General features: G+C 41.7%; 1 protein-coding gene across 5 annotated transcripts; it reads right to left on the bottom strand.

Moving 5' to 3' along the window:
* Window positions 1-10,962: 10,962 nt before the first annotated feature.
* Window positions 10,963-32,698, bottom strand: LOC103345343 (zinc finger protein 39). 5 transcript variants are annotated; one of them, XR_007915483.2, is made up of 4 exons: window positions 32,526-32,698; window positions 25,625-25,864; window positions 25,280-25,372; window positions 10,963-13,538 (listed from the first exon to the last, which is right to left on the bottom strand). XR_007915483.2 is itself a non-coding variant. In XM_070048552.1 (4 exons), the coding sequence occupies exons 2-4, from the start codon at window positions 25,722-25,724 to the stop codon at window positions 21,475-21,477; spliced, it is 252 nt and encodes an 83-aa protein (XP_069904653.1). In that variant the 5' UTR covers window positions 25,725-25,864; window positions 32,526-32,698; the 3' UTR covers window positions 19,955-21,474. The 5 variants fall into 5 exon arrangements, 1 of the variants encoding a protein (XP_069904653.1); XR_011378695.1 differs by lacking the exon at window positions 10,963-13,538 and adding an exon at window positions 17,932-19,944 and having other exon boundaries at window positions 25,280-25,451; XR_007915481.2 differs by lacking the exon at window positions 10,963-13,538 and adding an exon at window positions 17,937-19,944.
* Window positions 32,699-53,081: the final 20,383 nt, after the last annotated feature.

Here is a 53,081-nt window from a genome sequence, read left to right as displayed (position 1 = left end):
TAAACCCTGCCTAGGCTTCCTATCCGAGTCATGGCACCATTATGTCACTCCCCATCTTCGTGGAGGAATGACACAGGACCCTGTGCTGTTCTTTTGTCTTCTTGGCCCTTCCCGGGTTTGCTGCTGGTTCTTCCCGGGTTGGCTACCATCCCTTCCACCTCCGTGGAAGGGCGGTTCCCCCTGCCACTTTTCCTCACTTCTGCGGGGGAGTGGCACACCGCCGGCCGGCTCTCTCGGGGGCTGCACAGGTGTTCCTTCAAATAGATGTTCCCCTTAGATGTTCCTGGTGCATGCTGTCTCTCTCCTCCCTTATAGTCCTCTTCCGCCAATCCCAACTCGGCTGCCCACATGCCGAGTATGCTGCTCTCCTCCAATCAGGAGCAGGATCAGCTCCTGGAGGTCATCACTCAAGTTGGCAAGAGGCAGCTGCGTGGAAGCTGTTTCCTCCTCTCCCAGCGCCATATTGTGGGAGAGCAGATGCATAGAATAAGTCTTAATTCCAGTAACTTAGTCTAGTCCAGGTTGCTCCCCACAAAATGGTGGTGGGGAAAGGTTACCTCAGTTCTTTGTCTCACATGGAAGAAGAATTGCCATGCAGACAGGGCCAAGAGGAAAGCAAGATTTTCTTAAGTCAGAGGCCTCCTGCCAAGGTGCCTAGGAGAGGGGGATCCAAGAGAGGCAAAACCCAAAGGGGTTGGTGGTAGTGGAGTTTTAGGCACAATTTTGGGCAAAAAAAAAAAAATAAATAAATAAAACAACTGAGAATCACCTGTCAGAAGGCAGGGACAAAAACCCATCCAAAGACCTCATTTGCTGTGTCTGGCTTGCTCCTGATAAAACAGAAGAGCCATTGGGAGTGATGGGATAGACAACTTGTTTTCACAGTAAACTGGGAGCTCAGAAGGCTGGAATCACCACTCCCTTGCTGTTATAAAATTGGAAGCTCAAGGTGAAACTGAATTGCTTATCAATATTTCTGAAATTAATAATCTGTGTGGGATCTTACCACAAATTCAGAGAAGAATTCTAAATACTGGCTCAAATAGACTAGGCAGCATGGTAAGTTTTTTAATCTTTTTACTTAGTGAGAGAAATGCATAGGGGATTGAGGCCTTTATCTAAGGGAGAAAGAAAAGTCCAGAAATTATGTTGGGGCCATACTGAGCAGAGAGCAGGCCAGGAGCCACGTGCAGCAAGCATTTGGTTATGAGCAGCTACAAGCAGCTTAGCACAGGTAGCAAAGCCAAGGCAGACAGCAAGGGTGGCCCGAGGGCCATGTGCCCCAAAGGTGTGGGGGCAACAAAGGGATCAAGGGCATCAAGGAAAATAAAAAGGACAAAAAGGGAGAAAAGACTGGGCCCAGCATGTTCTAGGACTTTTATCTACTTCCAAAGGGGTGTGGTTAATTAGTCTGATTGGCAGGTGAGCATGCAGGTGTGGTCAGGTAGGGGCATGAGATCACAGAGGAGCACAATGAAGGTGTCTTCCAGCTCAAATTTATCCTACCTGCCTGCCTACATCAAATGAGTCACACAGGTACTTTTGGGGAAAGCAAGTGTTGTGGGCTAGGTTGGGTCTAAATTTCTATTCCAGACTCTAGCCTTTTACTTAGAGAAGAATTCGAAGTACTAGCACAAACATGATGTGCAGTATGGTAAGGTTTATTTAAGGAGTGAGAAGAAGACACAGGAACATGAAGGCTTTGTTTAGGGAGAGTGGGCCAGGACAGGTGAAGAGGGACATCCATTACTTGCTCCCTAGGGGCCACAAGCGGGGGGGAGAGAGAGACACGGGGCAGGAGGGGGTTGGCGTGACAGACACACAGAGAGAGCACCCTCCCGTTTATCACGCTTGCTATGAGTCTCATAAAAGGAGTTGTTACATAGTATTGCTGTGAGGAGTCAGACATGTTAATAGACACTTGGGTTAGTGCAGTGGAAACTGAGGATGTAAAATGCTTGCATCCCACAGAAGTTATCTTTTTTTTTATCTTTTATTTAATGAATATAAATTTCCAAAGTACGACTCATGGGTTACAATGGCTTCCCCCCCCAAATCGTCCCTCCCACCAACAACCCTCCCCTTTCCCACTCCCTCTCCCCTTCCATTCACATCAAGCTTCATTTTCGATTCTCTTTATATACAGAAGATCAGCTTAGTATACCTTAAGTAAGGATTTCAACAGTTTGCTCCCACACAGAAACATAAAGTGAAAAATAATAGATGATTTTTTTTAAATGATGATGAAATCAGATCAGACCTATTGTCATCTTTAATCCCCGTGAGAGTCAAGTTGGGAATTGATAATTTCTTTTCTTTTCTTTTTTTTTACAGAAGATCAGTTTAGTGTACATTAAGTAAAGATTTCAATCGTTTGCACCCCCATAGAAACACACAGTGAAATATACTGTTTGAGTACTAGTTATAGCATTAAGCCTCAATGTACAGCACATTAAGGACAGAGATCCTACATGAGGAGTAAGTGCACAGTGACTCCTGTTGTTGACTTTACAAATTGACACTCCTGTCTATGGCATCAGTAATCTCCCTATGCAACAGTCATGAGTTCCCAAGGCTATGGAAGCCGCTTGAGTTCTCCGACTCTTATCTTGTTTAGACACAGTCATAGTCAAAGTGGAGGTTCTCTCCTCCCTTCAGAGAAAGGCACCTCCCTCTTTGAAGACCTGTTCTTTCCACTGGGATCTCACTCACAGAGATCTTTTTGCCAGAGTGTCTTGGCTTTCCATGCCTGAAATACTCTCATGGGCTTTTCAGCCTGATCCGAATGCCTTTAGGGCTGATTCTGAGGCCAGAGTGCTATTTAGGACATCCGCCATTCTATAAGTCTGCTGAGTATCTCACTTCCCATGTTGGATCACTCTCCCCTTTATTTATTCCATCGGTTAGTGTTAGCAGGTACTAGACTTGTTTATGTGCTCCCTTTGACTCTTAGTCCTTTCATTATGATCAATTGTGAACTGAAATTGATCACTTGGAATAGTGAGATGGCATTGGTACATGCCACCTTGATGGGATTGAATTGGAATCCCCTGGTATGTTTCTAACTCTACCATTTGGGGCAAGTCAGCTTGAGCATGTCCCAAATTGTACATCTCTTCCCTCTCTTATTCCCACTCTTATGTTTAACAGGGATCACATTTCAGTTAATTTTCAACACTTAAGAATAACTGTGTGATAATTACAGAATTAAACCAGTCATATTAAGTAGAACAGACAAAAAAAATACGAAGAGGGATAATGTATTAAGTTGTTCATTAACAGTCAGGGCTATGCTGATCAAGTCACCATTTCTCATAGTGTCCATTTCACTTCAGGAGGTTTCCTTTTTGGTGTTCAGTCAGTTGTCACCGATCAGGGAGAACATATGGTATTTGTCCCTTTGGGACTTGCTTACTTCACTCAGCATGATGTGTTCCAGATTCCTCCATTTTGTTGCAAATGACTGGATTTCGTTGTTTCTTACTGCGGTATAGTATTCTAAAGAATACATATCCCATAATTTCTTTATCCAGTCTACCATTGATGGGCATTTAGGTTGGTTCCAGGTCTTGGCTATTGTGAATTGAGCTGCAATAAACATTAGGGTGCAGACCGCTTTTTTGTTTGTCAATTTAAACTCCTTTGGGTAAATTCCAAGGAGTGGGATGGCTGGGTCGAACGGTAGGGTTATCTTCAGGTTTCTGAGGAATCTCTAGACTGATTTCCATAGTGGCTTGACCAGTTTGCATTCCCACCAACAATGGGTTAGTGTCCCCTTTTCCCCACATCCTCGCCAGCATCTGTTGTTGGTAGATTTCTGTATGTGAGCCATTCTAACCGGGGTGAGGTGAAACCTCATTGTGGTTTTGATTTGCATTTCCCTGATTGCTAGTGATCTTGAACATTTTTTCATGTGCCTGTTGGCCATTTGCATTTCCTCTTTTTAAAAATGTCTATTGAAGTCCTTGGCCCATCTCTTAAGTGGGTTGTTGGTTTTGTTTTTGTGGAGTTTCTTGATCTCTTTGTAGATTCTGGTTATTAACCCTTTATCTGTTGCATAGTTTGCAAATATTTTTTCCCATTCTGTCGGTTGTCTCTTCACTCTCCTGACTGTTTCTTTTGCAGTACAGAAACTTCTCAATTTGATGCAATCCCAATAGTTGATTTTGGCTTTGACTGCCTGTGCCTCCCGGGTCTTTTCCAGAAATTCTTTGCCTGTGCCAATATCTTGAAGGGTTTCTCCAATGTTCTCTAATAACTTAATGGTGTCAGGACGTAGATTTAGGTCTTTAATCCACGTTGAGTGAATTTTTGTGTAAGGTGTAAGGTAGGGGTCTTGCTTCATGCTTCTGCACGTGGAAATCCAGTTTTCCCAGCACCATTTATTGAATAGACTGTCCTTGCTCCAGGAATTAGTTTTAGATCCTTGATCAAATATAAGTTGGCTGTAGATGTTTGGGCTGATTTCTGGTGTTTCAATTCTGTTCCATTGGTCTATCCATCTGTTTCTGTACCAGTACCATGCTGTTTTGATTACAACTGCCCTGTAGTATGCCCTGAAATCTGGTATTGTAATGCCTCCGGCTTTGTTTTTGTTGTACAAGATTGCTTTAGCTATTCGAGGTCTCTTGTGCCTCCATATGAATTTCAGCATCATTTTTTCTAGATCTGAGAAGAAGGTCTTTGGTATCTTGATTGGGATTGCATTGAATCTATAAATTGCTTTTGGGAGAATGGACATTTTGATGATGTTGATTCTTCCAATCCATGAGCATGCAAGATTTTTCCATTTCTTGGGATCCTCTTCTATTTCTTTCTTTAAGATTTTGTAATTTTCATCATAGAGATCTTTAACGTCCTTGGTTAAGTTTATTCCAAGGTATTTGATTGTTTTTGTAGCTATTGTGAATGGGATTGATCTTAGCAGTTCTCTCTCAGTCATGGCATTGCTTGTGTATACAAAGGCTGTTGATTTTTGTGCATTGATTTTATATCCTGCCACTTTGCCAAACTCCTCTATGAGTTCCAATAGTCTCTTAGTAGAGTTCTTTGGATCCTCTAAGTACAGAATCATATCGTCTGCAAAGAGGGATAGTTTGACTTCTTCCTTCTTGATTTGTATTCTTTTGATTTCTTTTTCTTGTCTGATGGCTCTGGCTAAAACTTCCAGAACTATGTTAAATAGCAGTGGTGAGAGTGGGCATTCCTGCCTGGTGCCAGATCTCAGTGGAAATGCTTCCAACTTTTCCCCATTCAATAGGATGCTGGCTGTGGGTTTTTATAAATTGCTTTGATTATATTGAGGAATGTTCCTTCTATACCCAATTTGCTTAGAGTTTTCATCATGAAAGGGTGTTGAATTTTATCAAATGCTTTCTCTGCATCAATTGAGATAATCATATGGTTTTTCTTTTGCAGTCTGTTAATGCGGTGAATCACATTGATTGATTTGCGAATGTTGAACCATCCCTGCATACCAGGGATGAATCCCACGTGGTCTGGGTGGATGATTTTCCTGATGTGTTGTTGTACTCTATTGGCCAGAATTTTATTGAGGATTTTTGCGTCTATGTTCATCAGGGATATTGGTCTGTAATTTTCTTTCAGTGCTGCAACTTTCTCTGGCTTAGGGATTAAGGTGATGCTGGCTTCATAGAAAGAATTTGGGAGGATTCCCTCTTTTTCGATTGTTCTGAATAGTTTGAGAAGAATTGGAGTTAGTTTTTCTTTCAATGTCTGGTAGAATTCAGCAGTGAATCCATCTGGTCCTGGGCTTTTCTTTGTTGGGAGGGCCTTTATTACTGTTTCAATTTCTGTTTCAGTTATGGGTCTGTTTAGGTTTTCGATGTCTTCCTGGTTCAATTTAGGCAGGTTGCATGTGTCCAGGAATCTATCCATTTCTGATAGGTTTTCCTGTTTGCTGGCATACAGGTCTTTGTAGTAATTTCTGATGATTCTTTTTATTTCTGTGGTGTCTGTTGTTACATTTCCTTTTTCATCTCTGATTTTATTGATTTGGGTCTTTTCTCTTCTTTTTTTTAGTTAGTTGGGCCAATGGGGTGTCAATTTTGTTTATTTTTTCAAAAAACCAGCTTCTCACTTGGCTGATTTTTTGTAATGTTTTTTTGGATTCAATCCTGTTAATTTCTTCTCTGGTTTTAATTATTTCTCTTCTCCTACTAGATTTGGGTTTGGTTTGCTGCAGTTTTTCTAGGTCCTTGAGGTGCGCTGAAAGCTCATTTATTTGGTGCCTTTCCAATTTCTTGATATAGGCAGCTATTGCTATAAATTTGCCTCTCAATACTGCTTTTGCTGTATCCCATAAGTTTTGATATGTTGTGTTGTTGTCTTCATTTACTTCCAGAAAGTTTTTGATTTCTCTTTTGATTTCTTGAATGACCCAGTGTTCATTCAGGAGCATGTTGTTCAGTCTCCATGTGTTTGCATACTTTCTGGGGTTTCCTGAGTTGCTAATTTCCAGCTTCATTCCGCTGTGGTCTGAGAAGCTGCATGGTATGATTCTAATTCTTTTAAATTTGCTGAGACTTGCTTTATGGCCCAGTATGTGATCAATCCTAGAGAAGGTTCCATGCACTGCTGAGAAGAATGTGAAGTCTTTAGATGTAGGGTTGAAAGTTCTGTAGATATCTGTTAGATCCATTTGGGCAATAGTGTCAATTAAATCTGCTGTTTCCTTGTTGATTTTCCGTCTGGATGATCTGTCTATTTCTGAGAGTGGAGTATTGAAGTCCCCCAGTACTATTGTATTGGAATCTAAATCTCCCTTTAAGTCCCTTAACATATCTTTTAAATAGACCGGTGCCCTGTAATTAGGTGCATATACATTTATAATAGTTACATCTTCCTGTTGAATTGAACCCTTAATCATTATATAGTGTCCCTCTTTGTCTCTCTTAACAGTTTTTGTATTAAAGTTTATTTTGTCTGATATTAATATGGCTACACCTGCTTTTTTTTGGTTTCTGTTGGCATGGAATATCTTTTTCCAACCTTTCACTTTCAGTCTGCATGCCTCTTTGTTAGAGAGATGTGTTTCTTATAGGCAACAAATAGTTGGGTTGTGTTCTGTGAGCCAGTCAGCCAAACGGTGTCTTTTAACTGAAGAATTCAGACCATTAATGTTCAATGTGACTATTGATACGTAGTGACTTTGCCCTGCCATTTTCCCGGAAATATTTTCTAGTATATGCTTTGAGCTTCCCATGCTCTTTTACTGGTAGGTGTTCTTCCTTTCCCTTCTTTCATATTGATGGCCGTGTTTCTGTGTTTCCGAGTGTAGCACATCTTTAAGTATCTTTTGCAGGGCCAGATGAGTGGCCACAAAGTCTTGCAATTTCTGTTTGCTATGAAAGGTCTTTATTTCACCTTCATTCACAAATGAGAGCTTGGCAGGATATAATATTCTGGGCTGGCAATTTTTCTCTCTTAGCACCTGTGCTATGCCTCACCATTCCCTCCTAGCCTGTAGTGTTTCTGATGAGAAGTCTGCTGTGAGTCTGATTGGAGATCCTCTGAGAGTAATCTGATGTTTCTCTCTTGCACATTTTAGGATCTTTTCTTTATGTTTCACTGTGGTAAGTTTAATTACCACGTGTCGTGGTGAGGATCTCTTTTGGTCATGTTTATTGGGGGTTCTATGAGCTTCCTGTACTAGGATATCTCTGTCCTCCAAACCTGGAAAGTTCTCTGCTAGTATCTCACTAAAAAGGCCTTCCAATCCTTTCTCTTTCTCCATGCCTTCAGGAACTCCTAGAACTCGAATGTTGGTTTTTTTAATAGTATCCTGTAGATTCCCAACAATATTTTTTAGATTCTAATTTCCTCTTCTTTTCTTTGGTTTGACTGTATGTTTTCCTGTGCTGTATCTTCTAAGTCCGATATTCTCTCTTCTGCTACACCCATTCTGTTTTTAAGGCTTTCTAATGTGTTTGTCATTTGATCTATTGAGCTCTTCATTTCATTTTGATTTCTCTTCACTATAACACTTTCCTGTTCTACTAGTTTCTGCGTTTCATTTTGAGTCTTCCTTAAAATTTCATTTTCATGAGTGAGATTTTCAATCTTGTCCATTAAGGATTTCTGTAGTTCAAGGATTTTCTTTTGAAAACTTTTAAATATTCTTATCATAAATTTTTTGAAATCCGTATCTTGCATTTCTTCTATCTCATCATCTTCATAATCTTGGCTTTGGGTGTTTTGTTTATTTGGAGGCATCACAGTGTCATCGTTGATCTTGCTCCCTCTTTTCTGTGTTTGTTACTCGGCATAGTTAATTCTTCTTGTGTCACTGTGCGTTTTTTTTTGTTTGTTTGTTTTTTGTTTTTTGTTTTTTTTGTTTTTTTTTCATACTGTGTCCGTGTTAAGTGGACTGCCTGCTGTTGGAGGAGCCTTGGAGGCTTGAGATGGGTGCGGCCTGAGAGCTCTGCCTGGTTCTTCCTGGTTAAGGGTGTGCAAAGGTGACTCCCTCAGGTTATTTGTGGTAAATCTCTCTCTTTTTATTTATTTATGTATTTTATTTATTCAAGGGGTAAGTAACACCACATGGCACGGCGGTGCAGAATTGATGGTATTTCGCTTCCAGTCTTTGGCTCCTCTGGACTCCCACTGGGTTGCCTAGGCTACTGAATTGTAGTGACTCAGTTCCTTAGCTCTCCCCCATTGATATGTAAATCCAGAGATGAGGCCTGCTCTTTGTCTCTTGGGAATTCTTCAAGCCTTGCAGCCTTGTAACCTTTGCAAGGTTAGGGGGAAGAGAAACCCCGAAGCTTTTTTTTTCCTTCTTTCCAGTAGTGAGTTTGCTACACTTTCCGGCCCCCCTCTAGATTCTGACCCCCGTTTCCCCACCAATGTCTCGGGTTATTGAGCTCACCTCCCCTTCCAGCGCCGATGTGTGGACTCGGTGCCCTGAGCGTCCCAAGTCTCCCCACTGTTGTCTGTGTGGCATGCACTCCCCTTCGAGCACTGGCGCGCAGACCCTGGGGCTTCCGCGGCTCGGTCCTGCGACTTGGCTTCCGCGCGGTGGGCGACCTTGTTCTCCCAGTAGGTCCTCTGATTCATCCAGAAGGGTTTCCCCTGCAATATTTTCCTGGTTCTTTTTTCTGCGGCTACTGTAACTCCCCTTTTATTAAACTAAATTTTCCCGGACTATCGGTGCACGCCCTCACTATTCCGCCATCTTGGCTCCGCCCCCACAAAAGTTATATTTAGCAAGATCAGCATGCCAAATCCCACTGCATCTTTCTCTTCAAAAGCTGCTTTTAGCAAAACAAAATTTCCTGCCCCACTCCTCAGGAGCTTCCAATCTTATAATGAGAATAGTAAGGGAGTGGTGATTCCACCCTTCTAATGCCTCTTTTGTTTTATGAAGAGCAAGCCAGACATGACAAATAAGATCACAAATCAGGGTTTTATTGGATTTTGTCCCTGCCTTACAACTGATTGTTAGCTGAGTGTCAGTTTTCCCCCCCAAACCTGTGCTTAAAGACCCCGACACCAGCAGCCCCTTCTGGTTTTGCCTCTTGGAGCCCCACTCCTGGCCACTCTGGATGGAGGTTTCTGACTTACATAAATCCTGCTTTTCTCTCTGTTTGTCCATTTAAAAATTCTTCTTCCTTGTGAGTCTGTGACAAGGTGGGGTGTTCTAAAAGTTTAAAACCTCAAGACAGTAGAAGTAAAGGTGTGTGGGTTGTATTGATTGAACATTAAGGAAACACTTGGTACCAGAGGGCAGATGCTGGACACCTGGCACTGGCCTCGGACTTCAGGCAGGAATAGGTGTTGGTTGCTGATTGCTAACTGCTTTCAGCTTGCTCACCATGCCTGTGCAATTAACTCCTGATAAAAACACCCTGCTACTGCAACTCGCTGCTGTCTCCTCCAGACTTGCTCTGTGATAATTCACCCATAACTCTGCCTCCAGATCCCAGGAAAGGTGAGGTACACCCTGGGGAAGAGTCATCTGATTGACAGGTGGGGTGTTAGCATGACATGGGCTGGGGGAGGTATGGTCTCCAGCTCATAAACTTTATCTCCCTGGCTTTTCCCACATGACAAGCATTTTCACCCTCCTTAGGAGAACTATTCTTTCCTTGTTCTTTACCGTGACCAAACTAACTGCCTATTACCCTAACTTCTCACAGTGAGACAAGAACTGAGATCACCTTTATCACCCTGCAATGGGGGAATCCCCAAGAAAAAAGAATTCTTGGCAGCTGTTTGGGATATCCTTTTATGCTCTGCCCTGGGCCCAGCTCACCTTGAGTAGCCTGTGCACATAAGCCTGCTCCTTCCAGTAGAGGGGGCAGATTGCTTGGAAAATTCACTTATATCCCCCCAGATTCACCATTCTGTTATCCAACCAAAATTAGGCCCAGGCTGGTCCATGCTGGACAGTCAACACATCAGAAATAAGAGTTGATGCAGGGAGACAGAATGTTTATTAGCATGGCCTCCAGAAGAAGATAGATTCTGTCATAGCAAATATGCTCTTTCCTGATTTGCAGGCTACCAGGATGACTTAAAGGAGAATGGATAGCTGTGGATGGAGGATTAAAAAATAAACATTTGGTCTAGTCAACTGATTATTAGACAAAATAAGTCACAGGCAAATTCACAATAGTTACCTTTAGCTAGTTAAAATGTGAAAAGAAAGGAATTTGTTAAAATTGCAATTCTTTTGTAAGTTAAATGTGAAAAGAAGATAATGCACTTATGCACTTAGTATTCTTTTTTTTAAAACTTTTATTTAATGAATATAAATTTCCAAAGTACAGCTTATGGATTACAATGGCTTCCCCCCCATACCGTCCCTCCCACCCGCAACCCTCCACTTTCCCACTCCCTCTCCCCTTCCATTCACATCAAGCTTCATTTTCGATTCTCTTAATATACAGAAGATCAGCTTAGTATACATTAAGTAAAGAGTTCAACAGTTTTCTCCCACACACAAACATAAAGTGAAAAATAATAGATGATTTTTTAAATGATGATGAAATCAGATCAGACCTATTGTCATGTTTAATCCCAGTGAGAGTCAAGTTGGGAATTGATAATTTCTTTCTTTCTTTATTTCTTTTTTACAGAAGATCAGTTTAGTATACATTAAGTAAAGATTTCAACAGTTTCCACCCACATAGAAACACAAAGTGAAATATACTGTTTGAGTACTAGTTATAGCACTAAATCTCAATGTACAGCACACTAAAGACAAAGATCCTACATGAGGAGTAAGTGCACAGTGACTCCTGTTGTTGACTTAACAAATTGACACTCTTGTTTATGGCATCAGTAATCACCCTAGGCTCTTGTCATGAGCTGCCAAGGCTATGGAAGCCCCCTGAGTTCACCGACTCTGATCATATTTAGACAAGGCCATGGTCAAAGTGGAAGTTCTCTCCTCCTTCAGAGAAAGGTACTTCCTTCTTTGATGACCCATTCTTTCCACTGGGATCTCACTCGTGGAGATCTTTCATTCAGGTTTTTTTTTCCCCCAGAGTGTCTTGGCTTTCCATGCCTGAAATACTCTCATGGGCATTTCAGCCAGATCCGCATGCCTTAAGGGCTGATTATGAGGCCAGAGTGCTGTTAGGACATTTGCCATTCTATGGGTCTGCTGTGTATCTCATTTCCCATGTTGGATCATTCTCTCCCATTTTGATTCTATCAGCTAGTATTTCCAGACACTAGTCTTGTTTATGTGATCCCTTTGGATCTTAGTCCTATCATTACAATCAATTGTGAACAGAAATTGATCACTGGGACTAGTGAGATGGCATTGGTACATGCCACCTTGATGGGATTGAATTGGAATCCCCTGGTATGTTTCTAACTCTACCGTTTGAGGTAAGTCAGCTTGAGCATGTCCCGAATTGCACATCTCTTCCCTCTTATTCCCACTCTTATATTTAACAGCAATCACTTTTCAGTTAAGTTTCAGCTCTTAAGAAGAATTGTCTATTGATTACAGTATTCAACCAAAAGTATTAAGTAGAACAAACAAAAAAAATACTAAGAGGGATAACATATTAATTTGTTCATCAACAGTCAAGGTGAGGGCCGATCAAGTCACCGTTTCTCATAGTGTTCATTTCACTTTAACAGGTTTCCTTTTTGGTGCTCAGTTAGTTGTCACCTATCAAGGAGAACAAGTGGTATTTGCCCCTTTGGGATTGGCTTATTTCACTCAACATAATGTTTTCCAAATTCCTAACAGGGATCACTTTTCAGTTAAAATTTAAACACCTAAGAATAATTGTGTGTTAATTACAGCTTTCAACTAATGGTACTAGAACAAAAAAAAATACTAAAATGGATAAAGTATTACATTGTACATCAACAGTCAGGACAATAGCTGATCAAGTCACTGTTTTTCATAGTGTCCATTTCACTTCAACAAGTTTCCCCTTTGGTGCTCAGTTAGTTGTCGCCGATCAGGGAGAACATATGATATTTGTCCCTTTGGGACTGGCTTATTTCACTCAGCATGATGTTTTCCAAATTCCTCCATCTTGTTGCAAATGACAGGGTTTCATTGTTTTTGACTGCTGTATAGTATTCTATAGAGGACATGTCCCATAATTCCTTTATCCAGTCTACTGTGGATGGGCATTTGGGTTGGTTCCAGGTCTTAGCTATTGTGAATTGAGCTGCAATAAACATTAATGTGCAGACTGCTTTTTTGTTTGCCAATTTAATTTCCTTTGGGTAAATTCCAAGGAGTGGGATGGCTGGGTTGAATGGTAGTGTTATCTTCAGGTTTCTGAGGAATCTCCAGACTGACTTCCTTAGTGGCTTAACCAGTTTGCATTCCCACCAACAGTGGGTTAGTGTCCCTTTTTCCCCACATCCTCTCCAGCATCTATTGTTGGTAGATTTCTGAATGTGAGCCAGTCTAACTGGGGTGAGGTGGAACCTCATTGTGGTTTTGATTTGCATTTCCCTGATTGCTGCACTTAGTATTCTTACAAAAGGGGTGATACCTTGAGTAGGACCTAACTGAATATCAGAAGGAGGTGAGTTTCAGGTGCCCTTCCTTCCTACCATATCTCCTCTCTTCTCCCTTTTTCCTGAATTTTGCTGGGCAGAGAGCTAAAATCTGTGAAATTCCTCCTGGGTTTTATTGCATAGTGTTAGCAGAACAAATGAAATGAACCACCCTCCTGGCACCAGGCCAGGAAAATTTCCCAGGATGTCTCCAGGAGCAGGGATCCTCCCTACAAGGGGGTTGTTAGACCTGGAAAGAACTTCTGATGTGTGAATGCCACACTGATTCCAAGGCAGCTTCTAAGGCTGCTGCATTCCTTCCATCATGAACTTCTGCTTCCGTTTTCTGTAACTTCTTTGAAGCTGGCATGTGGGCATCGAGGGGGATTTGGGTATTTCCTCTTGTTATCTGTCTTATGGTGTGTGACAGTGGCCTTGGAAAGACTGGTGCTCAGTCCAGAGGGCTGCTCGGGTCGTCCAGTGGAATGGGCTGGAAGCCTTGCCTGATGACCATTTGGAGTTCAACAGCTTTTAGTCTGTTAGAGACAAAACGAACAAGGACATTAAAAACACACGGTCCAAAGAGAAGCATCAAGATTACAGAATTTATTGGGCCAAGGAGAGGAAATAGCCAGGATTTCCATGACCAGATGTCAGGCCAGAAATCCCAGCCCTGCTTGGCCTGGTCCTGGAGGTGCTTGGCTTTGTCCAGGAAAAGTATGAATTTGGGTTTGTACCTGTTTAGTCTGATTGACCCAGAGACAACATTCTTCCTGGAACATGGCACAGATACCTCCTGGAGCAGCAGTTAGCATGTCCAACATTTCTTTCTTTCATAACCTTTTGTGACTTCCGCACACCTTCTTCAACTTACTTGAAACATTCCTTCATTTCCATTCCAGTCTAGAATAAACTAGCCATCAGGATAAAGTCATTCTCTTACAAACCATGTCCTTTCCTTAAAAAAAAAAAAAAAACTCTTTCCTTCTTAACCTTTTTTACCAAGCACACATTTCTATACTTGTGATGTTTTCCATAGAGCCTGGTTGACTCTTTCTACCTTCAGGAAGACTGAGGTCTCCATGCAGAGTGAAGGGGCCAGGTTATTCCTAGGGCCTTACAAATCCCTTGTGTATCCTGGGAGATCAGGGAAGGCCCATCGTCGCTTTGTAAAGATTTTGGAAGACCAAAGCGTGGGATAACTTCCTTCAGGAGAGTTTTGGTCACTTCCTGAGCTCTTTTAGTTCTGGTTGGGAAGGCTTCTACCCACCCAGTAAAGGTGCCTATAAGTACAAGCAGGTAGGTACCTATAGCATTGACAGAGGCTGTGTAAAATCTGTTGCCAGCCTTCCTTGGGGTAAGTTCCCTTTTCCTGTATAGATCCCTAGGAGTTATTTTCTCTTCTCCTTACCTAGTTCTAGAGCTCTGGTTAAGTGATCAGTTCTGTTAACTGAGTGAACTTCCTGGGGGCAGAGCACGCTTCAATAACGTGCCATGCCATAACTGTTGCATGCTCTGAGAAGCAGGTCCCGTCTGACAAAACTGCTTCTGTCTGTGAACCAAACCTCATCTGCGTTAGTCAGAGGGCTGTCTCTTGGGTCCCTTCTGCTGGCATAGATCAAGTCTATAGTCTCAGTACAGGAGAGGAGGGGACCACTTTCCCCTGGAACTGGCATTAAAGTAGCTGGGTTTAGAGTAGAGCAATGCCTTATTTTTACCTGAGGGTTTTTCAGAAGGAGGACCTGATATTTTAGTATTCTGCTATCTGTGAGCCAGTGGGAGCCCTTTTGCTCTAATAGAGAATTTATTTGATGTGGGGTATAAAGGGTGATATCTTGTCCCACTGTAATTCCAGATACCTCCTCTGTCAGCAAGGCAGCTGCTGCCATTGTCTTTAGGCAGTGAGGCCATCCTTGTGCAACCATGTCTAAGGTTTTAGAAAAGTAGCCCACAGGTTGCTTAACAGGTCCCAGATCCTGAGATAAATTTGAGCTGGAAGACACCTTCATTGTGCTCCTCTGTGATCTCATGCCCCTACCCGACCACACCTGCATGCTCACCTGCCAATCAGACTAATTAACCACACCCCTTTGGAAGTAGATAAAAGGCCTAGAACATGCTGGGCCCAGTTTTTTCTCCCTTTTTGTCCTTTTTATTTTCCTTGATGCCCTTGATCCCTTTGTTGCCCCCACACCTTTGGGGCACATGACCCTCGGGCCACCCTTGCTGTCTGCCCTGGCTTTGCTACCTGTGTTAAGCTGCTTGTAGCTGCTCATAACCAAATGCTTGCTGCAAGTGGCTCCTGGCCTGCTCTCTGCAGGTGACTCCCTGCCTCCCAGTAATCAACAGCTAGGAGGGTCTCCCTGGATTTGGCAGTCCTAGCACAGGGGCTTTAGTCATAGCTTCCTTTAGCTGAGCAAAGGCTGTGGTTTGCTCTTTCCCCCAAAGGAAGGGGCTCTGCTTTGCTTGGTCTGCCTGTTGAGATCCTGGTTTAGGAACTGTGCTGTTTCCCTGTATCTAGGAACCTGACAGAGAAAACTGGGACTGCCTGAAGTTTGCAGAAGTAGGAATTTGCTGCATGGCCCATATCCTCTCTGGGGCAGGTTTTCTCTCCCCAGGGGTGAGGATAAGGGTTAAATAATTAACACTCTAATGGACTAGCAATGCTTTGTTTTCCTCTGGATACCTAGTAGCTAGTTTTGCTAGGAAGTTAAGCCAATGCACAAGGCTAGAGTCTCAGGCTGGGAAAGGAGACAGACTAACAAATCATTTACATTTAACCATCTACATTATGGACTATTGTGCACCCCCCACAAGAGATAGGCCCTTTAAGTCCTCAATGAGGACCTGTCCAAATAGGCGCAGGACTATCTGAGTTAGCTGTTACTGAAAGCCCCGTTTTTAGGAACTGGCAGGGAGGGCTTTCTAAGCTTAATGTTATTGGATAGACTTTTAAGGCCTGGCTGGGTGTGTGAGGCCCAGACCTATCCATGGGGTGCTGGAAAAAAATTGCAAGAGATGCAAATCTCCTTTAAGGGAGGCACCCTGTTGACTTGCATTGCATGGCTGGACTAGGAGGAGAGCTGAATAGGAGGCTAATAGAAATAGGCAACTTACGTTTCACTGACCCTAGGCCAACCCCTCAATAGCAGTGGCTGGAGCTGGAAGCTGGGCAGAGCCAAAGGCTTTTTAGCTCGAGGCCACAGGGTCTGCGGTTCTGAACCAGGAGTCTTTCAATACCCAGAGCAGTTCCGTGTATAGTGGCCGTGCTCTTGGCAGAGCTGACAGAAGGCAGTTTCTCTCATGACAGCTGCTTGCCCAATGCCCTGGCTTCTTATATCAGCAACAGGTGCCGTTTGGGGTGCATTGGCCTTGCTGGGTCTCCTTGACGGCAGATCACTGTGTAAAGCAGCCATTGATTGGCCTGTTCCCAATAGTGTCAGTTCTTTGTAATTTTAGCAGAACACAAAATCCATAGAGGAGCCATACTTAATTGAATGCAGTATTCTACTTGGGTTAACAAAAAATATTTTTAACCAAATTTTATAATAAATATTATTTTCTATTCCCAGCATACAGATTTCTGTGTTCCTTTTAAAAAATAAATTACATTTATTGTGCTGATGATTTTAAAGTAATATTCAATCAGTTCTATCAATTTCCAAAGTTATTTAAAGTCATGAATCTGATATAGTTGTACCATGTAGTCCTTGTATTGGTATTTCTAGAAAAACTTATCTCTTGCTATATGTGCTTGAATTCCTTTTTTAAAGATGAAAACAATTCAGAGGAATTGAGTGTTCAGAGTAAAGCACAACTGCAGATAATTGTGGAGTGCAGAGGGAGATCATTTCGGTTGGCTTGAGGTACTCAGTTAGCTCACTTTGTAGGGAAGCTACCCTCAGAGGTGTCAGGTCTCAGTGTTTCATCTCCCCAGTATATAGTTTCAGAAAGTATGTCATCATTGTATTGTCACTCAAGAGACAAACAGGAAATATTTGAATAAAATGGAATAAGGCATTTCCTCATTAACCATTTAAGTATTCGGGTAATCAGGTAGTAAATGCCAGTGCCGTGGCTCAATAGGCTAATCCTCCACCTGCAGCGCTGGCACACTGGATTCTAGTCCCGGTTGGAGCGCTGCATTCTGTCCTGGTTGCCCTTCTTCCAGGCCAGCTCTCTGCTGTGGCCTGGGAGGGCAGTGGAGGATGGCCCAAGTGCTTGGGCCCTGCACCCCATGGGAGACCAGGAGAAGCACCTGGCTCCTTGCTTCGGATCAGTGCAATGCACTAGCCATAGCACGCTGGCTGTGGTGGCCATTGGAGTGTGAACCAATGGCAAAGGAAGACCTTTCCTCTCTGTCTCTCTCTCTCTCTCTCTCTCTCTCATTGTCCACTCTGTCCAAAAAAAAAAAAAATCAGGTAGTAAAGCAGATCTCATATTGTTATTCAAGCAGTAAAGGTATCTCTTTTAAAAAGTACTGGGAAGTTATCTTTACAAGTTTGACAACTTCAGATTGGTCTTTCTACTAACTAGGATTATAATTAATCTCTCTACACATGGATAATGGAAATGGAGGGACTGAGGCAACTATGTAGAGTCACACAATCAGATGGATCCAGGTTAGTTAAAAGAAATAGCAACCAAGGTGGAAGGGGAAGATGGATAAAACTCTGATAGCCACACCAAACAGGAAGTGAGGTTAGGAGCTTGCTCAGCATTTTGACTTCATGGCTCAAACATTTCTGTTGCACAATGTAATAATAAAGTGTTTTTTATTATTTCTATTTTTTAAACTTTTATTTAATGAATATAAATTTCCAAAGTACAGCTTATGGATTACAATGGCTTCCCCCCCACCGATAAATTCCCTCCCACCCGCAACCCTCCCCTTTCCCTCTCCCTCCCCCCTTCCATTCACATCAAGATTCATTTTCAATTATCTTTATATACAGAAGATCAGTTTAGCATATATTAAGTAAAGATTTCAACAGTTTGCACCCACATAGAAACACAAAGTGAAAAATACTGTTTGAGTACTAGTTATAACATTAAATCACAATGTACAGCACATTAAGGACAGAGATCCTGCATGAGGAGTAAGTGCACAGTGACTCCTGTTGTTGACTTAACAAATTGACACTCTTGTTTATGGCATCAGTAATCACCCTAGGCTCTTGTCATGAATTGCCAAGGCTATGGAAGCCTTTTGAGTTCACCAACTCTGATCATATTTAGACAGGGTCATAGTCAAAGTGGAAGTTCTCTCCTCTCTTCAGAGAAAGGTACCTCCTTTGATGACCTGTTCTTTTCACTGCGATCTCACTCACCGAGATCTTTCATGCAGGGTATTTTTTTTTTTTTGCCAGAGTGTTTTGGCTTTCCATGCCTGAAATACTCTCATGGTCTTTTCAGCCAGATCCGCATGCCTTAACAGCTGATTCTGAGGCCAGAGTGCTGTTTAGGACATCTGCCATTCTATGGGTCTGCTGTGTATCTCACTTCCCATGTTGGATCGTTCTCTCCCTTTTTGATTCTATCAGCTAGTATTTGCAGACACTAGTCTTGGTTATGTGCTCCCTTTGGCTATTAGTCCTATCATTATGATCAATTGCGAACAGAAATTGATCACTGGGACTAGTGAGATGGCATTGGTACATGCCACCTTGATGGGATTGAATTGGAATCCCCTGGTATGTTTCTAACTCTACCGTTTGAGGTAAGTCAGCTTGAGCATGTCCCGAATTGCACATCTCTTCCCTCTTATTCCCACTCTTCTATTTAACAGCAATCACTTTTCAGTGAAGTTTCAACACTTGAGAATAACTGTATATTGATTACAGTATTCAACCAAAAGTATTAAGTAGAATAAACAAAAAAAATACTAAGAGGGATAACATATTAATTTGTTCATCAACAGTCAGGGCAAGGGCTGATCAAGTCACTGTTTCTCATAGTGTTCATTTCACTTTAACAGTTTTCCTTTTTGGTGTTCAGTTAGTTGTCACGGATCAGGGAGAACATATGGTATTTGTCCCTTTGGGACTGTTTTATTTCACTCAACATAATGCTTTCCAGATTCCTAACAGGTATCACTTTTCAGTTAAAATTTAAACACCTAAGAATAATTGTGTGTCAATTACAGAGTTCAACCAATAGTACTAGAACAAAAAAAATACTAAAATGGATAAAGTATCACATTGCACATCAACAGTCAGGACAAGAGCTGATCAGGTCACTGTTTCTCATGTGTCAATTTCACTTCAACAGGTTTCCCTTTTGGTGCTCAGTAATAAAGTGTTTTTTTATTAAAAAATTTATTTTTTTGAAAGGCAGAGTGAACAGAGAAGGAGACAGAGAGAGAGAGAGAGAGAGACAGATCTTTTATCTACTGTTTCACTCCCCAAGTGGCTGCAATGGCCAGGGTTGGGGAAGAATGAAGCAAGGTATCAGTAGCCCCATCCAGGTGTCCCACATGGGAGGCAGAGGCCCAAGTACTTGAGCCATTTTTGGCTGCTTTCCTAGGCATGTTAGCAGGAAGCTGGTTAGGAAAGGGAACAGCTGGGACTCTGATATGGGATGCCAGTATTGCAAACAACCACTTAACCTACTATTTTCAACACCAGCCTCAAGTGTCAGTTCTTGAAAACTATCGTTTCAACTGTTTGATTTTATGTTTTGTGTGTTTTTTTTTTCTTAAACTATAAAATACAAAAATAAAAGATACAAATTCAGATTATATATGAATCATTTTTTATTCAAACTTGTCTCCATTAGTATATTTTAATTAAAATTATAAAGCCAAGATTCAGAGAAAGCACTTAGAAAATACTATAAATTCATGTGTAGCTAGGGAGCATCCCTTTCTTTTTGTCCTTGAAGGCTGTCCATGGCCTTGTCCATGTTTAGACTTAGACCCCAAGCCTCCTCTCCATACATGTTCTGAAAAAGAACATAGCATGTAAAGTAGTCAGTCTTATTTTTAAAGCCACTAAATTGCTTAATACAAAATCTTGAGTGGCTTGAATAATTTTTTACTGTGTGTCTTCATAAGGTGCAACATGATCTCATGTCCACGTCTTTCAATCCAGTCTGTAAAGCAGTTCATAACATAGCAAGAGGAGAAGCAAAGTACAGCTCAGAGAAGCTTGTACAGTGCTATTTGTTCCCTAGAATCTGTAATTAGAATTTTGACTTTGTAAAATGTACATTGATTATTATGTTCCAGGCTCATCTTTTGAATGAGGAGAACAGAGTGGTGAGTGACATGGCCAAGGTCCTCCTATCACAGAATGTCTTTTCTTCCTGTGGTGGAGGAACAGGGTTGAGATGCACAGAAAGAGAATGGTAACTGTTAAAGGTGACAGTTACTCTGAAAGAATAAAGCAGGGTAGGAGGATACTTAGAATTTGCTAGGGATGGCCAGCTTAGGACTTGTGATCAGAGATCGCATCTCTGAACAAATTGTATTTGAGCCGAGATGTGAAAATGTAGGAGGAGATTGTTTCTGGCAGAGGGAATTGGGAATGTGGAATCTCTTAATGAAAATGAGCCAATGTTGAAAGAAACCAAAGGAAGATAGGTGTGACCACAGCCAGGTGATTTAAAGTGGGAAATCTGAGAAGAGGTCAGAGGCTAGATGGAGTCTTACTGCAGTGAGAAGTTTGCATTTTATTTCCATTGCAATTGGAAGCTACTGGAGAATAGTAAGCAGGGGTATCTTACCTAAAAAGATAATCTAGCTGCTGCAGTGGGATGAAGGTGAATGTGAGAACAGAACATGGAAAAGTGCCTAGGATCATATAGACAGTCTTCCAAGTCAAGTAGTGTTCATGACTTAAAGACTAGGAGTAGAGAAATGAAGGTTATAAAACTGATAGTTTTAAATACTAATTGGAGGATCATTAGATGTAACAGTCCTATGTTCATTAGTTTTATTCCATGTTATTGCTATTTCAAGTATTTTTGCCTCCTACATACAGTCTCTTGTTTAATTTTTCTCTTTGAATCTACTATCTTTTCACATCCAGTCCTCTCCATGTATTGTAATCACACTTCTCCCTGCACATTTACAGTCTTACTACTGGCAAGAACATTCTCTGACTCCCCATGGCTGGCAGACACATGAGTCTTAAAACATACTTAGTTCCCTTTTAGACCAGTGGTCCAGGCATTATTCCATAGGCAAGTTTTATGCTTTTCTTTTTCAGTGCTTTCGAATAGTCCATACTCTGCTCTGCTTGGCTCCACTGCTCTCTGTTGGATTCCTGACAATTCATTCTTCAAGGACTGAGTTCATCACCATGAAGTATTTTCTAGTCTTGATAATTAAAAGTGATTTTTGCTTATCTGGAGTTCAATGGCATTTTCTTAATGACTTTAAAATGATAGCATTTAGGGATTTATTTGGTCATGGGTTCATCTAGGTTCATCTGTCAATGTATTCAGAACATTTATGCTAATATCTTCAGGTTAGGAGTCACTGGAGATGTGAAGATAAATACCACATGGACCTTTAAGAACTCCAAAGTCTAGTAGAGAAAGCAGGAGGAAAAAAAAAACTTAAAATTCTGAATAATTTGTGCTTTTACAGATAGGACATGGGTACTTTAGAAGCTCACATAAAGCAGCTGTTGTGGCCCCTCAGATTAATCCATTGCTTCCAATCCAGCTCCCTGCTCATGTGGCTGCAAAAGTGGCAGAGGATGACCCAAAGGCTTGGGCCCCTGCACTCATGTGGGAGAACTGTATGGAGTTCTTGGTTCCTGGCTTTGGACTGGACCGGACCTGTTTCACCACTTGGGGAGTGAACCAGCAGATTGAAGATCCCTCTCCCTCACTCTCCCCCTCCCCCCAAAGATCAGGAGCATCAGAACCCTGCAACTGTTTGTTCTGCAGCAAATAAACCTTTATTTTCACTGAGATACTCAAAAATTTTAAAGGTTTTTAAAATGCTCATAAATTAGTATAAATGTATGCTTAGAATTCGTGAGCTTATATGGAACACAAATGGCAAAACACACTAAAACATGAGTGCAGTAATAATTATTTTGTTTTTACCTTATATATCAAACAAGGAAAGATTACAGGCCATTTGACAAGAGAAATTGTTTCTCGTATTCCTGAAAATCTGTTTCTCTCCCTCTTTAATATTTAAAAAGCACACACACAGGTTGCCGATGACTCAGAGAGCAGCTTGTGTCATAGTTTTCACTTTCTCAGCTGTGAACAAGTGCCTATGTGAGGGCTGGTCGTGCATTTTATTTAAATAAAAACTGGGCTTGAGGGAAACTGTAAAAGATACCAACATTTAAGACATTTTAATTTTGTAAAGTGGGACAGTCAATGGACCAAAGTATTGGAAGTGTTTCTTCCAAAATGAGAGTTAAGAAGGTGATAGTCTTTAAAGAAAAAAAAGCAAAACAAAACATAGGATGTTAATGTCACCTGTGGTAAATTACTTCTGTACACACAAATAAAAAAATTTCAAAAGTAGTTCAGTTTCCAGCCACATACTAGAGTGTAACATAATTGCAATTGAACAAAAACACAGCTAAAATTTACCTACTATAAAAATCATAGTTTCCTTAGAGAGAAAGGAAATAAAGCTAAATATATTTAGCATAGGTCAAATGTAAAAGTCCAACATGAATAAAAAAGAAAACACAGAAATATATATATCTACTATCCAACAATACAAAAAGGAATTATATATAATGCTGTCCCCATTACAGTTGCCATTAGCATTTGAATATGCTTATTATGAATGAAGACTCAATTTTAAACTTAATTTATACTTAGTTTAAATAGTCAAATATAGCTTGTGTATATCAAGCCGGACAGCACACATCTATAGTTTAATAAAGAGAATTTTAGCAGTTATTAATAAATCCAAATTTATCAATTGGCAGTACTAAATGATCAGTTTGGTTAAATACATTATGTCTGACATTTGGCCCACATATAATCCTCAATCAAAATTAAGCATTAAAATGAGAATGTTCCATCTTTAAAAATCTAACCATGTCATGGAGATTCTCATAGCAAACAGAAAATAATTGACAAATGTACTACCCAAAATATCAGCTACAATAACTAAAAACTCAAAAGACATAAAACTGACGATAGTGGCTAACATTTCCAACAATCAGATAAACGTTTAAATATGGTCAGTTAAAATGCTAAAAGTAGGTTATAGAATTGGAATCATTTAATTTGACAGAGCACATTTGAAGAAAAGATGAGACTATTTGGCAATAGCTTATAAATATGTTAATTTGCAGTGTCTTGGCTTCCCATGCCTGAAATGCTCTCAGGGACTTTTCAGCCATTCTAATGAAGAAAAGAATACACAAACTATAGAGCATTTTACCTGCTGCACCACAATGCCCTTCATGCTTTTTTCTTTGAAAAAATGGGAGTCTGGGTATTGTAGTAGAGCACTTATGCCACCACTTGGGATGCTCACCTCCTGTATTAGAGTGTGGGTTTGATTCTTGTCTACACTCTTTCTGCTCCAGCTTTCTGCTAGTATACATCATGGGAGGCAGGAGATGATGGCTCAAGTACTTGAGTCCATGACACTCATGTGGAGACCTGGAAGGAGTTTCAAACTCCAGGCCCTGGAGCTCTAGCTGTTGGAGGCCATTTGGGGAGTGAATCAGCAGACAGGAGGCCTCTCTTTCGTGTCTCTTTCTTACTGTTCGGCTTTTCAAGTAGATGAACATAAACAAGCCTTTTTAATAGTAGAGAAATATCTAATCCAAATATTCATCCAGTGCCTAGCTGCAGTACAAAGCTGAGTGCTTTTCAGCACTCATTTGTTTTCTATGTTCTTTTCTCTACCATGTTTCTCATAAAACGGTGTGTTTTCTTCTCCTCTGGTGATATTTTGGCTTTAAAGATGGCAAAACTGCCTTAGACCAGCTGCTTGTAGGTGAAGGAGAGAGACCACTGTCTGTCCTCCAAGCAGGACTTCCATAGGAGCAGGATTTGCACTGATAGTCTTGTCATGTTTATTCTTCTCAGGACAAAGGTGACAGACATCTGTTGCATTTTATAAAGGAAAAATCTCTTCTTCCCCCACAACAAATGGTGAAAGCTTCCTCAATATTTCTAAGGACACCTGACATCTTCAGCTTTTCAAAACAATAACTGATACAGGAGAGTCCCAGTCTATCACCCTGGGTCCCCTCTTACTATGAGCTTAAGGGATTTGGATCTGCTACCACTGCTGTTCACCTTCATTCAAAGTATATTCTGACTCATTCTGGGGTCAATACCGTGGTATTCTCTCAGTTTCTGACACAGACACTCCTGCTTCATTATTCATTGTTCTGAAGGATTTTGATTTCTGTGTTGAAGTTTCAGTTGTCTCCTACTTCACAGAAAACTGAGTGTCCTATGCATTTGTTATCTTTTTTATTTTCAAAATTACTGTAAAACAACCAAGAATATGAACTTTAAGTATTCCCAAATAAATCTCAGCCCTTCTACGTTAAGTCATAGGTTCCCATTGCCTTGAGAACCAGAACTTTCTGGTTCCCTTGGTGAGTCTAAAAATCATCCTTTTCCATGTGATTTGGCTTAGCATCCTGAATTTCATGTCACAATACAAAGGCTTGCTCCTGGACTTCTTAGTGTAAATTTCTTAATTTTTTTTTACTTGAGAGAATATGTACATAATAATAATAAAGAAACAAATAATAAAAGAGAAAGTAAGAGAAGGTAGTCACACAGAGAAACAGCTCTCATCTACTGATTCACTCCTTAAATGCTTTCAAAAGATTACTTATTTATTTATTTATGAGACAGAGATGACTCCCATCAAGTTTCACTCCTCAAATGCATGCAGCTGAAAGCCTTCACCTAGCCAACAGAATGAGATCTCATCTGGGCAGCTAGAAAAAGACCAGGACACATGAGCTGCCCAGTTAGGAAAAAATGAAAGAATAAGTATTTTAACTCATGAAGGAAAATAGGATATGAAAGTGGACAGCAGAACAATTTAGGATTTGTAGAATGTATCTAAAATAGAAAAAAGCCCTAGTATGGTGCTAAAACAATTGGATTTTGGTAAGTCTAAGAAAATGCTCAACTACATCAAAGATGATGTATAAACACACAAGAATGTTCCCTGGGGGCTGTGGAATGCCTGTGTCTGATGCATGAAACCAGCTGTACTTGGGACTGGGACCTGAGTGAAAAGAGCACTACACATGAACACCTGCTAACTTCTTCCAGTCCCAATCTCCAAGCCCATTATGTGCTGACTGACCTGAAAGTTTCTGATTTAGGACTTCTCCTAGCATCCATGGCTCTGTTCTTTGCTCCAACTTGAAGATCACCTCAGGTTTGGTAACACACAATCCTGTTAATGGAAATTGATGTAGGATTTTGTTAAATCACTAGGTCAGGTTTCTTGAAAGACAACAGCTTTACATCAAGACCTGTGTGAGAAAAGAGCCAATTTGAATCCCTTGCTATAGGATGTGGATACCCACATTCTGTAGGGACTCAAATTATACACCTAAGTAGCAATGTACCTTATAAATCATATATTTATATATTTGTCAAATGGGAAAAAAGTGGTCCAACTCTGTGTGACTGAAGTTTCACTCACCCAATGACAGCAGGCTGCTGTAGGTCTCCAGCATCACATCCCTGTACAGGATTCTTTGAGCATTGTCCAGGCCCTGCCACTCCTTCCAGATGAAGTTCATAGCCAGGTCTTCAAATGACACCAGTGCTTAAAACAGTACATCTCTTGTCAACATATCAGTTCTGGATCACAAAAGAGGACTGGGAATGCATTCTTCTTTATGTGTCTTATATGCCTCTTACATGTAGCCTACTTTATATACTATATAGCAACAGAAAGCAAAACCACAATGAAAATAATTTGACTCTACTAGTTTTATAAATCTAATACCACTATAATAGAAACTTTCTTATATATCTGGAAAGAATTTCTGCCTAATAATTCTGGAAGTAGCTGACAATGTAATCTGTAGGCCCAAGTATAAACACGTACCTGAAACAACATGTTAGATGAACAAAGAGAAACATATGTTCAATGTACATCAGGGTAATTAATTTTGCTTTAAAAATACCATATGTTTTCCCTGATCTGTGGTAACTAATAGAGTACCTATAAGGTAATCTATCATAGTAAAATTGACACTTTGAGGTTTGGTGATTGTTTACAGCCTTTGTTTCTACTGTTGAGGAACACTCTTCATACTATGAAAAAACAGTGTAAGGTGAATCTTATCAATATAAGGTAAATGAAAGCAGATCTCTGTAAAAATTAAGAATGTGCACAGGAGAGGGAGAAGGAAAAATGGGAGCATTGGCAGGAGGGAGTGTGGAATGGGAAGTATCACTATGTTGCTGAATCTGCATATAGAAAATACATGAAATTTGCATACCTTAAATAAAAATTTTAAAAAAATATTAAAAGTAAAGAAAGAAGGAAGTTGTAAAAAAGTATGTACAGTAGGATTTAGTTGCGGGAAAAATATTTAATTATTTATAAAAAGTCTCAAAGCTGGTTCTGAGAGGTATTAATAACTATTATCTCTTTTTAAAATGAATAAATGTTGAAGGAATGCAAAAAGAAAAAAGAAACAAAATAGTATGATTTCAGGGGGCCAAACATCTAAAAAGAAAATTATCAAATAAGCAACCTAACTACTCATCACAAGGACCTAGAAAAATAAGAATGAGCCAGAACCAATGGCAGTAGAAAAAAGTTAATAAAGATCAGAGCAGAAGTAAGAAAATCTTAAGCAATTTTAAAATCAATAAAATCAACAGTTGGTTATTTAGAAAGCAAAATAATTCTTTAGCTACACTAAGAAAATAAGTAAAAGATTCAAAGAAAAAAAGAAGAGATTACCACACAAACACAACAGATCACTAGAGACTATTAAGAAAACTACATTAGCAAACTGAAACATAGAATAAATGTCTAATTTCTGGATACATACAGCTTACCAAAACTGAACCAAAAAGGCACAGAACACATGAATGGGTCAATAATGAATAACAGAAATCAAAGTCTCCAAATTAAAGGTCAGGACCAGATGGTTTTACTACCAATCCCTCTACGAAATTTTAAAAATGAAATAGCACAACCCCTCTCAAGCAATTCCAGAGTCAAAATGCAGGGAGTCTTCCCAAACACTTTGAAGCCAGCATTTCAATACCGAAAAGAAATGGGCAGGGATCTGCATAGACATGTTCCAGAAAAATAAATATAGATGGTCAGAATACATGAGAAAATAATCTATGTCTCTAGCCATTAAGTAAACACAAATCAAAAGATAACATCAGGGCCAGCACTGTGGCATAGTGATTAAAGCCACCACCTGCAGTGCTGGAATCCCATATGGTTAGTGATTCCAGTCCTGGCTTTTCCAGTTCTCTGCTATGGCCTGGGAAAGCAGAGGAAGATGGCCCAAGTGCTTGGGCCCTTGTACCCACATGGAAGACCCAGAAGAAGCTTCTGGCTCCTAGCTTTGGATAGGCCCAGCTCCGGCCATTGCGGCCAATTGGAGAGTGAACCAGCAGATGGAAGACCTCTCTCTCTCTCTCTCTCTCTCTCTGCCTCTTCTTCTCTCTCTGTGTAACTCTGACTTTCAAATAAATAAATCTTTTTTTTAAATATTTATTTTATTTACTTGAAAGTTACAGAGAGAGTCAGAGCCAGAGAGAGAAAGGTCTTCCACTCATTCACTCCCCAGATGGTTACAATGGCCAGAGCTAAGCTGATCTGAAGCCAGGAGACTGGAGAGCCTTGCAGGTCTTCCACATGGGTGCAGGGTCCAAAGGACTTGGGCCATCTCCCACTACTTTCCTAGGCCATAGCAGAGAGCTGGATAGGAAGTGAAGCTGCCAGGTCTCGAACTGGTGCCCATACGGGATGCCCGCACTGCAGACTGGGGCTTTAACCCACTGTGCCACAGTGCCAGACCCAGCAAATAAATAAATATTTAAAAAAATCCACTGCCTACAGTGCTGGTATCCCATAGTGGGGCAGGTTCCAGTCCTGGCTGCTCCACTTCCAATCCAGCTCTCTGCTATGGCCTGGAAAAGCAGTAGAAGATGGCGCAAATCCTTGGGCCCCCGTTGGGCCCCCGCACCTGCATGGGAGATTGGAGAGAGTACTGGCTCAGATCAGCCCAGCTCCAGCCATTACAGCCACCTGGGGAGTGAACCTGAGGATGGAAGACCTCAGCATCTCTGTAACTCTGCCTTTCAATATAAATAAATAAATCTTTTAAAAAATAATCTTACTCTAAAAAGATTTTAAAAATGATGATGATATGAAGAAAAATGTATACACTGTGGATGAAAATGCAAATTAACATAAGCAATATGGAGAAAAGAATGGTCACTCTAAAAGAATTAAAATAAAAAGTATCTCCAGGGACCAGCGCTGTGGTGCAGTGAGTTAACACTCTGGCCTGAAGTGCTGGCATCCCATATGGGCACCGGTTCAAGAGCCCGTTGCTCCACTTTCAATCCAGCTCTCTGCTATAGCCTGGGAAAGCAGTGAAACATGGCCCAAATCCTTGGGACCATGCACCCACGTGGGAGACCCAGAAGAAGCTCCTGGCTCCTGACTTCGGATTGGCGCAGCTCCAGCCCTTGTGGCCAACTGGGGAGTGAACCAGCGGATGGAAGACCTCTCTCTTTCTCTCTGCCTCTCCTTTCTCTGTGTAACTCTGACTTTCAAATAAATAAAAAAATTATCTTAAAAAATTATCTCCATATGGCAGAGCTATCTTACTCCTGAATAAATATTTCAGAAGAAAATTAAATTAGCATATTAAAGTCATAGTCTTTTTCCCACTGCAGTACAGGACACAGTAGCCACGACACAGAATCAATCTAGGTGTCTATTAGTGAAAGAACTGATAAGAGAATATCATTCACACATTAAAAAAAAAAAAAAAGAACAGAGGGGCCGGCACTGTAGCATAGTGGGTGAAGCACCATATTTTGTGCTATGTAAAGAACTGGAGGAGAGGAGCTGGCAGGCTCAAAACACAAAAGAAAAAAAATGGAAAGACTGGATCAGTTTATGCTGTGTGTTTGTTCAAATACTGCATTGTCACTGGCATTATGGCACAATGGGTGAGGCCACTGCCGATGACTCCAGCATCACATGTAAGTGCCAGTGTGAAGCCAAGCTGGTTCACTTCTGATCCATTTCTCTGCTAATGTGTCTGGGAAAGCAGCAGAAGACTGTCAAGTACTTTGGTCTCTGCTACATGTGTGGGAAACCAAGATGGAACACTTGGCTTTTGGTTTCAACATGGCCATTGCGGCCATTTGGGGAGTGAACCAGTGGATAGTAGATTTCTCTTTCTGTCTCTCCCTCTCTGTTTACATATGACTTTCAAATAAATAAAATATTTTTTTTAAAATTGTACTGTGTACAAGTAGTACAAGTAGTGCATGTTTATAAAAAATGTTTAAATAAGATTTTAAAAAATAGAAACATCTCTATCCAATAACAATGAACTATCTAAAAAAGAAATTAGGAGGGGCCAGTGCTGTGGCATAACAAGTAAAGCTGTCACCTGCAGTACTGGCATCCCATATGGGCACCAGTTCGAGTCCCGGCTGTTCTACTTCTGATCCAGTTCTCTGCTATAGCCTGGGAAAGCAGTAGAAGATGACCCAAGTCCTTGGCCCCCTGCATCCTCATGGGAGGCCCACATAAAGCTTCTGGTTCCTGGCTTTGGTCTGGCCGCATTCTGGCCATTGTAGCCATCTAGGATGTAAACCAGCAGATGGAAGAGCTCTCTCTGTTACTCTTTCAAATAAATAAATAAATCTTATAAAAAAGAACTAAATGAGAGTACTATAAATTATTTACTTTATTCCTACAAGATCTAATAAATAAGCTTTTATTCATAACAATAATATAATTTACTGGGTCATTACAGCTTCTAATAGCTAAAGGAAATTATATAGGGGCTGGCCCTGTGCTGTAGTGGGTTAGGCTGTTGCCTGCAGAGCCAGTATCCCATATGGGCACTGTTCAAGTCCCAGCTGCTCCATTTCTGATCCAGTTCCTCCCAAAGTACCTGGGAAAGCAGTGGAGGATGTTCCAAGTGCTTGGGATCTGGAACCCACATGGGAGACCCAGAAGAAGCTCCTGGCTCCTGGCTTTGGATCTGCCCAGCTCTTGACATTGCAGCCATTGGGTAGTGAACCAGCAGATGGAAGATCTCTCTCTCTCTTTCTCTCTCTCTCTCTCTCTCTGTGTGTGTGTGTGTGTCTCTTTGTATCTCTGCCTTTCAAATAAATAAATATTTTTTAAATAGAAACTGTATTAAAGATAATAGGGCAAAGGAATTGAGGACATTTTAACTTTAGTACTCAAGAAATAATACACTATTATTTGAAGGTGAGTTTACATCAGTTAGAAATACATATTGTAGGGACCAGCACTGTGGTACAGTGGGTTAACACCCTGGCCTGAAGCTCTAGCATCCCATATGGGCACTGGTTCAAGTCCCACCTGTTCCACTTCCAATTCAGCTCTCCGCTATGGCCTGAGAAAGCAGTGGAAGATGGCACAAGTCCTTGGGCCCCTGCACCCATGTGGGAGACCCAGAAGCTCCTGGCTCCTGGCTTCAGATCAGCACAGCTCTGGCCATTGCAGCCAACTGGGGAGTGAACCTTCAGATGGAAGACCTCTCTCTCTTTCTATCTCTGCCTCTCCTCTCTATGTGTCTAACTCTGATTTCCAAATAGATAAATAAACCTTTACAAAAAGAAACATATATTGTATACTCAAGGGAAATTACCAAAACAAAAATTTAGGAAACCCATCTCCCATGATACCTTAATGGAGGAGACAAAATGGAATCCTATAGAAAGCTCAATTAAAATGAGAGGATTAGGCATGCCATAGTGATTAACATGGTACTTGAAATGCCCTCATCCCATACTGGAGTGCTTGTGTTTGAGTCCTGGCTTCACTCCCAATTCCAGCTTCATGCTAACCCACCCTCTGTGGGAAGCAGGAGATGGCTCAAGTAGTATTTTGATCCCTGTCAACTCAACCTGAGATCCAGATTGAAATCCTGGCTTGGTCAGGACCAGCCCAAATTATTGCAGCACTGGAGAGTAAACCTGCAGATCATAGATCACTCTGTTCACTAACTACCCACAGGTAGTTTCAAAATTCTGGACATGGAAAAGTGTAAAAGTTTTCTTGAGAAGACATCACTCTAAATTTTCCAAGAACCTCAAATCTATGACATTCTGATAAGATGTCTTATCTTTAGGTAGGTAAACAGAGATGTGCAAAGACTTTTTAGAATTTATTTATTTTTGTTTGAAATGCACAGACAGAGAGGTTTCCCATCTGTTGGTTCACTCCTGCAAACACCTGAAATGGCCAAACATGGAGCAGGCTGAAGACAGGAGACCAAATCCAAATCTGCATGTTCCATGCTGGCAACAAGGACCCAACAACTTGAGCCGCCATCATCTATGATCTCCCAGGGAGTAGACTAGCATGAAACTGAATCTGAAGCACAGGAAGGACTCCAACCCCAGTACTCTGATATGGGCTGTGGCCATCCCACGCAGCATCTTCATCAAACACCTTCTACCCCAAACATCCAGTCCAGCACAATATTTTTTTTTAAAACCCTAGAGTGTCTGGTAGGTATAGTCTGCCACTCTATCCTATGAAATACAAATCAAGGGGAAATATTTTGTACTGTTCTAAATTTCAGCGAGGAAGCTGGCATTCAGCAAGGTAGCAGAGGTAAAGAATATTTAGGGATTTATTGCCAGGCTTAACCATGTGGATTAAACATGGCTTAATCCCATCTGAAACCCATGGGAAACTAACTGAATTATGAGATTGTAAGTGGGACCAAGTGGGACTTAAGAAGAGGTGATGAGGATAAAGCTGTTCATGTTTAACGGATTAATGCGTTATCTACAGAAAGGTCCGCTTATAGAAGCCCTTTTGCATTGGCCTCTCCTGTGCTCCCTTCACTGGCCACTTGGTCTCTGGGCCATCTCAGGCCTCTGTCAACAGGCCATCACCAGATGCTGCCCTGAAACTTAGACCAAAACCATAAGATGAAGTTATTTATAACTTCAGCTATCTGTAATACTGTGTTATTACAGCAGAACACAGACTCGGGTCCCAAAGGAGGGCTATGCTGAGGACCAGACTGCAGATTGAGACCTTGATTCCCAACGCAGAAATCAGGCCCCTCGAGGAGAAGAGGGTCACAGGACCCCAGAGATCACAGCCCCCCTCCAGCATGAATGCCGCAGGTGCATTCTGCATTTCCTGAGGACACTTCTGTCCTCACCGCACAATCTGAGAAGTGGGGCTATGCACCCCGAGCAGCACGGGGAGCGCTCTGGGTCTGAGCCAAAGTCGCAGCATGAGGAGCAGGACAAAATGGCCAGAGTCCCGGCTGTAGGCCGGGTTTCCATCCCGCTAACCACCGGGAATGGCCCCACACTCTCACCATTTCCCGGCTTTCAAGGAGTCCGGGGCGCTCCGAAGGGCTTCAGTAGTGCTGGCATTCACAGAAAGCGAAAGGAAAGCTAAAGTCTAAGCCACCTGCAGGTTCCCTCAGTGCACAGTAGGGAAGTCCAGCAAGGTGGCCAGAGAGAAGACACCGCCTGGTTACATTGTGTTGCCATGGCCCACCTGAATAGACAGTTCGCACAGCCAGTGAGCACGCATGACATCATAGACGATGCAGCCAATGAGAATCGCCTCTAGCACTGGGGCAGTCATTAGGGGTTGGGCTGTGAACCCTGCAGGTGAGGCCTGGGATCAGGTCTGACTCTGCCTCTCCATCCTCAGGCCTGACTTCTACAGCCAGCAGGGGGCGCTGTCTCCTTCCTGATCCCCCACTTCCTGGGAGCTTGGGACAACCTGCAATAATCACTGATTTGAAGAATATTTCTCTTTTTTTATTTACTTTGTTTTTTTTATTTTATTTGACAGGTAGAGTTATAAACAGTGAGAGAGACAGAAAGGTCTTTCCTCCATTGGTTCACTCCCCAAATGGCCACCAGGACTGGTGCTGCGCTGATCTAAAGCCAGGAGCCAGGATCTTCTTCCTGGTGTCCCACGTGGGTACAGGAGCCCAAGCACTTGGGCCACAGGAGAGAGCTGGACTGGAAGAGGAGCAACCGGAACTAGAACCCGGCACCCATATGGGATGCTGGCACTGCAGGTGGAGGATTAACCAAGTGAGCCATGGTGCTGTCCCGTCTCGAATTTGAAGAATATTTCAAGATACTACATAGATTAATCCTTTGTTTCATTTCTCTTACAAAAAGTCATGCTGATTTTTAATAAAAAAAAAAATCCTTTCCTAGTCTGTAATTCGTCATTTAAAATTGTTTCCTATGTGTTTCTCTCTCTTTTTTTTTTTTAAGATTTATTTATTTATTTGAAAGGCAGAGTCACACAGAGAGAGAAGAGGCCGAGAGAGAGGCCTTCCATTCGATGGTTCACTCCACAGATGGCCGCATTGGCCAGACCAGGGCTGCGCTGTTTCGAAGCCAGGAGCCAGGAGCTGCTCTTCCAGGTCTCCCACACAGGTGCAGGGATTCAAGGACTTGGGCCATCTTCTGTTGCTTTCCCAGGCCAGAGCAGAGAGCTGGATCAGAAGTGGAGCAACCGGGTCTCGAACTGGCTCCCATAGGAGATGGTGGTACTTCAGGCCAGGGTATTAAGCCACTGTGCCAAAGCACTGTCCCTCCTACGTTTCTTGCTGGTATGTAGCAACCCACTTGATTGTATGTATTGCTCTCTTACCCAGTGTTCTCAACTTGCTAGTCAGTTTGGATTTGCTTTTGGAATATGTTAGATTATTTCTGTGTATAATAGTGTCTTCCACATATATTGACAACCTAGTTTCTTATAGAATGTTCCTCATATTTAATGTTTCCTTTTTGTTTTATTTTCCTCACTACATCTCCAGTGTAATTGTTGAGGAGAGAATGAGCGATGGTCTCCTCCCATGAAAAAGATTTGAAGGCTCTGGGTTAATTATACTGTTATTTATAGGATAATTGTACACAGTCTTAACTGGAATAAGCAATTTACTATTTTTACTATTATGCTATCACTTGCTTTATGAGTTCTACATGCTGAATTTTATATTTACTACTTAATGTTTAATTAAGTAATCATAGAGTTTCTTATATTTTCACCCATGTGGATGATTTATATAATTTATTTTAGTGTTATTGACTTTTATCTTTACTTATTAATAGTATCTTATAGTATATTCACTTTGTTATTAATCTATTATGTTTTCATATGTGGATTAATTGATGGAATATTTTACTTAAATATTTATATCTTTTTTTAAAGATTTCATTTATTTGTTTGAGAGTTAGAGTTACAGACAGAAAGAGGGAGAGACAGAGAGAGGGAGAGACAGAGAGGTCTTCCATCCACTTTTTCACTCCCCAAATGGCTACAAAGGCCAGAGCTGAACAGATCCAAATCCAGGAGCCAGGAGCTTTTTCTGGGTCTCCCACATGGGTGCAGGGTCCCAAGCACTTGGGTCATCTTTTACTGCGTTTACAGGCCATAGCAGAGAGCTGGGTTGCAAGATGAACAGCTGGGACATGGATACATGCTACAGGTGGAGGGGTTAGCCTACTACACCACATTGCCAGCTCCTACACTTCTGTTTATGGAACAGACGCTCCTTAAATACCTATTGTTTTATGTCACGGTCTGGATCATTAATTTTGTATTAAAAAAGACATTGAGACTATACTGTGTTTAATTTCACTTTCTGTGAATCTTCAGAATTTTGAAATTTTTTCCATCTTTAAAAGTTTAGAATGTTCATTAAATCTAGGCCTAAAATTTTGCTTATAAAACTTTTTTTGGTTGCTATGGTTTTTCAAATATCAATTAATTTCATTTATATGAGTTTCCTATGTTTACATTTCATTTACATTTTGTTAAAATGCCTTCCAAAATTCAGTGGATTTTTTGTCTGTTTTAAAAATATTACTCTTAAGTATTTCAGAAAATTCATATCTTGCTAAGATCTACAAACTCTGTAAATAATGATTTCCTTCTGATTCCTGAGGTTGATTTTGTTACTTTTCTCTTCATTGTTCACTTTTGGTAGTTTTTATTAGTTTTATTGTTTTAAGAACTGTTTTTTGTTGTTTTTGTTGTATGGATTTCATCTATGCCTACTGTTATCTTTTTTCTTTTTTCTATATTTTTATGTTACATATATTCTTAAGAATGAACCAAAATGATTGGCTTTCATTCTTCAATTCTAACATATTCACTCAAGTACATAAATTTTCTCCAAGCACTGGTTTATGTGAAATTTCATATATTCCTGCCTGTGCTTCCACACTCTTTGTTAGGAAAAGAGGCACAGAACAGAGAGCGGGCAGAATACAAATTTACTGCCAGACTGAATTTATTCAGAGAAAACGAATCCACAGAGGTGAGTGACCAACTGTAGGCATGCACATTGGTGGAACATAAGGCAGGAGGCCCCAAACATAAGCAGCCCAGTCTTTTTTTAATCTTAGGAGAGCTAGGGGTGGGGCTGGGAGTAGGGGCAGTTGAAGAGACTGTCCTTGCTCCAGGGATCGGTTTTAGCTCCTTTGTCAAAGATAAGTTGGTTATAGGTGCGTGCATGGATTGGTTTCTGGAGTTTCTGTTACATTGGTTTACACATCTATTTTTTTTTTCTTGCCAGTACTAGTTGCTTTGATGTTAACTGCCCTGTAATATGTCTTGAAAGTGGTACTGTGTTGCTCTCCAGCTTTGTTCAACCCTAATGTCCATCAACTGAAGACTGGATAAAAAATGATGGTATATATATGGAATACTACTCAATGGCTAAAAAAATAAACTCCTGTCTCTTGCAACAAAATGGATGCAACTAGAAACTATTATGCTTAGTGAAATAAGCCAGTCCCAAAAGATACTATATGTTTCCCCTGACCTGTGGTTACTAATAGAGTGCCTAAAATGTAATGCATAAGGAGTGAAATTGACATTTTAAGATTTGAGGAACATTTACAGCCCTTGTCTTTACTATTGAGGAGCAGTGTTTTTTTCTTCATACTATTTGCTGAACTCTTTACCTAGTGTAGGATGAATCTTACGAATATGAAATAAACTGAAAATAGATCTTTGTAAAAAAAATGAGTGGGAATGGCAGAGGGAGGAGGAAGAAGGATGGGAGTGTGGACAGGATGGAGGCTAGAGTGGGAGACAGCACCCCTTGTTGGCTGTAGAAGTCAGGCCCGAGGATGGAGAGGCAGAGTTGGACCTGATCCCAGGCCTCACATGCAGGGTTCACAACCCAACCCCTAATGTATGAAATACATGAAATTCATATACCTTAAGTAGCTTTTAATGATACCACTTGTAAGTAATTTAAGACTTCCAATTTTATCAGATTATGGAGTTTTCAAAAATTAATGCATGTGTATTCATTCACTTTTTATTTTTCTTCTATGTCTAGATTTTTACCAATTTTTTATTTATTCTTGGTTTCTTTTCTTTTTTCTCTCTTTTCCTAGACTAGGTGCAATGACATGAAGTCACAGTTTTAATATCTGTATTTCTGTTACATCATAGCATGGACCTTCTAGCTATCTGCAGGAACGGTAGGCAGAGATGAGAGTGTACTTATTTGTCATGGTTCCCATAATAAAATACCACTTATAGGGTGTTTTAAATGATCGTAACTTATTACTCATAGCTCTGGAGGTTGGAAGTCCCACATGGAAGTGATAGCAGGATTTCTTTCTCCTGGGAATCCCCCCACCCCGGGCTTCCAGGTGGCCACCATCTTGCTGTGTCCTCACATGGCACTTCCTCTGTCCACACTGGTGTCTCTCCTTCCTGGAAGGATACCAGTCAGCTTGGATTATGGCCTCACCCTTTTGATAACGTTTGACTTTAATAACCTCACTAAAGTCCCTGTCTCCAGGGGCTCAGGGATTTAAGATATAAACCTTGGGGAGAAAAAGTTTAGTCCACCACATTAGTAAGGGACCCAGGGCTCTGCTGCATAGGCAACCAGCTCTGTGGGACTTAGTGTTTGAAATGAGAGCAAGGGTTCCTCATGGTAATATTTTCATTATCACTGTATAATCTGGGAACACACACAGTCACACAAACATTTGTTTACATTTACACAAACCAGAATGGAAATACCTGGTGATTGTGTACAGATAAAATTAACACAATCCATATTATGGAATATTCATTAAAATTGATGAGGGGGCCTGCGTTGTGGTTTAGTGGGCCAAGTCTCTGCCTGTGGCATTAGCATCCCCTATGGATGCTGGTTAGCGTCCCAACTGCTCCTCTTCTGATTCAGCTCTTGGCTTATGGCCTGGGAAAGCAGTGGAAGATGGCCCAAGTGCTTGGACCCCTGCACACACATGGGAGACACAGAAGAAATCCTGGCTTTGGATTAGCCTGGCTCCTGCCTTTGTGGCTATCTGGAAAGTGAACCAGCAGATGGCAGACCATTCTATCTACTCTCCCTCTCTCTGTCTGAAACTCTACCTCTGAAATAAATAAATAAAACCTTTTTTAAAAAACCTACATGCTTTCTCTAAAAACAAACAAACAAACAAACAAACAAACAAAAAACTATGGGGCTGGCACTGTGGTGCAGCAGGTTAACACCCTGGCCTGAAGCACCAGCACCCCATATGGGCTCCGGTTCGAGAACTGTCTCCTCCACTCCCAATCCAGCTCTCTGCTATGGCCTGGGGAAGCAGTGGAAGATGGTCCCGGTCCTTGGGCTGCTGTACCCAGGTGGGAGACCCAAAAGAAGCTCCTGGCACCTGGCTTCGGATCAGCACAGCTCTGGCCATTTTGGCCATCTGGGGAGTGAACCAGCAGATGGAAGACCAACCTCTCTGTCTCTACCTCTCTCGGTAACTCTGTCTTTCAAATGAATAAAAAAACTTTAAAAATAAAACTGATGAAAAATAGAAAAATTATTAATCACCTAAGAGGATTATGCTTTTGGATGTTCACATTTACTAAAGATAAGCAATGAAGAATGAGGACTAAAAGTAAAATAAAAATTTATACCTCTCATAATTCAGACCATTCAGCATGAGACATGCTTTCCTAAATGTCTTACACATTTTAAACTAATGTTCACCAGGGCCAGCTGTGTGGTGCAGTAGGTTAATCCTCCACCCATGGCACTGGCATCCCATATAAGAGGTTCTAGTCCCAGCTGCCCCTCTTCCAGTCTAGCTCTCTGCTATGGCCTGGGAAAGCAATAGAGGATGGCCCAAGTGCTTGGGCCCTGGCAACCACATGGGAGACCAGGAAGAAGCACCTGGCTCCTGGCTTTGGATAGGTGCAGCTCCAGCTGTTACGGCCATCTGGAGAGTGAACCAACAGAAGGAAGATCTTTCTGTCTCTCCCTCTCACTGTCTGTAACTGTACTTCTCAAATAAATAAATTAAAAAATAAAATGTTAGTCAAAATTAATTCTTAAAATGTGACACATAGGAAAATACCATCCCATAAATCACAAATCTATTCTTGTAGAAAAAAATTGGTGGAGGCTTTTTTGATCTTTTTATCATTATCTGCTAAATTAATTTCATGGATATGATTGTGGATTTTTCAGTTCCTTGACAGCTTTTCATGACACCTTATATTTTTCCAACACTTGCACTAGTTTTAGCTATTGAATTAACAGGTGATAACTGTCATTTAAATTTAGTTAATTTAAAATAAAATTTTATTTAATTTTAGTAATTTATTAGATCATTCTAATCAAATAATTTAATTAATTAAAGTTTAAAAGTATGATTGTACACATATCAACTTGTATCTGCAAAGTCTCCAAAGCACATTAGTGACAATGTAAGTGATTCATGGATCACTTCTTGGCCTTTTGGCTAAGATCAAATGTGAGTGATAACTACAACTGATTGAATTTAATTAGTTTTAGTCACTAATGCATCCTTACTATGTTGCTATTTCAAATATAATTTGGGGAACCAATTTGCTGGGTGTGGCAAGGCATCACTAGTTGTTTTTTTTTTTTTTTGTAAAGATTTATTTATTTATTTGAAAGGCAGAATAACAGAGGCAGAGGTAGAGAGAGAGAGAGGAGAGAGAGAGAGGAGAGATAGAGAGAGAACGAGAGAGAGAGAGAGAGAGAGAGAGGTCTTCCATGTGCAGGTTTACTCCCTAAGTGGCTAAAATGGCCTGAGCTACACTGATCCAATGTCAGAAGCCGGGAGCTTCCTCTAAATCTCCCACATGGGTACAAGTTCAAGTTCAGCCTACTCCATTTGCATTCCAGCTCCCTGCTCATGCATCTGGGAAAGCAGTAGAAGATGGCCCAAATACCTGGGCCCCTGTCCCTCACAAGGAAGACCCAGATGAAGGTTCTGGCTCCTGATTTTGGTCTGGCCCAAAGTAAACCAGTGGATATAAGGTCTCATCTCTTTGTATATCCCTCTCTTTAACTCTGCCTTTCAATAAATACTACTTTAAAAGGAACTAATAAGCAAATATATATTTCCTTTTATCTAACCATACACATATTTATGATCTTCATGATCCCAATTTTTGTCTGTACATCCAAATATCTTGTAGTATTTCTTTCAAATGGGATAACTTCCTGGTATAGTGCAATTGTTCTGATAATTGTCAGAGAAATGTTTTATGTTTATCTCATATTTGAGGATAGTTCCATTGAATATGGAGTCATATACTGCAGGGTAGATTCTTTCTACCGCTTGAAGATGCCCTTACATTGTATCTGAGAAGTCAGCAATCATTCATGTATGATTGTACCTGAATAAGCCATGTATGGTTGTTTTTCTTACTGTTTTCAATATCTCTTTCTCATGGTGGGCATTTGGCATGCTCGGGAGACCCACATCCCATGTTGGAGTATTTGAGTTTGGATCCTGACCCTGATTTTGACTCTAGCTTTCTGCTCTTGTACACAGCCTTGAAGGCAGCATGCCATGGCTTGGGTACTTGGGTTCTTGCCACAGAAGTGGAACCTCAAGAGGCTCCTTGCTTCCACCTGTTCAGCTCCGGCTGTTGTAGGCATTTGGAGCTTAAGCCATTAGATGAAAGATAATCTCTCTCTCTCTCTCTCTCTCTCTCTCCCCCTCCCTCATCTTTGAGTAAAAAATAAAAATGTGAAAGATTCACTCTTTATATAAAATTATTTTTAATTTACAAAAAGATGCATTTGTTTTTGAGATTTCTGAATTTTTGATGCCTCATCTAGTTTTTTGTAGCCATGCTGATTAGGGGGTCATTGAGCATTTAAAATCTATATACTGGGTTCTTACACAAAATTTGGGAAGTTCTTAGTAATTTATTCAAACATACATTTTTTGTGTTTTTTTTTTCCTTCTGAAACTCTAGTTTCATGTATTGAGGATACTTTGAAAACTTACAGAAATTAGAAATTAAAGAAGCTTATTTTCATGCATTTTTTCAAATCTATGCATATAAAGGGCTTTAAAATATTAAAGAAAATGGATATTATATTCACAGCTTTCACCATTTTTCACCCTAAAATGTAATTATGTATTAATTCCACTCGCCACAAACTTTCAAAATGCCTTTGAATATTAGATTGCTTTGTAAATCACTCCATGTGTTTTTGGACCTCTGCCCATTTTTCTTTTATAAAGACTAGATAACAACTATTGATTTGTTTTCTTAGTATGTTTTGGGTTGCATAAAAATACCACAGAATTAGTAGTTTAAAAAGAAAAGAAATTTGTTTCCTATAATCTGGCACCCAGGAAATATGAAGTCAAGAGGCTGCATCTAGAGTAGGTCATCTCACCACATCATAGCATTGCAGACAAAATTGCAAGATGAGGGGCTGGTGTTGTGGCACAGTAGGTTAATCCTCCACCTGCAGTGCTGACATCCCTTATGGATGTTAGGGCGAGTCCCAGCTGCTCCTCTTCTGATCCAGCTCTGTTCTATGGCCTGGTAAATCAGTGGAAGATGGCACAAGTGCTTGTGTCCCTGCACGCACGTGGGTGCCCTGGAAGAAGCTCCTGGCTTCTGATGATCCCGGCTCCAGACATTGAGGCCATTTGGGGAGTGAACCACCAGATGGAAGACTCTCTCCCTCTCTCTCTCTCTCTCTCTCTCTCTCTAACTCTACCTTTCTATTAAATAAAATATTTTAAAAATTATATGATGAGGCTGGCGCCGTGGCTCAATAGGCTAATCCTCCGCGGCGGGACACACCGGGTTCTAGTCCTGGTCGGGGTGCCGGATTCTGTCCTGGTTGCCCCTCTTCCAGGCCAGCTCGCTGCTGTGGCCTAGGAGTGCAGCGGAGGATGGCCCAAGTGCTTGGGCCCTGCACCCCATGGGAGACCAGGAGAAGCACCTGGCTCCTGCCTTCGGATCAGCACTGTGCGCCGGCCGCAGTCTGCCGGCCGCGGTGGCCATTGGAGAGTGAACCAACGGCAAAGGAAAACCTTTCTCTCTGTCTCTCTCTCACTGTCCACTCTGCCTGTCCAAAAAAAAAAAAATTATATGATGAGAGAGAGAGAGAGAGAAAAATGAAACTCATTGCCTCAAGCCCTTTCAACAATGGTATTAATCCATTCCTAAGGACAGAAACTGTTCCATTAAGGGCTATTTTTGCAACACATGATTGCATGGGGTATGTTAAAACCATAGCATTGCTGGGGCCAGTGCTGTGGTGCGGCAGGTTAAAGCTGTGGCCCGCAGTGCCAGCATCCCATATGGGTGCCGGTTCGAGTCCCGGCTGTTCCACTTTCAATCCATCTTTCTGCTATGGCCTGGGCAAGCAGTAGAAGACAGCCCAAGTCCTTGGGCCCCTGCACCCATGTGGGAGACCTGGAAGAAGCTCCAGGCTCTTGGCTTTGCATCAGCTCAGCTCTGGCCATTGCGATCATCTGGGGAGTGAACCAGCAAATGGAATACCTCTCTCTTTCTCTCTTTCTGGCTCTACCTCACTCTGTAACTCAGTCTTTAAAATAAATAAAATAAATTAAAAATAGCATTTTGAAAGCTAAAATATGGGTTATTATTTTGTCTTTTGTAACCGGTAGTTTAGTCCACATGCATTTTTTTTTACAGTATCATACAGCTCTAAAATTTCCATTGTTTTTCCAGTTGATTTTTCTACAGATAATTTTGGTATATCATCCTTCGTATTATTTTTATGCCAATCTTTATGTACCAGAAGATATTCAAGGATAGCATAAACATCTTTTATTTTGCTTTCAAAATCTGGGTTAACTTAAGTTTCTTTCTAGTGATTCTCTTTTCTTTTGATTATGAATCACATTTTTCTTTCTTCACATGGATGTTGATTCTGAATTTCTTCCTGGATGTAATGAATTATGTGATAGTAATTATGAGTACTATTATATTTCTCAAATAAATTTTGTTTAATAATGCCATCAATAAGCTAAACTCAAATTCCAAACTCTGCATTCCTTGCAGTGATAAGTAATTAATTTTTTAAAAGATTTATTCATTTATTTAAAAGTTAGAGTTACACAGAGAGGAGAGGCAGAGAGAGAAAGTCTTCCATCCAATGTTTCACTCCTCAATTGGCCACAACAGCTGTAGCTGAGCCAATATGAAGCAAGGAGCCAGGAGTTCTTCCAGGTCTCCCACACGGGTGCAGGGGCCCAAGAATTTGGGCCATCTTCTACTGCTTTCCCAGGCCATAGCAGAGAGCTGGATCAGAAGTGGAGCAGCCAGGGCATGAACTGGCGCCCATATGGGATGCCAGTGCTTCAGGCAAGGGTGTTAACCCACTGCATCACAGCACTGGGCACTATTAACTTTATTTCATTCACTTATTTTACTATCAGAGAGACGGCAAGACAGATAACCTAACTGACAGACATAGGTTTCACATCCACAGGTTCATTACCCAAGTGCCTGAAAGACCTGTGGGTGCACCAGTCCAGAGCTAGATGCTGGGAACCTAATCTAGGTCTCCTATGGGAGTGGCAAGAACCAGATTATTTGAGTCACTACCTGGTGCTTCCTATGGTGCACATTAGCAGGAAGATGGAATTGGAAGCAAAGCTTTATCATGAACCCACACATCTAAATATGGACCACAGGTATCCCAAATGCACCAAATGCCTCCCTCTCATAACTTTAGTCTTTTCATGGATGTCTGCATGATGATGGTTTGTTCATCTCTATTTTTTATCTGATTTATGTAAAAAAGTTTATCATTGCTTTTAGGGAAATCAAAAGAAATATGTGTAAAATATAACTATATACATACAGGTAGCAGAGTATCTAGGTTAGCATTTGGGCCCAAATCTGTCAGAGTCTAGAGCGTGTGTTACAGAATAGGGGGCAATCGTGCTCATGTTTGTTTCTCTGTGCCTTGTATACTCCACTGATAGGAGTTCCACCTTTTCGTGAGTAGAAGAATCTGGTCATTTCTTCTTTAATTCAGCCCTTCAAGGACTTGAATTTTATTCTTCTGTACCTTCATTGCCTTTTCCAGTCAGTTATATGATATTGATGTCCACACAGAAATAGTTAAATTGCCAAAGATTTCTTTAAAGTATGGGGCATTAAGCAAAAGAGAAAAGTAGTGAAACAAAAATTGGTTTGTTGCAGAGGTCAATGAGATGGGATGATTTTCTTAGATCAAGACCAAAATAGAAAAGATACAGTTCACAAATTAAGAAATGAAGAAGGGCATATTGCCAATAATTTTACAGAAATTCAAAAGAGTATAAAGGAATACTGTGAATCAATATATGCCAAAATATTCAACAATTTAGTTGAAATACATAGATTGTTAAAAAAGTACAAATTATCACACTCTCTAAAAGAAACTAAAAATATTAGCCTAAAGCAGTCAAAAATAAAACAATAATAATAAGAAATTTAATCAGTAATGTAAAACATTACCACAAAGTCCTGACCCAGATGGTTTCCTTTGTGAATTCTATCAAGCATTTAAAGAATACCAATTTTCCAAACTCTACCAAAAAACTTACCAACTCATTGTGTACTTAAAAAACATGAGTTTAAATGAATTGTATTGATATCCTAAAAGTCAATATTAGCAGGTAGCTGGATTACAGGTAGAGGAGCTGGCCTCAAAGTGGCCATCCAATACTGGATGCAGGCTCCCAAGCCATGGCTTACTCTACTGCACTACAACAGTGGCCCAACAGATTCACTTTAACATACCATGCTGATTGAGAAGAAAAAATTGCATTCTTAGCATAGAAAACTTCAGCAAGAGACCTGGAAACATCACCAAAGCATTGTCACCCTGCTGGCCTCCCCTGGCCTGGAAGTAAAGGGGAGGATCATCAAACTTGCCACTCACTGTACTTTGCCCAAGGCCATGGCCACAGATTCCAGAGCTGACCGAGGGAAGTGCAGGTCCCCCTGCAGCCAGTTCCAGCAGGTCCACCAGCTGCACCTCCCCCTTCTCGGGACACCAAGCTTCTGAGGCACCTGGCTTCCTTTTCACAGATGGGCAGAGGCTGAACCACCCTGGCCCTCTCAACATCAGAGCCAGACTATCACTGTGATGCGAAGAGCCCACATGTTTACGTGATACTGCGCCTGTTAGGAAACTGGTGCTGCTGTGGCCAGGTGGCAACATGGCCCAGCTACCTGAGCCAGGCTCCACCCCCATCCTAATGGGGTTGGCTGCTCCTGCTTCTCTGCCCGCCCTCAGGCAAAGTTTTAAAAGGGCCTGTTCCTGCACACGTGCTCTCTTGGCCCTCCTCTCCTGCTCTCTCTGGGTTCCTCTCTCCAGCCTCCTCCTCTGGTCTCTTGGCTCTTGGTTCTTCCCTTTTGCTCTCTGCTCTATCTTCTGTCCTCGCTAGTTCCTCTCTTCTGGCTCTCTCTCTTGTACTTTTGCTCTTTTCCTTCGCCACCCCTTCACTCCGGTTTGTAGGGTGTTCCCCAGTAAACCCTTTCCCTTACTCCGGTGTCCAGTGTGCTTTGCAATGGCTAACATTAAGATATAACAGTGCCTGCACACCTGATTGGATTATTTGCAAAGCTGGAGGGAGCATTCGATGTCACAAAGATGTAGCCAATCAGAGGAGGGCGGTGACTTGGGGTGGCGCAGTGTGGGGGTTATGAGGAGAGAAGCCTGGGCTCTGGTCTGAAGCTGCCGCCTCCTCCCCTGCAGCCCAGGCCTTCACCTCTGCTCGCACAGGGATCCCGTGAGCTGGAGTTTGCAATGACCTGCTTCAGGTGAGTCACCATCTGCTGACTGTTGACTCCTGGGCCCTTGTCTTCACATTGTTGGGCATTTTTCTGTTCCGTCATTTACGTTTTATATATTGATTTGAAGAGTGTGTAAAGATATTAGATAATTTAATTAGATAATTTAATCTTTTTGATTCATTTCTGTTTTGTAAATATGTTTCCTAGTTTGTCTTTTGTCCACTAATATTTTCTTTTTGTATCTTGCTGGTACTTAGTAATCCAATTTGTTTTACATGTGGATCTACTGCCCAGAAGTGTTGCTATAGCTAATTATTAGTTGCATTCATTTGGGGATTAGATTGGATTATCTTTGTATGTAATGCCATTCACATATATTGACAATTGTATTGCAAAAAATGTGATTATTTTATCTTACATGTCTTTGTTTCCCTGACTATAGATCTAGTACAATGTTATGAGAGGAGGCAGCCTTGTCTGGGTGGGCTTCCAAGGAAACATCTCTCAGTCCTCCTTAAGTAATTTAATGTATGCTAATTTTAGATAATCTTGATCTGGTTAAGCAAATAATTATTTTTTAATATTTTGCTAACAGTTGATTTTTATGGCTGGATGCTGAATTTTATTAAATGCTTTTTAAACATTTTGTCTAAATGATCATGTAATCCCTTGCATTGTTCACCTACCTGGATGATTTACATCTTTTTTTTTTTTTTTGAGAATGCTAAATACGCTTGCACTTTTTAGTGTATCTCTCTTTTCATTTATCATTTTTCATATGTGGTTTATATAATATTTTTAAAGATTTATTTATTTATCTGATAGGCAGAGTTACAGAGAGGCAGAGAAAAAGAGAGAGAGACAGGTCTTCATCTGCTGGTTTACTCCCCAAATGGCTGCAATGGCTGGAGCTGGGCTGATCCAAAGCCTGGAGCCTGAATCTTCTTCCAGGTCTCCCACACAGGTGCAGGGGCCCAAGGGCTTTGGCCATCTTCCACTGCTTTTCCAGACCATAGCAGAGAGCTGGATTGGAAGTGAAGCAGCTGGGACGTGAACCTGTGCCCATAGGAGATGCAGACACTGCAGGCAATGACTTTACCCACTATGCCACAGCAAGGGGCCCAGACTGATATAATATTTTGTTGGAATATTTGCATATCTTTATGAACCAGAAGCTCTTTAATTTCACTTTAATCTATAGCATATTCCGAGTTGCATCATCTGTGTAATAGTGGTTTTCCAAGAGAAATTTAAAAATATTCTACTTATTTTCTCTTGGGGAAAGTGTGGAAAACAAATGTTTTTCTTTCCTTTTAAGTTTGGAATATACCATAAGTCTGCACCTGAAATTTTTCTTGTGAAGTCATTTTCAAATTCTTCAAAGATTGGCTCTGCTTGTTTAGTTCATAGAGTTGTTTTTTTTTTTAAAGATTCATTTATTTGTATGAAAGTCAGAGTTACACAGAGAGGAGAGGCAGAGAGAGGTCTTCAATCTGATGGTTCACTCCCTAATCGGCTGCAATGGCTGGAGCTGCACTGATCTGAAGCCAGGAGCCAGGAGCTTCTTTTGAGTCTCCCACATGAGTGCAGGGCCCCCAAGCATTCGGGCCATCTTCTACTGCTTCCCCAGGCCATAACAGAGAGCTGGATCAGAAGTGGAGCAGCCGGGTCTTGAACCTGTGCCCATATGGGATGCCAGTGCTCCAGGCCAGGGCGTTAACCTGCTGCACCACAGCGCCTGCTCTGTTGATATATTTTTAAATTTTATGTTATATTTGTGTTCTGGGAAACTGTTTTTCAAAATATAGTGGATTTTGGTGTCTGTAGTCAAATTTTCACCCCTAACAATTTCATAAAGCTCTCCTAGCATCTTTGTAAGTTCTATGAACTCTATAAAGATGATTCTGTTTTAATTTCTTGAAATTGCCTATTGGCTAATTAATTTTCTTAATATTTTAAGATTTTTTTTGTGATGGCCTTTCCTTTCACTGAATGTCAAAAACTACAATTATATAAATATATCAATAATATGTTGTGGCACAGCATGTTAAGTCACTGCCCACAAGGCCAGCATTCCATATAAGTACCAGTTCCAGTCTTGGCTGCTCCATTTCTGATTCAGCTCCCTGCAAATGCATCTAGAAAAACATCAGAGGATGACCCAAGTAATTGGGCCCCTGCCACCCACATGGTAGACCTGGATGGAATCCTAGGCTCCTGGCTTTGGCCTTGCCAAGCCCATGGTGGAGGCCACTTAAGGACTGAACCAGTGGATGGCATATTCTCTCTCTCTCATATATATATATATATATATATATTATATATATATGTATATATATGCACATATATTTATTTATTTTGCTTCCTTTATCCTTCCTTCTCTACTGTAACTCTGCTTTGCAACTAAGTAAAATAAACCTTTTTAAAAATAATATTGGGACATAGAAGAACTGAAATAGGAACAAGAACAAAAACAGAAACGGGACTGACAGAGGAAAGAGAGGAAGGGAACACTCAATGGAGTCATACCACTGTGTCAGTTTCTGGGATGGCTCCCAATGACTCATTTCCTGGTGCTCCTGCCCCAGTGCAATCATTTCCCACACTGACTAGGACTCACCTACGTAATCCAGCAGCTATTCCATAAATAATGGAGTGGGACTTATGAGGCCAGATCCTAAAAGACATTTAAATTTCTCCCTTGCTCTCTTTTAAATAAGTTCTTGGGAATAAGCCAGCATCCTGACTTTGGGAGCACTCAGAGAGCCCTCATAGAGAAATCCACATGATGCATAACAGGCCTACTGCTAACAACTAGCATTGTGTTTCTAGGCACGCGAGTGAGTGTATTGGATGTGAATCTGCCAGCCTCAGACATACCTTCAGATGACTGCAGCCCAGCCAACAGCCTGATACAGCTGCTTGTGGAAACCAGGTACACAACTATGTATGTCAACATTTCTGGATTTCTCACCCAGAGAAGATGGCATGTTTCTTGCATTTAAGCTATTAAATTTGGGGAAAATGTTGTACAGTAATAAATAACTGTGAATGATAGGTGAAATAAGGTCTAAAACATTACCATTTAATTTCATTCATTTAGTTTAACTTCTTGAAGGTTATTAGTGACCTTGAAAAGAGCAGTTCAGCATAGTATGTGATCAAAAGCCTTATTAGAGTGTGTTCAGAGGGACTGAGAGAAGAGAAAGTGGAGACAGAAACTGCAGGTAATTCTTTGGTAAGTTTTTTATGTACAAAGAAATAGAGAATTGGGGCAGTAGCTGAATGGAAAAAGGTGTTCAGGTTTTGCTTTGATTTATCAAATAATGTAGCCTGATGTATAAGCTGCTGCTGATGATTTAAGAGAGAGGCATAAATTTCAGTTAAATATGTAAATGGCTGGTAGGTCCACTGTCCTTGAGTAGATCTAGATCCACGTCAAGGAAATGGCAATGAGGGGACAGACAGTTCATATTTAATAGAAGGGCAGGCAGAGTACCCACTGCTGCTATTAATTTGTAGGAGTGGTTGTGGGTGTCCTTATTTATTCTGCTTATTGAGAAGCAATGTCATCAATAAAGAGTGAGAAGGAGAAGAAGTTATAGGAGATTAGAGAAGGTGTTGGAGAGTCATCCATGTCAGCACCCTGGGATGTAAGTACACTTTTCCAGGGAATCACAGCAAGGATAATTTAATCAAAATCAGTACCCAGATATTCAATTTTCAGAAATTCTTTTCATACAGTTTTTCTCTTTCCCTAAAATAGAATGCCACATAATGGGTACAAAGTTTGCGGTGGGAAGATGAAAAAATACTGGAGATGGTAGTGAAGATGGAATCACAACAATGTGAATGTACTCACTGCCATAGAGCTTTAGACACACACAAGTGATTAAAATGGTAAATTTTATGTTACTTATTTTTTACTTCAGACACACAAAGGCATGGAGTACTGATACATACATCCTACAAGGGAAAAGACAGTCACAAAAGTCCATATTATAGTATTCAATTCATGTGGAGGTCCAGAATAGGAAACTCTATAGATGGAGGAGGAGGAGGCTTAACCAGAACCAGGTCTCTGCTCTGGTCCTTAAGCACCTGGAACTCTAGGTAGGTTTTCTGGCATAGGAGCCCAGTTGCATTTTCAATTTTGATAAAATTTCCATCTTACATTCTGTGTGCTAAAAATAATATTTTTGGTGTGTGGCTGAAGTACCCTTAGTATGTGTGCCAGAGCTGAGGGGTGGCAAGAAAGGTCCTCCAGCCCCAGCCTGAGGGGTGAAGGAGGTGAGGAAGGGGGTCAGAAAGCTCATCCATTAAAGTGCTATGATGTTTCTAGAGTCATGGGGTGATCAGGTGGCAGGGGGGCACTGCTGGAAGCTGCTAATGTGGCACTGCTGATCATGAAAAGCTGGCATAATGTGGGCCAGGATGGCAAGAGGATCCAGAAGACAGATACTGTGGTCATAGATGCTACACTGTGATCAGGACCAGGGTAGGAATGAAGTCCCCAAACACCACAAAGGCTACCAGACCAGATGCCCCTGGTCCAGCCTCTTGCCTTCACACTACCTCTGTAATGAGATCTGTGCTAGACCAGCCTCTGCGCTGTGGGGGGCTGGCCTTATGACAGGTGCCACCACAGCTGAGGTGAGCCCGAGAGATGTGTCTACTGTGGTGAGGGGGTTTGGGAATGCAAGGCAAGCTCACAACTCTTGTTACAATAGGCAGTGGGGCAGAGACAAAGTCACACACTTGGCCCCCAAAACAAACCCCCGACAGGCATGAGTGGCTGACAGTCATCCTGATTGATGCTTCAAAAGCATCCAGCAGAGACCTCAGGGAAAGGCAGGAGAAGTGGTTTATGTCATCAAGGCAGGTGGCACTGTTACCATAACTTGGGGTGTGAAAACTCCATTCTGACAGGCACCAGAGACAATGGAGTATCGAAAATAGTTTATTAATTCCAGCAGGCTCAGAGGGAGTCATTTCTCAAGACTGAGCCTCGAACTCAGGTTCAAGACAAAGATTGATTTATGTAATATCTTCAAATATTCTTCAAATGATGTTCAACAAACGATCTAACAGGAGCATAAGCCAAGAATACAAAGACAAGACCCAGAACCCAGTAAATATTCAGTAAATCGTAACTCACGTGAAGAGTATTGCAAGATAGCACGTTTCAAGGTTCAAACAGGATCATGGAGAAGGAAGAGAGATCCCAGGAGATGGGATCATCAGGGAGGCGACAGTGGCCCCTGCAGTTAGGAAGGTGAAGCTGCAAAAGACGAGGCGGCTTCAGACCAGAGGCCCAGCCTCGCCTGGCACTCCCTCCATCCATCACCACCTCAAGGGACTGCCCCCCTGCTAAGGGCGACTCTGACTGGATGCGGCTTCTTTGACGTGTGTGCTCAGGGTGGGTCTGAACAAACAGTCCAATCAGGGAAGTACTGCAGCAGGGCGCTGGGTTTTGCTTTCTGGTGCTGCAGTATTTGGCTTCCTGGTTCTCCTCCTGAGGGGGCTCCTGGCGGCGGCTCAGCTGGTGCTGCTGTCTGTGTTTCCCGCACCGCAGGAGCCCTGAGGAGGACGCTAGGACCCTGGTGTGCGGTGGGCCCGCCCTGGGGACCGCAGGGTGGTGTGAGTTCCTGCCTGCAGCGACTTTGAACCCTGGGGCAGCGTCAGCTTCCCAATCTCTGTGTGGTGAGGATGGCAGAGCTCTCAGGGAGACCTTGAACGGAATTCCCATAAGACCCGATTTCCTTGAGTGAGGCGGCAGATCTCAAGTGGTCCTCTTGGTGGACGGGTCTGGGTCAGTTTTCTTGTTGCTAATCGCACGACAGCACAGGCTCCGTGCGTGAGAAGGAAGTGGTATTATCGGTGCAAAGTCGAGGGGCAGCGTTTGGTGGTGGTCTTCTTGTTGGCAGAGGCCTGGGGTGGCACAGATACCAGTGGACAGACAGAAGGGTGCAGAGGGGGCCAATCCAAAGTGGTCTATGTAGCGGCCCCTAGGGATAAGCCATTAATCCATGAACACATGAATGGGTTTACCCTGATCACTTCCTGGAGGGCCCCACCTGTTCTCACTGCTGAATTTCCCATCACCGGATTAACCGTGCCCATGAGTTTCAGAGGGGATAAACCATGTTTAATAGCATGAAGGCTGGCAGGAGGTCCCTAAATTTACAGATCTCCTCCCACCTAGTTTTGAGATTTAGCCCTTTCACCTCTCATGGGGAAGAAGGCACCCTTTCTTAGGGCTTTCAAGGAAAGAAGGAAAGAACTTCAGCTTTCCTTCCTACCAGGATTACCTATTATTTTCATTGCTTGCAAGCTCATCAGATTTTCCTGAATCATGAATATGCATGTTGCTAGGGTATTACCAAGAAAATCTTACAAGTTGTCAGGTGACATGCCAGAAAGCACCTGTGTGTGTTAAATGCCTCTCATGTACTTCTGGTGTCATGTCAAGGATTTTGTGCCTCAAAAAATGTTCCCAAGGTCATATGTTTATATACTTTTAAAAAAACAATTCATAGTGAACAACCTTTCTGTTAGCAAAAAAAGAGTTACAAAAAGACATATATATCCAATTCTTGTGTAATCAATCAAAAATTCTAAGTATCTAAGACTAAACACCATAGTAATTAAATGGCATTGATTTAATCAAATTGGACCCTATACTAGGAAGAAAGGAAACATTCTTTACTTCTATCAACAGCCATACTAGATTGGTATTAGGTCAAAGTTCCCAAAGAGGGGTGGGTGCAGCTTCCTGGACAGAGGATGTCACAGATTGCAGGCATTCTGGGAACCACAGGCCCCTCCCTTTGTGGTCTCCTTCAAAGTATAGCGGGGTCAGAGGTCAGATCCCCATGACACTCTCAGGGGCTCACCAAGAGCCTGGATCCTGACTGGTCTTGGCCTCTCCCGTGTGGGGCCTGAGGCTCAGGAAGGGACACTGCATGTGAGGCCAGGTGTGGGGATCTCTCAGTTTACTGTCATGAAGAGTGCAGCCCCTGCACCCCATTCCTTACTCTTCACTCCAAGTGCTCCTCCAGCTTTCTCCCTGGGGTGCTTTGGCAGGGTTTCTTCCAGACAGTAGCAACCTGTCTGCTCCTCCTTGGGCTCCTGCAGCTTTTCCATCAGAAAAACATTCAGTGATATGTTGATGATCATGAGCCACATTACACCCTGGGTGGTGAGGAGCCCCCACACCAGGGTGATCCCCAGCTTGGGAAGTGAAGAGAGCAGCCAGCACCACCGCTTGGGGTGGGGAAAAGGAAAACAGAGGACAGCATGCAGACTGTGAATGCTTTCTCCTTGAGTCCTTGGCTGATGCAGGGAAGGACACCCAGAAGCCCCACTGCTGGTGGCGCTGCACTCAGGCTGGCATCGCTCGGCCTCCAGAGCCTGGTGCATTCACCACCAGCATCAGCCTGGGAAGAGGGGCCCAGAGCTCCAGTTCTAGAATTCTGTTCACATATCTCTGAGGTCTGCGAACAGTAACTCGTACAGCTGTCCCGTGGCCATGTCCAGTGCATGACCAACAGGGTGCAGCAGCGCTACTTTTTTCTCCACCCCTCCCGAAGTCATGACACCCAGTGGCTGCCCAGTTCCACTGTAGCCTGGGCAGCTTGGGCAGTGTGGCCAGCAGCACTCAGAGGTTCCTCTCCTCGCCCTCGACAGGGCTCCAGAGCTTGAGTCAGAGTGCATTTGTGTCTCTGGTTGGGTCTGTGGTTTCCGGCCACTGCCTGTAGGTCTTGGCAGCAAAGCCATGATTAGAGGAGGTGGATCTACAAAGTGGCTCTGTGAGATTTTTGCC

Source organism: Oryctolagus cuniculus, chromosome 1 (assembly GCF_964237555.1).
Source record: "Oryctolagus cuniculus chromosome 1, mOryCun1.1, whole genome shotgun sequence".
Classification (NCBI taxonomy): domain Eukaryota; kingdom Metazoa; phylum Chordata; class Mammalia; order Lagomorpha; family Leporidae; genus Oryctolagus; species Oryctolagus cuniculus.
This window is presented reverse-complemented; position numbering and strand designations above follow the sequence as displayed.

Bases quoted from the DNA above. Each gene is read 5' to 3' on its own strand.
- LOC103345343 (XM_070048552.1), bottom strand. From the start codon at position 25,724: ATGAACTTCATCTGGAAGGAGTGGCAGGGCCTGGACAATGCTCAAAGA. The intron at 25,373-25,624 runs GTGAGTGAAACT...TTCCATTAACAG, and splicing joins CAGCAGCCTGCTGTCATTGG to GATTGTGTGTTACCAAACCT. The intron at 21,534-25,279 runs GTCAGTCAGCAC...TTTCTCTACTAG, and splicing joins CCTAAATCAGAAACTTTCAG to ACTTTGGAGTTCTTAAAGGT.